The sequence below is a fragment of the Scardinius erythrophthalmus genome (genome assembly GCF_964197995.2).
Source record: "Scardinius erythrophthalmus genome assembly, chromosome: 12".
NCBI lineage: Eukaryota > Metazoa > Chordata > Actinopteri > Cypriniformes > Leuciscidae > Scardinius > Scardinius erythrophthalmus.
The window spans coordinates 11,977,575-12,047,737 of record NC_138232.1 but is presented as its reverse complement, the minus strand read 5'-3'; the positions used below and the strand labels follow the sequence as shown (position 1 = coordinate 12,047,737).

General features: G+C 37.4%; 4 protein-coding genes across 7 annotated transcripts in view; 2 read left to right on the top strand and 2 right to left on the bottom strand.

Annotated features, from left to right (window-relative positions):
* Nucleotides 1-10,646: 10,646 nt before the first annotated feature.
* On the bottom strand, nucleotides 10,647-37,022 carry LOC308699279 (keratin, type II cytoskeletal 8). The gene is made up of 10 exons (XM_081379975.1): nucleotides 36,976-37,022; nucleotides 14,214-14,494; nucleotides 13,042-13,250; nucleotides 12,887-12,947; nucleotides 12,648-12,743; nucleotides 12,260-12,424; nucleotides 12,006-12,131; nucleotides 11,548-11,768; nucleotides 11,399-11,442; nucleotides 10,647-11,262 (listed from the first exon to the last, which is right to left on the bottom strand). The coding sequence occupies exons 2-10, from the start codon at nucleotides 14,490-14,492 to the stop codon at nucleotides 11,003-11,005; spliced, it is 1,461 nt and encodes a 486-aa protein (XP_081236101.1). The 5' UTR covers nucleotides 14,493-14,494; nucleotides 36,976-37,022; the 3' UTR covers nucleotides 10,647-11,002.
* On the top strand, nucleotides 29,745-34,386 carry krt18b (keratin 18b). 2 transcript variants are annotated; one of them, XM_081379980.1, is made up of 7 exons: nucleotides 29,745-31,022; nucleotides 32,522-32,604; nucleotides 32,813-32,969; nucleotides 33,465-33,629; nucleotides 33,717-33,842; nucleotides 33,958-34,178; nucleotides 34,269-34,386. In XM_081379980.1, exons 1-7 carry the CDS (start codon nucleotides 30,582-30,584, stop codon nucleotides 34,297-34,299), a joined length of 1,224 nt encoding a protein of 407 aa, XP_081236106.1. In that variant the 5' UTR covers nucleotides 29,745-30,581; the 3' UTR covers nucleotides 34,300-34,386. The 2 variants fall into 2 exon arrangements, with proteins under 2 accessions (XP_081236106.1, XP_081236107.1); XM_081379981.1 differs by having other exon boundaries at nucleotides 30,358-31,022; nucleotides 33,958-34,191.
* A 1,066-nt stretch (nucleotides 37,023-38,088) lies between the features above and the next one.
* LOC308699327 (fidgetin-like protein 2) lies at nucleotides 38,089-42,733 on the top strand. The gene is made up of 3 exons (XM_081380052.1): nucleotides 38,089-38,275; nucleotides 38,579-38,676; nucleotides 40,681-42,733. Exon 3 carries the CDS (start codon nucleotides 40,689-40,691, stop codon nucleotides 41,520-41,522), a length of 834 nt encoding a protein of 277 aa, XP_081236178.1. The 5' UTR covers nucleotides 38,089-38,275; nucleotides 38,579-38,676; nucleotides 40,681-40,688; the 3' UTR covers nucleotides 41,523-42,733.
* A 7,829-nt stretch (nucleotides 42,734-50,562) lies between these two features.
* The window catches only part of scn8ab (sodium channel, voltage gated, type VIII, alpha subunit b), a gene marked incomplete at its 5' end in the record, with an annotated part of 47,210 nt that continues 27,609 nt past the window's right edge, over nucleotides 50,563-70,163 (bottom strand). For all 3 annotated transcript variants that reach the window (XM_081381181.1, XM_081381180.1, XM_081381182.1), the window contains 12 exons: nucleotides 50,563-52,856; nucleotides 52,962-53,232; nucleotides 53,776-53,873; nucleotides 55,376-55,517; nucleotides 55,625-55,678; nucleotides 56,782-57,066; nucleotides 60,937-61,059; nucleotides 63,659-63,832; nucleotides 65,049-65,203; nucleotides 65,926-66,043; nucleotides 69,346-69,822; nucleotides 70,153-70,163. The exon at nucleotides 70,153-70,163 is cut by the window's right edge and continues 346 nt beyond it. In XM_081381181.1, coding sequence (XP_081237307.1) covers nucleotides 51,700-52,856; nucleotides 52,962-53,232; nucleotides 53,776-53,873; nucleotides 55,376-55,517; nucleotides 55,625-55,678; nucleotides 56,782-57,066; nucleotides 60,937-61,059; nucleotides 63,659-63,832; nucleotides 65,049-65,203; nucleotides 65,926-66,043; nucleotides 69,346-69,822; nucleotides 70,153-70,163 — 3,065 coding nt within the window. In that variant the 3' untranslated portion in view covers nucleotides 50,563-51,699. The remainder of the gene's footprint in view (nucleotides 52,857-52,961; nucleotides 53,233-53,775; nucleotides 53,874-55,375; nucleotides 55,518-55,624; nucleotides 55,679-56,781; nucleotides 57,067-60,936; nucleotides 61,060-63,658; nucleotides 63,833-65,048; nucleotides 65,204-65,925; nucleotides 66,044-69,345; nucleotides 69,823-70,152) is intronic.

Below are 70,163 nucleotides of genomic sequence, written 5' to 3'. Positions count from 1 at the left end.
TGCATTTCAGTCATTGTTTTCCTAAGTAATATACATACTGAGATAATTACCCATCAGTCTTCTTATGTAACTCCAGTTCTACCTTTTTTTTCTGTTAAAGGGGGTGGGATGTGGGGGAGAATTATGTGGTAATTTATATCTAAAATCATTGTTTCCAATACCAAAGACAATTTCTATGGCAACATACAGTCACAATTCACACACACCCCTGTTGGTAACACATGCCAACCATAGCCAAGCACTTTCACCATATCAACCTCACAGTAGAACATGCAAACTCTAGCTTTTCTTGCCCAATGCCACTGAAACATCTGCTGCTTGTTATCTGGTCTACTCTGTCTAATCTGTTGCACTTGTATTTGTGCATACACGTTGTTCTTATTACTTTTTGATCCCCCCCCCACCCCCACCCCCACCCCATCCTTTATTTCAGTCTTTAGTTACCCAGTTATTCATAACTCTGTTAATGTCACATCCCCATGAGGGTGTGGATCATACCATGCTGAGGCGTTCCTCAAGCTTATCTCTTTTTGAGTGCAGTCATCCAAACTCATAAAATGCGGGTGGAGTGTCGAGGGGATTACTAGTTTGACTCTTGTAGTTTTTTTTTATTTCTTCACATATTCTGTGTTGTGTGTATATAAAAAAGTATACTACTTATCACATATATGCCACTACATTAATCAAAGATTTAACCCCCCATCACCCCTGATGAGGGTATGTGTTTGGACAAGTGGACACTCCCTCCACACACATCTACACCCATTCAGGTTACACTCGCCTTTATGGGACACTGGAAGTTTGATTAGCTGACAGGCCTTGAACAAAGCCGCCACTGTCTCAAAGATAGACAAGTGTGTGAGGATTTACCGCTTCTGGCAGAAGGGAAATGTCACTAAATAAGCTCCTTCAGTTTTCAGCATTGACAACTAAGAAAACTAAGTGAACTTAAGTACACAGGTCATACAAGTAGTTGTCACAAGAAGGTGTATGTATCTTAAAGTGTGACAGTGTTTAAAAGATTAACCAGATTGAAGAAAAAAAAAAAAACGAGTTATACAAAACAAATAACACCTAATGATACATTCCAAACCTTTATAAGATCTTTCACCCTCGCCCATGCAAAAAAAAAAAGAAAAAAGAAAAAGCAAGAAGAAAAAAGCAATAAGGTCATATGTAACTCTGGATCACAAAACCAGTCGCAAGTAGCACAGGTATATTTGTGGCAATAGCCACCAATACATTGTATGGGTAAAAAATATCTATTTTTCTTTAATGGCAAAAATCATTAGGATATTTAGTAAAGATCATTTTCCATGAGGATATTTTGTATATTTCTTACCGTAAATATTTTGTGAGCGAAAGCAGCACAATCGCGAACATAAATGGACAACTTTAAAGGTGATTTTCATAATGATTTTATTATAAATATCATATCGGTCTCGGCCAGTATTTGATCACTTTCAATGTTATCGTTATCGGCCCAATAAGAAAATTTGGCCGATATATTAAAGCCAATATATAATAAATTATTTCATTCAGCTGAGACACTTCAGATGCGCACTGTTCTCCATGATGTTTTTGAATTGCTTGAAATATGATTTGAATCCCTTCAAAAAATAAAAAATACTGCAACATGTGCAGTGCAAGTCTGTCATATAGGCTACATAAAATTATAATGAAGACATTTTAATTGTGTGCTTGAGACATGGCTTTTAATGGTGAGATTTTTGTTTTCATAATCAGGCTCTCAAAATTTATATAAAAATTTGGATTTGGGTTTATCTGCTAATGTATCGGTTATCGGCTTTTACATATAAAGAATTATCGGTTATCGTATCGGTGCATCCCTATGAAAAACATTCTAGCCTGGTTTCACAGACAGGGCTTAGATTAAGCCAGGGTTAGGCCTTAGTTCAATTAGGCCATTAAAGTAGCTTTTATAAATGTGCCTTAGAAAAAAACATTACTGGTGTCCATCCTGAGACAAAACAATGGCACTGAAATATTTTAAGATAAGTCAGTCTAAGTTGCTTTGCTTTCAGTTAAAACAGCTCAAACATGTACTTTAGTCTGGAACTATAGCTTAAGCATTGTCTGTAAAAATCGGGGGTCTGTGTTTTTAGGTTTTCAATAAAAATAAAAATAAATACTCATTGGAATTTTGTTCCAACAATGTCAAATTCTTACTATCTTTGTTGGGACGTTTGGTCCCCACAACATATGGAATACCTGGACCACGCACACACACACACACACACACACACACACACATGCACAAACAGCTCTGGCAGGCTTGCAGCAGCAGTCTTGTGTTGAAAACACATTGACCTCATACACATATGTAAGTTCAAAGGAATGTTCCATTTACCTTACTCTACAGTGTAAACCCACACCACTAGATATATTCATGTTTAATAAACATGATGTTAAGAATGACTTGAGAATGATCCAAAGAATCAAAGCAAAATTGAAATCTTAAGATTTAAAGAGTTTTTTTTTTTTAAATCCGACCTTTTGTGCAAAGGAGTTCACATGGCCAGTGTCACAAATTTGCTTACGTTTAAATGGTAACCAAGAAATAGTGCAGATTAGCACAAAATTGCATCTTCATAGTTTTGTTTTAACCCTAAAAATGGCTAATCTTAAATGAATGGCTAAGTTTAAATGAAATATTTAAAGCTGTCATTATATAAAAAAAGGACTTGTTTATTTCAAGAAAAAATGATTTTAAGTCAGTTATTTATATATTTTGCTGTAGTGTGTCAGTAGGAAATATCAGTTTACATTCCCAAACATTCTTTTTGCAATTAATTGTAATAATTCAGTGAGATTTCTGAATGCACAAGGAGTCTGACAACAGCCAGGATGATCTGATCTCATCATCATCGAGTCCGTCTGTGATTACATGAAGAAACAGAAAAAACTGAGACAAACTAAATCCAGAAGAACTGCAGGAACTGAAGAAAACTTTGAGCCAGTCATTTCAGCTCCTTGGTTTGTTGGTTTCTCAAGTTTCATTCCAGTATCGGGTGGACTTTAACACTTAATGGGCAATTGATTGTGAGAATGGAGCAGAATAACTGAAATAGCTACTTTCATTGTTTAGCACACCTTAAGAATGAGACACACCTGTCAGAAATATCCACCAGCTTATGCAAATAAAGAGAATGAGAGTAAGAAAGATGTTTGATGTGCCCCTGCAGCCAAAGTAAAAGGAATGCAAGAAACAGCAAACCTGTTACTCAAGGCCCTTTGACATGAGAAAGACAAAAAGCAAATCCAGAGCCAATAAATTCAATTTCTCTGCTGGGAGAAATGGAAAATGAACAATAGAGTTTTCAAATGTTCACATAATGCTTTTGTCTCTGTGTGATCTTGCAAGCAACCTGTTCTGCAGACAGACCTCGGTAGCTTTTCAAGAGTACTTCCAAAAGTTTTAAGAACTATGCATTTCCTCAACTACATTTGTAGACAGAATAGGACAGTAGAGAGCAGACAAGAAAGTGTCAAGCCATCTGCATGTGCTCTGCCCACTGTGCAATGACTCTAAAAATGCACTGAAAACACTTTCGCCTCAATAAAAAATGAAAATGTTATCTGTATATGTCTATGGCCAAAGGAATTAAATACCAGCACGTCAGTAAACAGTATGCACATTTATTATGTAAAGAAATTGTCCTTGTTTTGTCCTTTACGAATGTCAAAATGTGTGTGTGTGTGTGTGGGGGGGGGGTGATGGGGGTGGAGGGAGCAACAGGTTCTGTCGTAATCTTGATGAGGGGCCCTTATGCTGAACACAACTCCTTGCTCTCCCACTTTCTCTCTCTCTCTCTCAAACACACACACACACACACACACACACACACACACACACACACACACACACACACACACACACACACACACAACATTCTATAGAGAGTTTTGGGACCATAGCAGCAGTTTACACATGCGTTTACAAAAAGCAGGCTATAAGTGGGCTTTCCCCAGTTTGTTTTCTTTCTTTCTACACTGACCTCCTGCCCTAGATCAAGTTTGTTTTAGCCTGTGTATTGTGTTTCACAGATTCACATTTGAGAATGTTTATCAAAGTGATTAAGAAAGAGGTAATTAGGTTTTGTTTGCTGTCTGCAATGGAAGGGACATTTAAAGGGTAGATTTAAAATTTGACTAAAGCAATAATTCACCTTTATAAAATACCATTTAAGCACTTTAGACCAACTAAATTCGTACCCATAATTATTTTGTGAATTCGTCACAGGACTGAGATAATGCAATAATAGCTCTGCTTCATCCAGCAAGTATACACATTAATTATAATAGATGGTCTTATTTCGTGGGCATGCTCCGAAAGACGTTCAATTATGCTGTATCATGTATAATCGGACAGAGAAATGAACACTGTTGCTCGACTATGCAAAAACCTGCTGCAATTATAATTATGCATGCAAATGTACTTATTTACAAACTGTGGAACAATAAAAAGTGCTGTGAAAATATGGCAAATACTAGACAGAACTACACTGTAAATTAAAGGTCGAGATGCAGCTGTGGAGAGGGAGGGACACCACAAGAATTGTCGAAAGAATGAGGAAAGCTGCTAATTTTCCATATTGTGATTGGCTGAGATGAACACATGATCTCATGCAAAAGCAAACACTTCATTCAAAACTATTTTAACTCTTCTAAAAATTGTGTTTTTGCAGAGTAACTCTACACACAAACCATTAAATGATTAGCCACATATACGCCAAACTACACACAGATGTAAAAACTGTAAAACACAACTATCTTGTGTGTTTTGCTAGTTCATTGTGCAGTGAGGCACACATGAGTTTGTCACACATATACATGCACAAATACACTGGACATACAGTATGTATGCACAATTGATAAACTTTACAGTTATTGAACTAAACTGAATCAACACTGAACTTGAGGTGAATAATGACACTATTGGCTTGTGAGAGCTGCTTTAAAGCAGAACTGGGAATTTGTTATTGTGAAGCTGCTTTGAAACAATCTGAATTGTAATAAACAGAAATGCAAGGGTCAATAATGTATTTGTTTCTCAAAACATTTCGTTTTTATGTTATATTTATGTATAAGTGTTTCCCCACATGATCGTTGGGTGTAGGTAATTATTGTGGCATTTAAATGGCAGTGTTTTCTACATGCAACACACGAGCTGTTAGTTTTGAATGACGTGTCTAATGTAGAGAACTGTGTTTAGCATTTTGCAAAAAGTTTGTTTTACAAATGCAAATCGAGTGTAAAGCATATAATGTGCTTGCAATTTTGCAGAGTTGGTCTGAAGAGTAGGTACATGAGTGAATGGTTTCACTGAGTGGGTCTCAAGAACTAGTTTTAGCATTTAGCATAAGCATTAAAAAAAAGAAGTAAAACAGAGATACACTCCATTTGCGTATATTAGTGCATATGCATATGCCTGCATATGCATATGTTTGTGTGTGTGCATGCAAAAGTGAAGTTAAATTGAGTTCATTTTGAAAATGTAAAAAAATTTTCAAGAATGTTAGGTATCTCACAAATGTACTTGGAATGTGGTATGTAATATGGTCGAATGGACCTGCCCACATTGAGTTACGGCAATATTTCATGAAGAAATAGATAATAGATAAAAGATAAAAACAGCACACTTTCACTTTATAATGAAAAAAGTCAGACAGCATGTTTTGACATTAGCCTACTGTAAATCTTTGCAGGTTTTTGGCTCTAAATGGTTTAGTACTGTTAACCGTACTGTAAAGTACTGTAACTACTAACTACTACGTATGTTTTTTTGCAAACCATTGGGAAAACACATGGGCCGGGGCTCAGTGTGAGTTAACAGAAGCGTCCACCCTAGCCCCCAACCGCGTTAACTTGTCGTCAGTCCATCCGGTGCGGGGCCAATAATTATGAACGATAATCTGGCAACAATTTATTACGTTAATTGTTGTAACATGGCAGATCAGAAATGAATGTCTGGTGAATGTCGCTAAATGGTTAATGATACATCGCGTTATATGTAAATAAATTACCACTTACATCAAACCCTCCCCATACATGAAACAAAAGTGCAACCATCATGCTATTTTAGCTTGTTTCTGCAAGTCTTCAAGCTCCTTTATCTTGACTAATTTTTCACAGGAATCCTATAACTGATCTTTCTGCATCATAAAATCAGTGCTGTACCAGGTGTGTTACCGAGCAAGCTTACTTCATGAGAAAAGCCAAATTACTCTTTCTGTAAAACCTTAAACAAGTCTGGGTGGTTTTTTGTGCACAACAAATATCACTCACTAAAACACATATTGCACTGTGATGCACTCGTGTTGCAAAACCTTTTTGGCTTTTGCAGTTGGACTACTGCATTTTTACAGTATGCAAGTGCTGAATATACAGACATTCAGTAATATTCAGTACAATACTATACTTGCACTGTATACGGTATACAATTTATTCATCTTTTTACTGTAAGTTTCAATTACTATACTTTTTTTACGTAATTGCAAACTTTGTTTACTGTGTTACAATTTATTTTTTGATGTATAGTGCCTAATGAATGATCTGTAGTGTTTATATTTTGACTGGCTGTGTGTAAGATTGGAAAGCATTATTTGATTTTGAGCACAGATCAAATGTTTTTGAGGAAATGTTTGATTTTACCAGAAGAGTCAGATGTTCTCTCAATGTAGTTTGAAGATTTGGTTTTGTGCTTAAGGTTTTGAAAAAGTGGGTGATGTTTTTGAGAAATGTGTTTTAGCAAACTGCAAATTCTTATCCATAAATGGGAAATGAAATTCAGGAGCAATATGTGACCGAATGAGTGCAGATGCAGGAGGCTTATGGAGAGGCTTGACCAGAGCATCAGCCCTGTAATCCCTTGAGTTTCTGTTGGTATCCTCAAAAAAAGTATCGGCCTGTTGAGGCCTGCACAGAAAGAGAGAGACTGACATAGAGAGAGTGAAAGAAAGAGAGAAGATTTTTAACTACTTGACAGGAGATTATAAAAATAATAATATATCAATAAAAGGGAGGAGTGAAAGGTCAAACAAAGAGAAACTAGAACAGATTGCAGCTGTTGATAGAAGAAAGTCAGAGTGAATAAAGATTGATGTGTTGCAAGATGGGTGTGGGGGAGGGAAGATATGGATCTGAAGGGACTGGTTAGGTGGGTGTTTTTAGGTGTGGTACAACTCTAAAAGGTTAAACACCCAGGGCTCACATGTGTCAAAGTGTAGGCTATCACCAAAATCAAGCATCCACTGAACTGTTGCTATGTGTGGCATTCTCTACAAGGGTTCACTATTTTTTTCTTACCTCACCTTTCAGCTCATGGTACATTTTGTATAACACACCACAGAAAACAATACCTGCTTTTTATCTCATCGCAGTGATAACTTCTAAATAACTACACAATTATAGTCAATGAGGGCACATGAAACCGAACATAATAGCTCAGTGCATGTTGTGGCAAGACTTGACAAATTCCAGTGTAACCTAGATTGTGATTGTCCCACCACACAAGGACCATTTATAACCACAAGGGCAGGTTCTATTTATGTTTTTATTTTTTTATCAATAGCCCTATTCGGACGCGACTAGTTTTCTAAAAGACGTTTGACTTACAATATTTATCACTCGACATCTGTGATGCTACCGATTCGGACGGGACTAACATCTACGTGTTTATTAGGAGTAGGAGGGACGTTACAGAAGGTCATGTGCTGTGCGTGCGTCACGTAGGCTATGTCTTTCAATCTGTTATCTATTGATATGATTTTAATTGATTATAAAAAATGTAAAAAAAACACACATTTAAGTAAACTTCACGAGTTTATAGCAGTGGCTGTTGATAACTAAGTGAGCAGAGGAATCTAGACAAGTAGCCTATCTTACTCTTACCTGACATAGCCTAGATAAAAATGGGCAGTCTTCGCAGTTTCCGCGACTTGGCTCTATTTATTAATTTTATAATTCTTTTTTTCGTTGGATACCATCCATATCGAAACGAAATTAAAGCATTGCAGAATATTGGTGCGCAGACGGTATCTCAGGAAGGTCAAAACACACGAGGAGAAGCGTTAGGATAATACAACATCAGCAATCACAGACATTCTCATTAGATTTCTCAGAGGACCGTTGTGTTTTCCGAAAAACAGTAGGTAATTTGCCCTGGAATTGGAACTATTTTGTATTTTAAAGTCGTAGGGAAAAAATCAAATGTAATTTTGTATTTAAATACATTTAAGATGAGTATTTTTGTATTTTCAAAATACATAAAATACTTTTTGCCAGTAAACCTCTTTATCAAGGTACTGATTTAGTGCATCAACTAGTTCAGACACGCCCCCTCCCTCCCAACCCCAACATTCATGCATGTGAGCTGTAGTAGCCTGCAACTGAGCATTTGGATCAGTGATTTGAATCTGGAATAAGGTGAGGATGTCATGATCAATTCTACTTGTTGATTAAAGTTAAAATAGTGCATTATTCAGATTTGCCTTCAGTTAACATGAAAGAATAAAAGAGCACAGACAAGTGAGAAGTTAGCCAATCATTCTTGATCAAATGTCAAATGTGTTTAAAACATTACTGCATGTTTGGGCTTGGTGATGACACTATCATAGTGTTGATATGAAGTGTGAATCGATGGAACTGTCTCTAAATCATTTGCATAGATGGCCCTGGGCCTTTTGTGTTTATCCGTGCAGCTTTTAGTGGGCAGGAATTATTGGAATGTTGGAGTGGAAAAACAAACACTGATGAATGATACACCACACAAATCTACAGTTTTTAGTTTTATTGTTCATAAAAAACAATAATAAAAAAGGGGTAAATAGTGTCAAATGAATCTAAATGTATTCTAATTAAAAATTTTAGATAAACTTTGTAATTTCAATAAACTTATAGAAGCATAAACTTTACTTTTATAAACTTTACATAAAATAAATATAAAATTACTTTTTTTTAAAAAGAGTTTGAAGTTCAGTTTATAGCCTGTGGTATCAAAACTGATATTGTGAAACCATGTAAGTAAAATTGAGATTTTGGTCATATCACCCATCCATATGCTTTGCTAGATAGCAGAAAAGGTTCCCACAGTTATACATACATATGATTTTTTTAATAGCGTTCACCACAAGTAATAGACTACATTGTAACCTGGTCGGAAATAAGTATATAAATGGCTGCTATTTTGCATAAGTTTATTTGTAATTGCCAGAAAGAAAGTAAGAATGACAGAGAGGGCAGAGATGAGGTTAGGAATGAAAAGTCAGTAGGCCTATGTAGTTTCTTCATTCACTGTGACCTATACCTGCACTGGATGGCCAATTTCATATGTATTTTGTGTATTTTCAAAATACAAGATATTGTATTTATATTAAAAAAAAAAAAAAAATTCACACAGTATTTTGTATTTGTATTGAAATACATTTTTCCAGACAGTATTTTGTATTTTTATTTTAAATACATTTCCATGTATTTATGCCCATCTCTGCTAACAACATAGTCCCGTCCGAATATGGCTATTGTCAGTTTCTTTAGTTTAATACATCATTGATGCATGCATATATATACATAATATATAAATATAATCATTTAATAGATTTGTAAAAGTAATCGGTTATTTCTAAAATAATTCAATAGTGCTCAAATTATTGTGAAGGATTAGGTTAGTCGGATCTGAGCAGTTTGAGTTTTACACCAGTTCATAGGTGTGGAGTCTAAATTCCCTTACGACTGCAAACCCTTATATGGCAGTGTTAGCTAAAAGGGGAGGAGACGCTGTCATAAATGCAGTTATGACCAGGCTACTCACAGAGTTCCAGATATCACATTTGCTTTAAAAATAATCGCTAATATTAGTCTGTGCAAAAGTATATATATATTAAAAAAAAAAAATGAGTTAAAAGAGCAAGCAATTGATTGAATTTTCTTGAGATAATCAGAACCAAAAATATTTGTAAATATTTTTAACATTATAAACTCTTGGTTACTTTTTTCTGTGCACAACCCCTCCTGTTGGTCAAGAATAGAAGTGCCATCAAGGTTGGTTCACCTTCAAATAGGCAAAATTGCTGAACTGCAGACGTGTGAAAGCTCAAAGAAAGTAGTTTTATTGCGTTGCATCAACTGATGGGATGGATACAATCTTGACCACTTAATTTGTATTCTAGCCTATTTCATAACTGACTGTCAAGCAGTGTCACCAAGATTTTGCCAAGTAAGACATGTTCCTGGATTAACATATTTTGTTGATCCTGGAACAACATTCCTGTCTGAAAATTTAGTTGTAAACCAAATCCTATCCCTAAACATAACTCAACCCATTACTAATCACTAATATCAAAAGGAAATGATAGGTGAATAACACTGATGTAGGAGCACCTAACCCTGGTTGTAAGCCTAAACTTGACATAAACTGTAAACTTGTCTCTCAAATCTGATTGGTTGATTGGAATATTGTTCCAGGATCAACAAAGATGTCAATCCAGGAGCGTCACAATCACCGTCAAGCGGACTGTATAAAGTCATATATTACATGCGAATAAATTTTCTTCATATTTCTGCTGCATCAGTGTTAGGCTTTCTAGACTAGATCACATAAAATAAAGCATAAAGACTTCAAAACTCATGGTCGAAAATGTATTCATTTATTTTTTGCTCCATTCACTTTATTTGAATACAATAGTAATCAGAAAAGTACACATAGGATGTTTCTCCAATTGTTTTAATGTGCTTAGAGTGACAGACTTAGAGTGGAGTTAAGTAGAAATAAGAGAATTTATGAGTTTGTCGTAGGGCCTTAAAAATTTACAACATATTTAATATGATATACAGTCTAACTGTAATTCATTTTGATCTGCCACACCTTGGCAACAGATGCTAAACTCGACATGCTAACGGAGCCCAGGGTGGAGCTGGAGGCCAACCTATAAATCTGATCCTGGGCCCTGTACACAAGACAATCCTTTCATCTGTTCTTCCGTCATTCAAAAACATCCTCCTCTAGTTTGCCTGCAGACTTATCCATCACTAGCATACTTCCCTCTATAGCTGCAAGTTTGTTCTCACTGGTGATGATGGTGGTCTTTGTGCTTTTGGTAACAGTGGCAGTGCTGCTGACGAAGCTGCTAGCGCTGTCACCCTTAGCAGTCGTGACGTCCTTCTTAACCAGGCCTGTGTTATGAACATCTTTCCCAGCACTTTGGGATGAGAAGTGGCTGCTTTCAATGTCATAGTTCAACGCTAAGAAAAAAGGACACATAAAACAGTCACAAATGCTGGTCAAATGCAGCGTCTTACATATGTGGGTAGCTGATGTGAAATACTTCTAAAAGCATGTATATTAAAAGAAATGCTTTATGTGCCTAAAGAAACTCACAGTTTGGTTTAGAGATGGAGAAAGTCTGGAATGAACTATACATTCTGTGAATGAACACACAAAAAGTACATGACGTTAATAGGAGTCCATTGTGATTCACTAAAGTTTCATAGTGTTAAACAAGCAGTGATGTCTCAAGCTGCACCCACCTGCTCTCTTCTCCCTCCAGGAGTTTCCGATAGGTGGCAATCTCAATGTCCAGAGCCAGTTTGATGTTCATCAATGACTGGTATTCGCGCACCTGACGAGCCATATCTTGTTTAGCTCTCAGAAGAGCTGCTTCCAGCTCCTGCAGACGGAGTTTTGCATCTTTCACAGCTAGTTCACCACGTTCTTCTGCTTCTTTAATCTGCACCTCATAGTTCGAATGCTAAAATAAGAGGAGACAAACGATTACATCCTTCCCACCCACTGGCACATAAAACTTGAGATCAACTGGGATTAATTGAGATCATCTGAGATTAACTCACATAATAACCTTGCTTTACCTTTGCTTTATTCTTGTCAAATGTCACCCAAAAAAAATCAAGCTCTTAAGTATCATGTGCATTGTTTACTGACATTTTGATTTTTTTTGACAACTGTTGTTCCTGAATAGAGTTCTCACCTGTCCCTTTATAAGTTCCATCTCAGAGTGTATACGTGCAATTATTCGGTTGTAATCTGCGATTTCAGCCTTTGTGCTTTTCAGGTCATCCCCATGTTTGGTTGCCGTCAACTGCATTTCTTCATACTAACATTTTATAGCAGACATGAACAGTCATGTACAGACACATAATTGTGATAACACAATAAAATAAGCATCATTAAAAATGTGTGATTTGTGACATGCACACACACAATGCAAGAATGTTAACTCACCTTCTGTTTGTACCAGCTCTCTGCTTCAGCACGAGTGCGACTGGCAATGTCCTCATATTGAGCACGAACTTCAGCCACAATGGAGTCCATGTCCAGGTTTCTGCTGTTGTCCATCTCTACAACAACTGACGTGTCCTTGATCTGAGTCTGGAGCTCACGTAATTCCTATAAACATGGAACAAGAATTACTGAAAACACTCATTCTGAATCTTGTTCATGCATCCATTTACCACTATTTTTGAAGGTTTGCATTGCTTACACTCACTACGTTTTATAAGCTCTTATGAGTTATGTTTTACTATCAGTTAACTTAATACATTCTATCTGCAAAGTGAATATGTGACTGAAGGAAAAGATTTATTAGAAATGTCAAGGGAGTGAATGTTACCGCCTCGTAAATCTGCCAAAGGAATTTGATCTCATTTGTTAGGCTATCCAATTTGCTTTCCAGCTCCACTTTATTCAGGTATACACCATCAACATCCTAGCATAAACATAAAACAGTACAAAATATATTTCTAATAATAGAATTATGGTAATCATAATTAGTTGTCAAGTTTTTATGGCCTGGTTTCACAGACAGGGCTTTAAAAGTGTTTGATCTGTGTGCACTTATTTTGTGCTAACCTTTTTAAGCAGCACAAATTCATTGTCAGAATCATTCCGTTTGTTAATTTCATCTTCATACCTGAGGACAAATGTACAAAGTTTGTTTGGAACGTCCTTAAGCTCTTTAATGTACAAACACGCAATATTTGTGCAGATGTTTCCAATGCTCTCACTTGTTCTTGAAGTCATCTACCAGGCTGGTCATGTCCTTCAGCCCAGACTCCAGACGCAGCTTCTCATTACCCATACCATCCAGCTGTCTGCGCAAGTTAGCAATATAGCTCTCAAACATAATATCAATGCTGGATTGGCGGCTGGTCTGTTCCTGTAGGAGACTCCATTTAGTCTCCAGCATCTTGTTCTGCTGTTCCAGGAAGCGCACCTGGGGAAAGACAAGAGGAGAGTGAAAAAGAGAAAGAGAGAATTTACAGTTTTTTTATGATAAAATATAACACATGCATATGGGTAGATGACAAATGACATGGACATAAATTAACTTTTTTCAACACTTATCAAGATTTAGATTAAAATTTGTCTAAACCTTTGTCAGGGTGTGTTGAATTTAACACAAATGAAAACAAGGCTGTGAGCGAAAAACTTAGTCATTGCAATGGCACAAACCTAGATGAAAAATGTCATTTTCATATGCTATCAGAACTGTTTTATGGAGTTTCTATCCACTAAAAGTGTTTCCTCAGCTGAACAATTGTAATGTTAAACAACAGTCCTCTGTGCTTCTCTGTACACTGTATACTTCCCTGTACAGCCTTGTTTTAACGTTTTTCAAAAAAATAAATATGCCATTATTTTGACTTAGGTCTATGTATATGGATATATTTTTAGAGACTGTAACTGGTCACTATTTATGCAATAAAAAATAAAAAAAATAAAAAAAATTGTAGTTCACTTAAATAGTCATGCAGAGTTTCAAATGAAATGTTAAATGCAGCCTAAGTGCAAATGCCTCTCTATCCTTTACCTCACAGATTATGTGAGTTCAAAGAAGTGTGCACAGATAGGTGTGTGTGTGTTTTCAATAAAGGCATGTTTAAGGGAGCGGCCGTTGCACCTGATAGTAAACTGATATTGACCCAAAAAACGACAAAGGTGTGTTTATGGCAGAGAATGGATATTGCCCCTTCAGGTAAGTCAGTGAAGTGGGGGTCCTGCTAAAATATGACACTGATAGGTCTGGACCTTCTGTTACTGACGTATTATTACAACCACATACTTCCTTACACCAGCATATGAACCACACACATGCACATGCATTCGGTTAGAAGTGAAAATATAAAAGGTCCATGCAAAAGTTTAAAATGAAGACAAGATGAAGGAAGTAACTTACTTTGTCAATAAATGAAGCAAAACGGTTGTTGAGCGTCTTGATTTGCTCTTTCTCGTCAGTCCTAATGGCCTGGATGTTTGGGTCAATCTCCAGTTTCAGAGGTGTCAGAAGACTTTCATTGACCTTTACAGCTGTAATTGGAGGGCAGAGAACAGGACTGGAGCCCCAACCTTCCCTCGAAACCATCCCTGAACGGGCGAGGGGAGTCCGTCTGTTGCTCCTCACACCCGCTGAGGAGTGACTGCTGAAAGACCTCACGGTTTTCTTCGTGTTCAGCATCTCTGGACAACACAGAAGTCAGAGTTGGAGAGGACAGAGAGTTGAGGGGTCGGAGTGGTGGGATGACAGACGTGCCCTCAAACTCTTATATGGAGTGAAGGGAGTGGCTCAAGACCAGCTTATTGGTCAAGAAACAATTTTCAAGATATGTATGGAGAGTTATGGGGTTAAACATCAAAAGGACAATCCTGCAGTTATACATTAACTGCTTCACTTAGATCCCTGAACAAAGGGGAAATGCTTAGAATACTCCAAAACTTACGTAATTTGTTTGGTGAAATCTGAACATGCTAAGACAACATGAAGCAAATCTATACTTTTACTTTGCATCCTTAATTGAGATGAGAGCACAGAAACAATAGATCCAGGATCAGCATCCAGCCAAAAATATTATGTCAATTATTAAGAATCAAAAAACCTATAACTGCACAAAATAAAGTGTATAACATTTCACGAGTGCATAACCAGTATATGAGTGTTCACGTATGATATTTGACAGAATGGATCATTAATTGCTGACTTGAGCCTGTCCCCACTTATCAACAAATGCAAAAACAGTTACCCTTTAAACTCATTATAAAAACAAGTCTGATTTCCCCTCGTATATCCTCCTCCATACAAACACTCCATTGGTTGGTTGTATGTTGTACTTTTCCAGAGGCAAAAGGCATAATGGGTTGATCCATCCAACTTGTTGTAAAGATAACAGCCCAAGACTTTCAACTGCTGGGTGCATATTTCTGGCTAAGTTACAGTCTAACTTCAGTCTAACTGCAGCCAACCCTTTACCTGTGACCTCCACGCCATAGTATAGGCCTATAGTGACATATTCATATAATGTTATAAAGAATCTAATATGTTCTTGTAAACCTACAGAAAAAGCATTCAGATTTTTTTCTAGATCTCTAAACTATGAATCAGCAGGAAAGACACGATTATGGTCCCTGGATAATAGCACCTATTAAAGGGAGGGTCCACCCAAAAATGAAAAATCTGTCAATTTATTCACCCTCATATCGTTTCAAACCTGTATGACTTTTTTTCTTCTTCTGCTGAACATAAAAGAAGATATTTTGATGAATGTTGGTAACCAAGGAGTTTTGGTTCCTATAGACTTCCATTATAGACAAACAATGTAATGAAAGTTAATGGGAACTGAAACTGTTTGGTTACCAACATTCTTTAAAATATCATCTTTTGTGTTCAGCAGAAGAAAGAAATGCATAAACATTTGCAACAACATGAGAGTGAGTATAAGATGACAAAATTTTCATTATTAGATAGACTTTCCCTTTAAATGTAACAGCTTCCCGAATTTCTACCAACTCACACCCCTTATTCTACTAACCCTAACAGTCTACTAATACTCAACTAATACTCCAATGAGAGTTAGCTGACATGTAGGTAAGCGTTATTTATAGTCAACAGAATGTCTAAATCAAAATAAAGGGTATACCTAAGTTATGGCCTTTAAGACAATATTTGATATTTATATTCATTATGTACGTGTATCATGTTCGTGTTGTTCCTGAGTGTAATTTATAGGGGAGAGGTCTATGTACTTTTGTCATAAAAATGTCTAAATCTTTTGTTCCCCTTTTTCATGGTCACATGCCACTGAAGACACATTTCAGTTCTCCTCTGCTAATGCAGGTTAATGCAGAATAAAGGCAGTTGATTACCTGTCTTTTCTTTATAGGTGAGAGAAAACTTATAGCACTGGTACAGTGATTGTGAGCGGCTTGTCATGACATTACAAAACCGATTAATATCGGGCGCTTGCCGTGTAGACAGGCAGTAGTAGACGTTGCACTCGTTTGTAAGATTAGATATAAAAGTGCAATGACTGTTACTTTTGCTAGCAAGGAGGATTCTCTCCTATGGTCAAACTGACTCTGTAGGAACTCAAGCTGAACTCAACAAACAACTTGCATGCAAACTGTATGCGATTAGATGAGACAGTCTAGACATATGATACACAAAATGAGAAATTATTGAACAAATATTGCATTTTACAGGAATATTGCAAGGTATTGGCAACACAATGCAAGATATGCATTCCAGCAGGGACTAACTGCCAAGTTAACAACAGTCACAAAAGTCTACAAAGAAACCTGGGGAGGAAAAATGGAGAGAAAACATTCTATATACACTTGACTGATACATATAGCTAGCAATATATACATTATTGATCAAAAGTGTGAAGTCGGTAAGATTTGTTTTAATGTTTTCAGAAAGTCTCTTATGCTCACCAAGGCTGCATTCATCTGAACAAAAATTATCAAAAACCATAAAATTAATTTAAAATACCTGTTTTCTATTTGAAGATATTTTCACATTTAATTTATTCCTGTGATGGCAAAACTGAATATATATGCACATCAAAATTAAAAAAAGATATAAATCGAAACTCTCCATGGAATTAATGATTAAACATGATTACACCAAAATCAATAAATGAAGTACAACATAACTACATATCTATTCTCTGGCAGACGCCATAAAGAAGTAAATACTGCAGTCCTGACATATCAGACCCGCAGTCGCCTCTCAGCATATACACACACAGCCTGAAAAACGAACAAATTATTAAAATTATAACATGAATAAATGGGTCTAAGTGAGAAGAGTGGTGACTTATTTTATTCATCAAGAATATATTAATGAATTATTGATGAATAATATAGTTATGTTAATAATTGTTAGTAAATTCATTGTGCTCCTAAATAAACCAAGAGGAGAGTATAACATTAAGTAATATGGGGATGGACAAGACAGGGTAATAATAATAAACACAAAATTCTCGTTGAGGGCTTTCTACTATTTCATGTTAATTCTGATGACTCTTGGAATGCGTGTCAATCACTTTCATTCGAGTAAGAGTGTAACATGACCACAAGCCCAAACCAGCAGCTAGCCATTGGTTACCTGTTGTTGCTGGCTTGAGGCATGAGTTTTCAGCAGCATAATTCTGGTTGTATTTCTGTAATATATATATATATATATATATATATATATATATATATATATATATATATATTTTTTTTTTTTTTTTTTTTTTTTTAAAGGGTGTGGTGTCCTGAAGGCAAAAACAGGTGTCTGTCGTTAAAACAGATATTTAATAAAGGAGAATTGTACCACAACTGGTTTTCCCTTTTGAGGCATCAGGGGGTAAATCTCTGACAACACTAATGAGAAATAATTGGCTCAGGAGTGACAAGCTATGTGAAGGCAGGCATAACATGTGTTTGCTTTTGGATAAATGTTTCACCCAAGGAGAAAGCCTTCTTTGTAAGTACAAGGGGCTGAACTGAAGGAGGGAGCTGTTTTACATAAACAGTAGCCTACTCAGGTAAGTTTGAGTGAAAACAGACAATGAGTTTTGTTAATAGGCGTAATAGACGAAGACTAATGTTAAAACAGCCTACCACATCCATGTATCACTATCCCTCAGTGGAAACGGTGGCAAAACAGTAAAATTCAGTAAATAAAAAGAAATTGAGAATTTTTAAGCAATCTGAAAATATGTAATGTTGGATGACTGCAACATGTTGCATTGCAAGCATTAGCAGAGTGAAATGTAGAACAGAATTAATAGCTCTGAAGATGGATACAAATGCTAAATGCTCTTAAAAAAGCCAGTGAATCAGGAGAGAAAAACTGTCTGAGAGCTGAAGTGGAAACGAAGCTAAGCAAAAACATGTGCTAGCGGTAAACTAACTACATTCTGGTAAGTCTGTTTTGTGTTTCCCCAGTTTGTGGCGGATTTGAGCACTCCCTAGTGGCTGAGTTTGGCATTGCATTTTGTCTACAGAGCACTAACAGAAGATTGACAGTTTAAGGACTTTTGGTTTAAACCAAGGAGTTTAGGTTTAGCTGATTAGCAAGGGCTAGATAACTATTTTAGATAGATATTCTATGGGCAAAAAGCAACTTTCTCCATTGACAGCCATTCAAAAGTAAGTGTATTAGGCTAAACAAAAAATATTTTTGCAAGCAACAGAATTCCATGAATTTAAAGAAGAGGGAAAGATTTTGGTCTGTGTGCACTCTTGCGGTGCCATTCAGTGTTGTCAGGACGTTATTTTTCTGTAGCTTCATCCTCTTTTGCCTTTTCTCACCAACTATATTAAGGCCAATCATGAAAATGATTTCTTAATCTGCTGAGAAAATGTATTTAAATGTAGCATTTTGCAGGGTGTGTCTGTTCCACTAATCCATCATAACATCTGACCTCACCCAAATCATTCACACATCTCACAGCCTTCTATCTTTGCTTTAGTCTACAGACACAGAATGACTCATGTAGTAAATGTCAAGTAAAAATCTGACTCATGTAGTAAATGTCAAGTAAAAATCTCATTGACATTTAAATTAACATTGCAATGTCTTTATATCAAATACTTTTGAAATAAAATATTCACTTTTGATTGTGTATGTATGTTTCTGAGTGCACATTTAAAAATTGTATCAAACTACAGCATTTTTTCTTATGCAAAAAGAGATAATGATCAGCCTATAATTAGCATTACCAAATAGGTCATCATGCCACACATTCCCTCTACAAAGAGTTGTCATCATATTCTGCCCTATTAATCATTCTGCCCTATTAATCATTGTTGTATATATTTCTGACTGCTTGTTTCATGAGAGAACCTTTGTCTTTACTTTCTCATTGTACTCACTTATAAACTACTGTTAAAAAGTTAAAAAAAAAAAAAAAAAAAAAAAAGAACAGTAATATTGTGAAATATTATTACAATTTAAAATAAATGTTTTTTATTTTAATGAATTTTAAAAGTGTAATGTATCCCTGTGATGGCAAAGCTGAATGTTCAGCATCATTACTCCAGTCTTCAGTGTCACATGATTAGGGTTGGGTATTGGTTGGGTTTTATCCGATACCAGTACCTACTCGGTATTTTTCAAACGGTTCCGGTGCTTAAACGGTTCTTGAAACGGTACTTAAGAAAACTAAACCGCACACACTTTATCAAAAAAAATAATATCTCTGTGTGTGTGTGTGTGTGTGTGTGTGTGTGTGTGTGTGTGTGTGTGTGTGTGTGTGTGTGTGTGTGATTTTCTGAAAAAGATTTTCTAATTTCTGATTAAATGAAAAATTGTGCCCTTTAAAAGGCTACTGATGTAGCACAAAACACTTGAGTTAAGATCAAAATTTTGTCTTCTCATATTATGACTTTTACAAAACAGAGAAATATCTGACACTGAGCAGAAATATTTAACACACACAGTATAGCCTCATATAAATATACTTGATATTGATATACTTCATACTTGATATGCAAGATTTGCAGTTGGCATTAAAATACTAGACTTACCCGAAGAGGAACACTGGCAGCTGAACTTGAACTTTAGTCAAGCGTGTCAGAGGTTTTGGGTTCTAATCTGCATTCGTAGTTTTTTTTTTTTTTTTTTTTTTTTTTTTTTAACCGATTATGCTCATCAGTGGTTGTATATCAAGCAGGGACACTTTGTGTCCATTATATTTTGAGATTTCACCAGAACGAATAGATATGAGGCGCCGTCTAGGGCTTAAATCAAACTTCATTCACGCACATATAAACTAGGGATGCAACGATACCATTTTTTCAGAATCGATCCGATCCGATACCAACAATTCTGAGTATCGGCCGATACCGATCCATACCGATACCAGCGCAGTTTTTTTTTAAATCAAGTAGAATTTCTATAACTTTCTACAACTGTGTTGAACTGATAATAAGAACTGAAAAAAAGAAAAACAACAACAAAATTAAAGCTGCAAGCAGCGATGAAAAGGGCCCTCGCACCCCTGCCACCGCCACCCGGCACCTTTAGGAAAGGCCTTAAGATTACACTCACCAAATTTGAAGAGGATCAGATCAAAACTGTAGGAGTTTGTTAAAGTACAACATCAGGAAATGGCAAAAACTGCCCAAAATCTGACAGGAAGTTCAAAATAACTGACTTCCTGTTGTGTTTAGGGCTATGCTCCAAGAGACTTTTTTGTAGGTATTGGGTCTTTACATGTGTGTACCAAATTTCATACCTGTACGTGAAACGTCGAGCCGGGGCAAAATGTAGGGGCAATAAGTAAGCCATTTTGTCCCACCCAATTTTTAAAACCACATCACACGGTGGTGCTATTGCTATAATCATAATGAGCATTGGCATGTGTTCAGGACAGGACTCTTATCAAACATGTGAAGTTTGTGGCAGATTGAAAATTGTATGCCTGAGTTACTGCAGGCTGTCTGTGGTTGCCTAGCAACATCAGAACTGCAAGCAACATTAATATTGAACTTATCTGATCATGCATATATCACCAAAAGGCCGAAATTGGGTGAACTAGTGCAAAAAATGCCCGTGCAAAATCAGTTTTTGTGTGTGTTTTTAGTAATTGTTGGTTTGGTGTGTGCTCATTGTTACAATTACACAGCAAAAGTTCAGTGACATTTTTATTTGTGCATGGTAAAAAGCACACAGTGAACTCCGAGAAAACGCTATGCTTGAGCAAACAGTTTGTGAATAGGCAACTACAAATGATGCCCGTGAAAGAGACTGTGAACGCATTGAATAGGATATGTTTAGTTGGTGAATAGCATAGGCTACTATTACACAGTAGCGACAACGTTAAGCGCACCAGAATGAAATATAATATTCAGAAGTAAACACTAACAGCATAGCTGACTTACAGATTCAGTTTACATCCACAAATGAATAAGCACCTCGATTCAGGGAGCAGTGCAAAGTGCCCGTGCAAAATCAGTTTTTGTGAGCTGATCGCCGTCAAAAAAGTTCAGGAGATATTTCTTGCGATGGCAATATGATCAAAAATAACTTTATATTGATTCAATGGATTAATAGCATTTAAAAAAAAAAAAAAAAAGTCATGAATTTATTGCATTTTTGGGAAAAAATAATCCGTTTTTATAATAAATCTTAAAAAATTCAAATCCAGATTTTGATTTTCAATGTTGTTATAACCTAAAGATGCTATGTGAAAGTTTGAAACAGAAAATAGTGGTTTTCACACATTTAGTGGTTATCTCACATTCGAGAGATATGCGAATAACACACAGACAGACAGACGGACGTTTCTGTAATTTATAGATAGATGGATTTATCACGTTCGGGAACCAAACTATAATATTCAGAAGTAAACAGTGTAGCTGACTGAGTGTTTATGTCAGAATGTTTATTTTTAAACCACAGCCTTCTTGGGGCTTCTTTGACCGATACAACTCTCTAATGTCAGAATGTTTATTTTTAAACCACAACCTTCTAAAAATGATATATTTAACGATATCTTTTGCATTTCTCATCCAAACAATGTCAAACTTGGCACTGCACTTACTCGTGCCCGTGGCAAGACACCTGTCGAGTTTGAAATCAATCGGACTAACGGTTCGAGAGATATGCGAGGAACAGACACACACACACACAGACAGACAGACAGACAGACAGACGTTCCTGTAATTTATAGATAGATGTTTGTCAGGCCGCCGAGGGCACACCCTTCGACGAAAACTCTAGATCTTCGCAATTTAACGTCACAAAGGCCTTAAGATTACACTCACCAAATTTGAAGAGTATCAGATCAAATCTGTAGGAGGAGTTCGTTAAAGTACAACATCAGGAAATTACGAAAAATGCCCAAAATCCAGGAGGAAGTTCAAAATAGCTCACTTCCTGTTGTGTTTAGGGCTATGCTCCAAGAGACTTTTCTGTAGGTATTGGGTCATTACATGTATGTACCAAATTTCATACCTGTACGTGAAACCAGGAGCCGGGGCAAAATGTGGGGGCAATAATTTACCGAATTTGCCCCCCACAATTCTGAAAACCATATCACACGTAAATTTTCACCACTTCTGAAGCGTGTGCAAAGTTTCATGAGTTTTCGAGCATGTTTAGGCCCTCTAAAAAGCGATTCACTTTGGAGAAGAAGAATAAATATAGCTGCGAGCAGCGATTACGGGCCCAAGCCGGTGGCACCGCAACCCCGATGCCTTTAGTTACCTAAAGGCACCGGGGTGGCGGTGCCGCCGGCTTTGGCCCTTCATCGCTGCTCGCAGCTATATTTATATATATATATATATATATAATCTTGAATGTATTTTTTATCATGTTGAAAAAGTTTGGTGTGAATAAAATAAACCACTTAGGAGGAGTAACTAAAAACTCAGAGTCTGACATATCCAAAAAATCCACATTCAAACCAAAATATCTGACTTCCTGTTGCTCGGAGCTAATGACTGTAAATTAGAAAGTTGTCCGGCTCGATGAGACCAATATGCGTACTGATTTTTGTAACTGTGGGTAAAAGTAACCCCCCCACTTTTGATAAAAGCATTTTGAAAGTGACACACTTCCTGCTACCAGTTGGTGGCGCTATAACTTTGACTCACAATAGTTACATCCATCTGACCGGCCTCTTACCATGAACACACTGCTGAAGTTTCATCAAGATCAGTTAATGTATGCAGAAGTTATAACACTTCGTGTTTCTCTTTTCTCGCCATAAATTTGTTTCCTCGCCACGGCCAAACCGTTCGAGATATCAAAAATCCGTCCGCAATTTAGCATCCTCAATGTCTTGACTTCATGCACACCGAGTTTGGTGGCGATTGGATGAATTCTCTAGGAGGAGTAGTTCACATTCCACAGCAAGCGTTTTCCAAACAACCCATAATAGCTGACTTCCTGTTGGGCGGAGCTAATAACTTAGACTGCGGAAGTTGTTCGGCCCGATGAGATCTATATGTGTACCGAGTTTCATATTAATTCATGCAAGTGTGTTTGACATATGGACCAAGTTTTCAGACCGTGTTCAAGGGGGCGCTGTTGAGCCCCCTGCCACGCCCGGGTACCAGCTTCAGCCCGGCACTGATGGCCGTGGGTTCTGACCTGTGTGTAAAGTTTCAAGAGTTTTTGAGCACGTTAAGGACCCCAAAAGCCCCTGAAACCTTGATTAACAATATAAAAGCAATAGTCAAATCCCCCCCTCCCCTCACACACACAGAGACACAGAGAGAGGGAGAGAAAATTCTTCAGAAAATCCACATTCAAACCAAAATATCTCTTTTCCTGTTGGTCAGAGATCGTTAATGTAAATTAGAAAGTTGTCCGTCTTGATGAGAACAATACACATACCAAGTTTTGTTGCTGTTGATAAAACTAACCCCCCCCATTTATGACTAAAGGTGGCGCTACTGAGCCCCTCACCACGCCCGTTTCTGAAACTTTGCACAAGTCTACGGGCTAATAAGTGTGATGTGTCTGTCGAGTTTCATTCAATTTCAAGTATGTTAAGAGTCTCAAAAGCATCAAAAAACAATATTAAAGTTTGATGCGTTGCCACGACAACAGTATTAAAGATATCAAAAATCCTTTCACAGGTCTACATCTGCCGTGTGTTTACATTATACACATAAAGTTTGAAGCAAATCGGGTAAAAATAAGAGGGTGATTTCAAAGCATTTTGAAAGTGACACACTTCCTGCTGCCAGTTGGTGGCGCTATAACTTTGACTCACAATAGTCACATCCTTGTGTTCGGCCTCTTACAACGAACACACTGCTGAAGTTTCATCAAGATCAGATAATGTATGCTGAAGTTATAACACACTTCCTGTGTCCCTTATTCGCCATAAATTCGTTTCCTTGCCACGGCCAAACCGTTTGAGATATCAAAAATCCGTCCGCAATTTAGCATCCTCAATGTCTTGACTTCATGCACACCGAGTTTGGTGGGGATGGGATGAATTTTCTAGGAGGAGTAGTTCACATTCCACAGCAAGCGTTTTCCAAACAACCCATAATAGCCGACTTCCTGTTGGGCTGGCGTGAAACTTGACAGAGGGAAAGTTGTTCGGCCCGATGAGATCTATATGTGTACCGAGTTTCATATTAATTCATGCAAGCGTGTTTGATATATGGACCAAGTTTTCAGACCCCGTTCAAGGGGGCGCTGTTGAGCCCCCCTGCCACGCCCGTTTCTGAAACTTTTCACATGTCTACTGGCTAATAAATGTGATGTATCTGTCGAGTTTCATCCAATTTCAAGCATGCTAAGAGTCTCAAACGCATCCGAAAAGAATATTAAAGTTTGATGCGTTGCCACGGCAACAGTATCTAAGATATCAATAATTCTTTCACAGGTCTACATCTGCCGTGTGTCTACATTATACACATAAAGTTTGAAGCAAATCGGGTAAAATTAAGAGGGTGAATTCAAAGAATTTTGAAAGTGACACACTTCCTGCTGCCAGTTGGTGGCGCTATAACTTTGACTCACAATAGTCACATCCATGTGATCGGCCTCTTACAACAAACACACTGCTGAAGTTTCATCAAGATCAGTTAATGTATGCAGAAGTTATAACACACTTCCTGTGTCCCATTATTCGCCATAAATTTGTTTCCTCGCCACGGCCAAACCGTTTGAGATATCAAAAATCCGTTCGCAAGAATTCATCCTCAATGTCTTGACTTTATTCTCACCGAGTTTGGTGGCGATCGGATGAAATCCCTAGGAGGAGTATTTCACATTCCATTGTATGCGTTTTCCAAACAACGTATAATAACCGACTTCCTGTTGGGCTTTTGTAAAACTTAGAGCACGAAAGTTGTTCGGCCCGATGAGATCTATATGTGTACTGAGTTTCATATTATTACATGCAAGCGTGTTTGATTTATGGACCAAGTTTTCGGACCCCATTCCAGGGGGCGCTGTCGAGCCCCCCTGCCACGCCCCGGTACCAGCTTCAGCCCGGCCCTGATGGCCGCGGGTTCTGACGTGTGTGCAAAATTTCAAGAGTTTTTGAGCATGTTAAGGGCCCCAAAAGTGGCAAAAAGGCAAAAAAAAAAATAATGAAGAAAAAAAAAAAAAATAATCCTTACGAAAACAATAGGGCCTCCGCCCTTTCAGGGCTTGGGCCCTAATAATAAACGGAGCAAAAACAATAGGGTCCTCTCACCATCGGTGCTCGGGCCCTAAAAATATATGATCATAATCTGACAAATGCTTTTATAAACTAGGTTAGTGGATAATTCACCAGTAAAATTTAGTCTAGAAAAATCACGAGTGCACAATAATTGTATAAAATCTGAACATTTTGTGAAAGTTTAAAGCACAAAGAAAATACATATTGATCCGTAGAGTATTATCTATGCAATAGTTTATTCAGCATTTTCTTTTAACAGTTTTAAATTTCAGTTACTGTGCGTGTGAAGAACAAATAGTGCTCTGACTTTACTCCAGTGTTGTGATCTAACAGACACCCGGTAGAAAGTAACATGATTAAGGTACAGCAATAAAGTCCAGCATTGAGTTGTTTTATGCGAAACCATAGATCCTTATCTACAGATCAAGTATAATAATAGTAACATTGAATCATCTTGGAGAGAGTTTCATCGTGTTAACTGACGTAACCGAACGCGACGCGCTATTTGAATAATGAATGAAGAATGATTGACAGCCGCAGCGGAGGGAAACGTTTACGTGAGCTTGAATTTAACAACTTAAATATTAATTTATATCTCACATTATACTATATAATGGCTTCAGAACACTTATAATATTGTGCAAGAAAACTTATGGTGCTTTATAATGTTTATGTGCCTTTTGTGGGGCTTAACAATAACACTGAATAGTATACGCACAATATCGGATTTGGATCGGCCTCATCTGACCGATACCCGATCCGCCAAAAATGGCAGTATCGGAGTCGATACCGATACTGAGTATCGGATCGTCGCATCCCTAATATAAACCCTTGCATACACATATACTGGGTAGTCACACATACATGTATACTGCTGAATGCTCAAACTAATATGAAATGCACAATGCTCACGCACACACACGCAAACTCTACACACACAAGACGCGCGGAACTCTCCGCGCACATACTCATCTGAGACGCGAGCACACACACACACACACAAATTCTCCGCGCACATACTCATCTGAGACGCAAGCACGCACACACAAACTCTCCGCGCACATAATAATATAGACGGCGCCTCATAAATAGATCGATCTCCGCAACGTATTGAAGCGCGCGTCCGAGTGAAGACAGTGCGGTGTGCGCGAGCCAAGAGAAAACACTGTATCCGCGCCACTGATCGCAGCGGCAACGAGCACTTTGATCACTTGATTTAAAAAACACATTTCAGCGCTAGATCGTCTCTTATTTAACAAACGAACAAAATTAATGCTCTGCTGGTTAACTGGAGATGTTTTATTATTGGATCATTCGTGCCGCGAGATGTTTTATAGGGGGAGGTAAAAAACGTCAGGCACCGAAAGTTTCGTTCTTATTCGGTCTGGTTATTACCGTTTACGTCGGAACCGGTTCCCTATTGGAACCGGGTTTCGGTACCCAACCCTACACATGATCCTTCAAAAATCATTGTAATATGCTGATTTAGTCCTGATCGACACCGTTATTGGAACCGTCCTTCGTCACAAACGGTGGCGCGTGAATCCTCAAGAAACATTTCTTATTATTATCAACGTTGAGAACAGTTGTGGTGCTTGATATTTTTGTGGAAGCCATTGTCAAGACTGATCAGTGGGTGTAGCTAGCTAAAACACATTCTACAAAGTCAAACATTGCTGCTTCGGTGGTGAGTAAGAAAAAGAAAAAAAGAATTCTGATTCCAGTTTCCCCTTACTGAAGGATTTAGCTTTTCCTTTCCATTATTCTTTTTTTGTTTTTTTTCACTTTTCGTCCGAGTTGCAGATAATGAGCGGGTAAAGCAGAGGGTGACTGTGTGGAAACATGAATAAAAAAACACAAAAGAGTAATAAAAAGTTGATTTTAAAAAGATTTGCCAAGGACTTTCAATTCGTTCAGGCTACATCCTGTCGAGCCAACTGCATGCAGTTTCATCTGGAAATGGGTGCAACTGAACTAAAAGTGCTATTCCACCCTTTTCAAATCAGACACATTAAAATTTAGTTTAAAAAAAGGCTATCATATTCATCATAAATGTAAATCTGAGCCTGTTAGTTTAGTAATAAGCCTAAAACATTGCATTCATGTAACTGAGAAATAAAGCATGCACGTTTGTGGTTGAGAGAAAGAAATAAAAAGAGTTTAGGAGTGGGGGTGGTCACATGTTGTAAAAAGGGGGCAGGGTGGTGAAATTCCTTCACTCTGGAGTGTGACTCACTGTTCCTCTATTTTCCTGCTCTTCCTCTAACTCTGTCTGCTTGCTTTCTGACAGATGTGGCTCCCAACTTTTCATTAGACTCTTCATTTGTAAACCATGATGACTTGACTGTGCTCAGCAGATCTTATCAACACAAGGAAGATCTTTATTCAGACATGTGACATCCACTAAGCTACTGACTGGAAATAATTCAATAATGAAGTGAGAAAAGGCTGTAAACAGAATTACGTATGATCAGCGTTCTATCCTCCTGATTTAAGTGATGTATCTCAATATGACTATTGTTGATGTGCACAGCGCATTGGTGATGTAGCCACAAAAAAGGAAATGAAAATGTTGCTAGGAAACAACAAAACATACACATAACGTTGCCATATGTACGATTGAAACAAACACTCAAGTTTGATCCTTCAAGGTCTTGAATACGACAGTGTACTTCCGTGCATATAGAGCAAAAGCTCTAGCTGGAGAGTATGCAGGGGACTTAAAACATGGAGAAGAGAGAAGAAAGAAGAAAGAAGAGAGGCTTGAACAAACCATGCACTTTTCCCCTGCAGGGCAGTTTGTGATTTGTATTCAGAGCTCTCGGAAATCATGGGATGGATGACTCATCTGGTAACCAAAGCTCTCTGGAATCTATAGACATCCCATCCAAACAAAGACACTGCAGATTGCACTTTTGACAGAGAAAGTACTATAGCCACAGACAAGATGAAGTTAGCATTCTGATCCAAGTCAGAGAAACGTTCCATGAAATCAATGAATTCTTACATCACAGGTATTTTAAGCGGTGTATGCAAACGTTTAATCAAAAAAATTGAGTCACGATTTGTTCCTTGATGCCTGTTGAAAGTTTGAAGCAAGTTACAAACATTGAGTCAGTACAAAATTCATACTAGTACTGCTGAGATAACTGAACTCAAAAAAACAGATAAACGTTTGGATAAGCATGTTAACCTTTAAATGCATGAATGTTGCACCAACCATTATTACATATTTCGGTCTTTAGTGACCCGGATCTATATCTAACATGGATGGATCTCTTACTGCCGCAATGGTAAAAAACTCTCGTTCAAGTTTCGCTGATGATACTTACGTATTATTTTGTTTTATGCCTGCAGTAATTATGAGTGAAACATCAAGTCATTATTGTGCATCAGACATTGCCACCTTGAGGGATAAAGATTAACTGCACTTGAGTCATCAGAGATTCAATTATTGTTGCGCAGAAAAAAAATACTTACACTATTACCTACCTCGGGTCCCTAGCGACCCTGTACACTTTTTACAAAAAGGTAATTAGAAAACAGACATTCCTTTATAATTTTACTTTTTCTTTTTTCAAAGAAAGAAAAAAAAGATAGAAAGAAAGATCAGCTTTCAAAAATGCTTTTTGAAAACTCCTCATGTCTCTTTTATCTCCTGGGTGTGTTAGGCCTCTGGGTGTCTTGTTCTTTGGATCACAGGCATTTAAAAGCAACATCTTCATCACAACAATAGCTGTGTTATTGTTTTTTTGCCCGTCTCAAATTTCAAATCCATACAATAAAGGTCAATGTGGTCCAATGTTGTTTTGAGGGTGAGTAAATTATGACATTTTTGGGTGAACTATCCCTTTAAGGTCCTGAGTTTTTTGTTTTTGTTTGTTGTTGTTTAAGGCTGGGTTCATACTGTACAATTTTTACGATCCTTTATAATTGTTGCCTGTCAGACTGTTCAATATGATGCTTGTGAGATCTTGGGTAAAAGCCATGGCATATTGTGCAACATCACCAACATTTTATGTCCACATCGCAGCAAGACTACAGGTTTGCACATTTTCCAATTTTGTGCCATAACAAGAAATCTCTTCTGAATTTGGTCTCAGACAGCAAAATTGTTACCAAAATCGTAAGGTTAAACCTGGTAAGTAGAGGTTCACACTGTTCCTCATTCACTGAACTCCAAACATTCAGACATTATCTTGAGCTTTTGCCTTAACGACCTTGGTTTTCTACAACTCCCAATTTATTTGGAGTGTTTAGACTTTATCAAGTTTAGACTTTATTTTTAAGTTTAGCACATCACATATTTGAACAGTTATGTAATTTTGAGCAGGACCGTAAAAGGCCAAAAGCAAGTGAAACTATTTGTAGCACTGCAGTTTGCAGAAACAGTTGTTTTAGATGTTTTAAAGGGATAATTCGGCCAAAAAATTGTATTTCTCATTTTGTTCCACACCAGTATGACTTGAAAAAATAAGTATTTTTTTGTCCATACAATCAAAGTGAATGTGGTCTAATGTTGTTTTGAGAGTGAGTAAATTATGACATTTTTGGCTAAACTATCCCTTTAAGAACTTGAGTAAAAAAAAAAAAGTTTAAATCCAATCTACATGTGGCCATTCTTTTGGGAAAATGCACACATAGGTGTAGCCTGTCCCAAAGGTGCCTGATCAAAATCATAAACCATTGTTTTCTTTCTTAACCCGTTCTTCTCAGTTGGATTTGTCATTTAAGCTTTCACAAAAGCATTGTGAGACTGAAAGCACAAAATGAGCCTGATCTCAAGGCTGTATCTTGTTGCAGTATGTTTATGCGGCCGGGGCCAGACGAGCTCAGGGACTGGCTTCAGATGGAGGGAGGCAGAGGGGTGAAATTGAGGCAGGAAAGGAGGGAGAGAGGATGTGGGAAGGGCGTTAGAGAACACCGAGAAAGAAAGAAAAAAGTAAGGGAAAAAACGGACCATGTGGGCAGGGTCTTAGCTGGTCAGTGTGTGTGTGAGTCAGAGAGAGAAAAGGAGGAACAGAAAGAGTTTAGTGGGGGTATATAAGCTGCACAGTTCTCTTCCTGTGGCTCTCAAGGGTTGACTTCCCTCAGCGTACACTCATTTTCTCGTGCAGCCAGTACTTCACTTCTCCACCACCATGAGCTTCTACGTACCTCAGGCCTCTCACATGTCCTTCACCCGCTCTGTGCCCGCACACCGTGCTGCTAGCACGTATGGTGGGGCAGGTGGACAGGGCACCAGGATCTCGTCAGTCTCTTCCATGTCTCTCCGTTCGGCCCCTAGAAGTGGTGGCCTTTCCTCTTCCTCTGCCTTCAAGGTGAGCTCAGCCGGCATGGGTGCTGGTGCAGGGGGGTCCTTCAGGGCCAGTGCTGGCTCCTCAGGGGCCCAGATAGGCAATGAGAAAGGCCAGATGCAGAATTTAAATGACCGTTTGGCCACTTACCTGGACACGGTGCGCAGGCTGGAGCAGGAGAACAGCAAACTGGAGATGCAGATCAGAGAGGTCCTGGAGAAAGGTGGACCAGAAACTCGCGACTACAGCAAGTACAACGCCATCCTGGATGACCTGAGGAGGAAGGTGAGAGACATTCATGCTTTTCATGTGTGGGTGTTTTCAAGCTGCAAAAGGAAGCATTTCAGAGTTTGAGAAAGAGCAGGCAGTTATTTATGTGAGGAGGAGGAGATACCAGATGTTTTGAACTAAAAAGAAAATCATAATCAAAACTTAGAAGTGATGTAAAAGTTTTGAACAATCAGAAAATAGTAATTTTATATTTTAATTTCAGCAAAACACAATGAATTATAGTGTAGTGTACTGTAGACATCCTGCAATTTATGGTATGTAGAAATGTATAAAATATAATAGTCAATTTACAACATAAAACAAATATTTTTTTTTAGTTTGTATGGATACTAAACTAATGAAAACTATGTTTTTTGTTGTTGATTGTTTGTTTGCCACCAAAACCTGATCCTCTTTTGTGTCTTAAAAATATGTTAACAAAAAAATTTGTTCATAAGAACCCTTCAGTGAAATAAAAATACATGATCAGATTTCCGTACATCTCAATGGAGGGTGTGGCACACGCCCTGTTCTCTCTCTCTCTCTTCTTTCTTTTGTGCTTGTTCTGCTTTTCATTATGCATTCTGGTTACTACCAGGACGTTCCTCAAAACCTTCCAATTTAGTTTAAAAAAACTATGCAACCATGACATTGGTCAAAACAAATAAAACATTCACAACTGTTTCTAAAACATTAGAAGTATGTTTGACGGACAATAGCCAGCTGAAAATTCCTACTGAGTCTCTAAGTAGAGTCATAATGCAAAACAGATGTTGGATGAGCAATCGCACACACAGTCACAACAGCACTCTCTCGCACAACAAGAATGTAATGAAGAACTGCATCATTTTTAGCAGATGTGGCTGAGTCATTACAGAACATTTCGAGTTTAGAAATGTCTAATCTTTTCCTTAATTCCAGCAATACTGAAAAGCAGACAACTGAGCTAATAAATAAAAAACCTAGACTAAGATGAATTATTACTATATTCTTAATTTAGGAAAATAAATTTTACAACAAATCTTTCATTTCAAACAGCCAGGTCTGATAAGTAGAAGCACATGAAAACATTTACCAGCTTCTGTTTTCACCAGTGCAGGATGTGGCACATAGACAAACTTTGTAGGCGTTATTGTTTAATTATAACTTCTATTTCAAATGTTCTGCTCTACACACAAAACACTATCAGACATACACAAATCTCACACGCACACATCAAATATATAGCAATAAACCAAAAAAAACTGTCTGCCTTTTTTCATATTTTATAGTCTTGCTCAAACAGACCCTTTAATGCTTCAGAATTTCAAAAAGAAAGTTAATTCAGTAATACAAAACATGATTCCAGGTAATTAGTTGATTAGATAAGAACTCATACATCTGAACCTCATTCCAAGAATGCTGTAATTAAAACCATCTGACAAATCTTATCTTTCGCTACAGAAAAAAAAACAATGGATGGATGTCAAAAACAGGTTTTGTTTGGTGAAATATGTGCTTTGTTTTGCCTGTAGGTGTTTGATGCCACTGTGGACAATGCTGGTTTTGTTCTGCAGATTGACAACGCTCGTCTGGCTGTAGATGACTTCAGAGTCAAGTTAGTTTCCATTATTACACCACACCACAAGCATCTTGTAACTCGAAATCAAATGAACATGCTTCTGAGAATTTAGTCATTTTTAGATTCACAAAATAGACAAGCCAGAAAACATCAGCCTGGCAAATGCATGATAGAGGACTGTTGACATGCACACAGAAACATTATAGTGCATTACTTTAAAGACTTTTATGTGTGTGTGTTATAGATTTGAGAATGAGATGGCCATCAGGCAGTCTGTGGAAGGAGATATTGCTGGTCTGAAGAAGGTCATTGATGACACCAATATTGGACGCCTGAATGTGGAGAGTGAAATTGAGTCTCTGAAAGAAGAGCTTGTCTTCCTCAAGAAAAACCATGAAAATGTAAACAACCATTGCATAAGAGCCACTTAACACACACAGAAAGAGATTCTCAGAATAAGCTTGAAGACCCCATGATATAATTTGACGGGTCGTTTTTTTTTAACCTGTGTTGGTATAGTTCCTATTAAAGAAGAAATTTGGGAAGGGAGAAATCAGGGTGGTCAGCAATAGGCTTTTGCTTTAACACAACCACAAACCATGATTTGCAAGTCAATTGCAGGGGGGTATTAGAGGGAGGAGCTAATTCTAGAGAGCATTTGATTGGTGCCAGATGAGTCATCAGAAGCATATTCTCAGAAGGGAAAATTTAGGGGTATGCTAGCATATAGATGGATTTATAACTTACAGACATAGACTAAAAGACACAAAACTTCATGGGGCCTTTCAATTGATCACAGTCTGTTTTTACTTCAACAACATTCGAAATTCAGAAAAGGCATAATTTACTCCAATTTACTCCAAGTGTCTCATTTCTTTTCTGTTTAACTTTGACAGGAAGTTGGGGAGATGCGAAACCAGATCTCCCAGTCAGGTGTTCAGGTGGATGTTGATGCACCCAAAGGGCAGGATATGGCTCAAGTGATGGAAGATATGAGGGCTAACTATGAAAAACAAGCTCTCAAAAATGCAGAAGAACTCAAAATGTGGCACGAATCCCAGGTACAGAACCCTTGACCACTACATGACAACAATTTTGCCATGATCTAACAAACGAACCAATCTAACAATCAAACTCTTTCTCCTTAGTTGTCAGAAGTTCAGGTGCAGGTCGCTCAGAACACAGAGGCATTACAAGGAGCTCAGATGGAGATTAATGACCTTCGGCGACAGATGCAAACACTACAAATAGAGCTCGCATCCCAACAAAGCCTGGTAACGTGCACATACACGCCACTTTATGAATGTTTTAGATTTCAGATATCATATTTTAGATCTATGAAAGCTGAACTTTTAATAAAATAATAAGTTCATTTTGAAAACTTTCTAGAAAGCGTCACTTGAAGATACCCTGCGGAACACAGAGCAACGTTCAAATGCAGAGATGGAGAAGTACAATACCCTCATTCTGCAGTTTGAAGCTGAGCTGGGACAGCTGAGGTCAAATATCACAGAGCAGGGTCAGGAATACGAAGCCCTGCTTAATATGAAGATGAAACTGGAAGCAGAGATCAGCACTTACAAGAAACTCCTAGATGGGGAAGACTTCAAGTAAAGACATAAAGTAAAACTTTAGTTGTTATATTTGACAGTGTATCATACATACACACTTACTGATTCTGATTTTTCTTTGTTGTTTAGACTCCAGGATGCACTAGACGGCCGAGAGTGATATTACAAGCGGCGATCCTGAAGAGCAGACCACAGAATGTGGGCTAAACGACTCCTCAAATAAAGTTACAATTTTAGATAGCATTCACATTGAAACTTGTGGCAAATCTTTATCATTTGAAAGTCCCTTTCCACTATGTCTAGACAACAAAGTCTGTCATGTTGGTTTCATTTGGTTGTCATTTACAGGTTAATTATTACTTTACGTCAACAAAGCCTGTTCCACCCTACAGTCTGACTTTTAACGCAGACAATATGAGTTACAGAACAACAGAGGCAGCTTTTTAAACATTAGTTGAGTCTTTATAATACACAATCCCATGTCATTGCACATTTATACAGTAAACCTAACCACTACGATTAAATGTGAAGAGAAATGTGAACTCCTCTATCAAGTCAAGGCAGTAATGAAATAAAAACGTGCTTTGTGGAATTTGTAAAAGTGAAATTTGGAGTCAAGCAAACATGAACAGACATCTAAAATCTTTTGAGCACAGTACAATGGTTTCCTCTATGAAGTTGTACTTTTGTCCACTAGATTGAATGGCTCTTATTGAGCATAAATGGGTTCAACAAGATGGTGTATTTCACACAAAAATGCATTAAACTAAAATTTTAGCACAGTAAGTCTAGCTACTGCTCATTATTCGGTCTCCAGTTGTCAGGTGGGTCAAAATGATTGTGCTCATATGTTCCAAATGAAACAAAAAATGTGACTGGCTCTTTTAAAGGAGAACTCCGGTCAATTTTAACATTGAGCTCATTTTTTTGTACATTTGGAGTGCTGTCAATACAGAGAACAACGACAAAAATCGGTGTTGCCTACACCGAGTTATTCTATTTTGAAAATTTGCACCCTGTTGACTTCAATGGGGCAATATTTAAACCTGCTTTTAGCCTCTTAACATCCTTGATGTGTCATTACAAGTGCACAGAAAATGTGAGTGATTCCTTCTGAGTGAACACGAGTGAATCTGACTGCAGTAGATGTGAAAGATATGTATAAAAATGATGTTATTTAAGCCAGCGGAAATACCTGTTTACATTCTGTTTTCGGTTGAAGTCCAAAGTAGTCGATTGCCGAGTTCACGCGCGTGATCATAGGTAACTAAACCTATGTGCGTGAACTTGGCAATCGACTACTTTGGACTTCAACCGAAAACAGGATGTAAACACAGGTATTTGCGCTGGCTTAAATAACATCATTTTTATACATATCTTTCACATCTACTGCAGTCAGATTCACTCGTGTTCACTCAGAAGGAATCACTCACATTTTCTGTGCACTTGTAATGACACATCAAGGATGTTAAGAGGCTAAAAGCAGGTTTAGTACTTGCCCTATTGAAGTCAACAGGGTGCAAATTTTAAAAATAGAACAACTCGGTGTAGGCAACACCGATTTTTGTCGTTGTTCTCTGTATTGACAGCACTCCAAATGTACAAAAAAATGAGCTCAATGTTAAAATTGACCGGAGTTCTCCTTTAAGGCAGGACTTCCATTCTTACTGAGCATTACAATTCCTCCAGATTTAGTGATTGGTTTAATATTTATGGTCTAGGGATATTTTTTAAGTCAGCTGTTGGACTAACACCAAGACAGGATACAAAAAGAAGGCATTTGATAGACAACATTTAAATAATGTATATAGGTACAGATGTTGCCAATGCTGTTAACTTCCACAAACAAGACACACAAGCTTGTTAGCATTTAATGTTAGCCGTTTGAAGAGCTGTGAAGGGCCATCTGGTTACACTCCAAGAAAAACCTCTTACTACAAATCCATATGAGTTCTAGTCTATAAAACATTTAATTTAATCAAGAAAAAAAAAATAAACAGTATTAGTACATGATATTGTGCTACGTTAGCTAATTTTCCTCTAAGACAATGAAGCATAGATCAATCTGGAAAAGTCATTGGGATTTGTTTACTTGACTTTTGCACAATGAGCTAATGCCATGATAGCTAATTAGCTTGCTAGAGATCCATTGCTTGAGTCCTCCTAAGTCTCTAAAACTGATTAGCTGAAAAGCTTAGGTGGATTGAGTTTGAGTTCTCCAAAAAGATTGAGACACTGTGAATAGCTCCAAAAGTACCTAATTAATCAACAAGAATATAATATAATGCAGCTGCTTATTTGGTAACAGTTCTGTATGTTGCACAGTTACACTTTGGCTTCACAAAGAAAGTTATTTTAAAATAGAATTACAATAATAATAATAAAATTACACTGGGGCTAAAATATTAAATTTCTAAAATATTCTAAAATATTCTGAAAGAGCTATTATAGCCTATTTGCAAGCAGACAGAAAGCAATGTAAAATCAGCTGAACTATACAACAACTGTATACAACTTGTGGGCTGTATTCAGTGTATACATATAAATGACCGTAATGCCATCAATGACCTGTTGCAAGTGGATAGGTCATCTATACATCATATATATGTTTATCACGCAACAACTGAGAGTTTAAACTTACAACAGAGAGTGCATGTAAACGTACAGAAGAAAACAAGTTTACATGAAATTGTTGGGGGGAGGGAGATGTGTAAGTGCCAAAACAATTGTCATGCCTAAATTAATGTCTGGTGAATAGCTTAAAATATATTAATTGATGTATTTTGATGGCTAAGATGCGACACATTATTAACCATAGAAACCTCCAATAGCCTACCTGAAGAAAAGTTGTTAGCATTCCCAATTAGTGTTGCATGATTTACTGGACGTGAAGGCTGCCATCTTTGCTACAGGAACATTTGTCATGTGACTGATCACCTGTAAAAGGAAAATAAGGGAAACGAAAAAACGATTATTGCTCTACATTTAAATAGAAAGCAGCAGTGTTTAAAAAAACACTGATAGATTTAACAATGAAGTACTTTTTTTTTTTTTTATGAAAGTAATGATATAAATGAGATTCTGTTTCCCTGCTTTGGGCAATAGTGTTCCACAGAAAACATCTATTTTACAAGCTTTTCTAACAAGAGTTTGAATTTCTACAGATGAAACTTTGCATGTTAAGTTATTTATCTAATTTATCTTTCTCTGGAGTCAGAGTGACCGGTGGTTATCAAGTCTCCCTTCAGAGACTGACATAGATAGCGGCTGTTCAAACAATGACAAACACAAGCATATGTTAAGCACATACAGTTTTCAGTTTTGTTTTGACTTTTAAATATGAATTTTCTATTTAATATATTTCACACGGCAGGGAAAGGTTTCCACATAAATAAATCAATTTTGTAATTAATTGTGACTTCAATAAAAAGAATGCAAATGAATATATGAAAGCTGTTTGGATGAGGGGAAAGGAAGAGTGTTCAGAAGAACACAACAGAGAGCTTCTCCAAAGCTCATTTATGTGGAAGGATTCCTCTTCGCATTCCAGGGATCTTCAACACCTCAGCAGTGGAATTACAGCCAACAGCACCCTCAGCTGTTTACTTGATAGAAGTTATATTTTGATATCCAGATCAATTTTTATCCTTCACAAGGGTTGTTTAACAAAGCCCTCAGAGAAACACAGACATATATTAGACAAATATAAGTTATTGCATTGGACTATACTTATTAAAAAGCAACACCAATGCCATGTGTGCATGATTTATAAGACACAGTTGAATATGTTAATTTTAAACAAACAGTAACAGTTATTTAAAGTATCCTAAAGAGATATCCATTCTCTCTCTCTCTCTCTCTCTCTCTCTCTCTCTCTCTCTCTCTCTCTCTCTCTCTCTCTGCTTAAATACTTTCAACAAAAAAGGAGGGCAGGGGGAGGGGAGGATTTGTGTGGGGGAGGGGCTGTCCATGTGGGCTGTTGTCACAGGGACAGAGGGAGGTAGTGCAGAGTTGGATAGAGGAAGAAAAAAAGAAGAGGCAAGAGACAAAAAAAGAGTGTGAGAGGCATGGCAGCGTAAAGCTGGGAATTTACTTATAACTGCAACAGCGCAATGGGGATTCACAGAGAGGGACTGGTATGTTTCTTAATGCATGTGGAATACAATGACAGCTTTTATATGTTTACATTTTTAAAACCACTCTGTCTTCATCTGTCTCTCATTATCTGTTAATAGTCTTTTGCTTGTGAAGTTTAGGAGAGCTAGAGAGAAAAAAACATTTTGGTTGCACATGCATTCTGTGTTTATATATTATAATGTCTACTGTTTGTTCCTTTTGGTTTGTATGGTTATGGGTATGTGAGATTTTAAGATGGCGCAATTTTAATTTTAAGAAAGTGTGACATCATGCAAAGTATAATTTATCTCTCTTTCTTTCAGGTATCTGTGTTTATGAGCAATTGGTAGAAAGATACACCCCAATAGTATTTACAATCAAGAATAACACGCTGGTACAGAATTCTGGTTAAAACAGCATGGTGAGTTAATGCACAATGCAAAAATAATAATATTAATAATTGCATATTTATTATATGTCTGTGTAGATGTGTGCATATGTTGGATAAGATTCTGCTGGAAAGTGTGTGTTCAGCAGTAGCCAGAGAAGAGTAATGACTCTACCAGCTGTTTCTTTGCTTTCAGATCATTAGCCTTTTCACTATATCAAGGGAAGAATAAGAAGTCTTGAATAGAATTTGTTTTACTGATAAAACAAAAACCTTTATTTAGATTTACATTTTCAAACTAAAGGATGGCAAACATCTAATCAAAGGTCATTTGCAGTGCATGGAATTATGTAATATAATGACTAATACATTTAGCATCACAGATCTTCAGCCATTTAAATAACTCTTCTTATGATGTCAAATCTGGAGCGTGTGTGTCTGTGTGTGTGTGAGAGAGAGAGAGAGAGTAAGTGTGTATATGTGTTTGTGTGTGTGTAGAGGATGTGCTTTGTAAAAAGATTCCAGGCTGAATTCTTGGCATTCCGGGTGTAGCCATATTTATGGATGGGATCCTGTATCTTCAGCGGAAGTTCTAGGAAGTGTGTCAATTGGAGGGAAGCAACATAAAGATATAAAGACATAGATAAAAAGCGGATTTGTATATAGAAACAAGCATTTGAAATATTTTTAGATGAACAAGAGTAGTTGTGTTTCGCAAGGGTTTGTTGGGATTAGCGAGGAATCTGGAATCTCTAGAACCCTGGCTAATATGTTAATGTTCGTGTATATTTGTTTAAAATGCTCTTAAATTCTTACTGTGCTGTCAGTCTCCTACCCTCTCTAGAACTTCGCTCTAATCTGTCGATTCTAATCTGCCTTCATCTTCCAGAAGGCACACGAAAATAGACACACATGCACACACACATATATAAATATAACTGGTTGTAAATCCAGCGTTCATTTAAATCGTCTTCCCCTCATCAAAATGTGTGAGGATGATGTGTGCAAGGTTACTGAGATTACTCTCGCACAGATTAAGATGCAAAGAATAGATCACATCTTGTCCAGATTACTAAGCGGTTCCATATGGTGAATTCTTGTTGCAGTCCAGTTGTGAACTTGAAGTGGTTTTGCAAAACCACTAAACCTCATGATTTTGCTATTATTTTCTATTCCTGGTGGAGAAACAATGCACAAGGTAGCTAAAGGAGCTATTTAAAGGGAAGGTTTACTCAAAAATTCAAATTCTGTCATCATTTACTCACAGGTTTGGAATGAGGGTGAGTAAATGATAGTTCTTATGAATTATTTATCGTTGGTAAACTGTCCATTCTCTGTCATGTGCATTATTTCTCAGCGATGAATGAAAATACTAATAACTAATAATTTTTTTTTTTTTAACTATCCCTTTAGAGGCCTCCTCTAGCTATCTTTTGCACTTACATTTTAAGTATAATCAAATTGGCTTTACAACTCATTTCAACTTAAACTATATTAAACTGACTTTTAAAAATTTTGTTGAATCTCATATAACAAATGAAATTGCTTAAATTATTTTGATGAGTTAAAGTAAAATCCTTTTTTACAGTGAAAAATTAATAAAAAGTCAAAGTAACTTCATGCAGAATTTTCTGAATTTAAAATTTTTGGTGAACTATCCCTTTAAATACATCCTCTTGCTATAATGCGCATCTTTTAAAAGTAATAGTAAATAATCTATTAACTAATAGTAAAAGTGACTCTTTAATCATCTCTTTTTTCTATCTTTTTCATTATTTTTCAACGAGGAATAAGTATATAGTAATACCATGCAGACTTTCCTTTTTGCATAAACTGTCCCTTAAATACCTCTTCTAGCTATCTTGTGCCTCATGTTTCAACGATGAATACAAAGTAACAGTAACATTGTGCAGAATTTTCTGAATTTTCATTTTTTCATCCCTTTAAAACAGATGCCATCAAGTACTCTTTTAGCATGTACAGTATGCAAAAAAAAAAAGCTTAATTCATTTATCATTATATATTTTGATTTTCCAGGTGTGGCAATGATGTGGTCATCTGAGTGGGCGGAGCAACACTATGATGTCTCCTCCACCACATCATCTCCAGGTCACCCTAAGCCCCTCCCATTTCCTCAGCCCGGTCGTCCTGCGTTCTCGGGCTACACTGATGACATCACTGCCCTCAGTGCTTCTAGCTTGCTAAAGCGCTATGCTGAGAGGTATTCCTTCAACTCTGCCTTACCAGAACATGGGGGTTTCCTGAGAAGTGAGCCGCACCAGGAACCGTGGCCTGGGGGGTACAGCACGGACGGGCCTCCCGGTTTAGACCCACTGAAGGGGAGCGGAAGTGATCTTTCAGAGCAGCAGTACAGCGGCGGACCCACGTCTCAGGATTACCCTTCATCCTACAGCAGCCAACATCTGCTGCCTAAACCATCCTACCTTCCGTCACCAGCGTTTGCCTTGCCGTCTGCATACCTGTCCCCCGCACCGGGCTACGCTTATCCCCAGCAATGTGGTCTGACGGCCAGTTACCCCCACAGCACCCCTGCTCTGCTGCCCTCGGGCCTCCACACCCCCACACCTCTTCACAGCAGCCACGGTGCTGCTGATCTCCCACGCAACAGGAAGTTTGGCTTCGACCAGTCCAAAACTGCCAGAGTGTCACCTTACACAATCAGGGACAAGAGCGAACGGCAGAACAGCGACAGTGGTGGAAATGTCAACGAAAGCTGTGGGACGGATATTCAGAGCTACAGGCCCGACAGACTTTCCACTCAGTCCGATCTCGAGGCAGATCCTGTGGGCAAGACCGATCATCTACGGCCTCCGGAGACAAGGTCTTACGGAGGTCCGGGACAGTACACATATCCCTGAGTCTACTTGATGTAGTCAGTCTATCCTTTTTTTTTTTATACATGATTATAGCAATACTTGAACGTATCAAACATCAAGGCGAATATTATTACGGTATGAGACCAGATGACGGTCTGAGAAGATAGATGTCTCTCTTATGCACATTATTCCTGACTGCAGCTTCCATGTGACCTGTAGCACAAACACTCTTTTATATCCCTGAAATTACTCTTTCTTTTTTTATTCTCTTCCTTTCCTCTTTTCCTCTCTCTCTCTCTCTCTCTCTCTCTCTATAATTATGTTGTGCAGTGAAGCACATTATGGTGGCAAGCACTAATCCACCGCTTCAATCAATGAAATCCAAGCCAAAGAAAGACTGAAAGAGAGGAATGGAAAAGAGAGAGAAATATGGTAAATCAAAACACACATTTGATTGTAAATCAAAGCACACATATGAAAGTTTCATATGTCATATGGTTATCATACATTTTGTTAGTGAGCATGTCAGTGGTAATTGTCATGGATGTTCTTCAACACTGAAGTCAGTGGGATAAAACTCTTTATTTTAGGAATATTATCTAAGATTCCTCTATAAGCTTTGAATGTAAATCTGATTTTCCTCAGGAATTGTGAATGAAGCCATACTTAATGTTTATCTTATACATAGTTTTGAGTTTGACAGATGTTTTTGTCTTTTATTGTCTAGTTAGTGTAGTTTCTTTGACATGTCCATCATTTAAAAAAAATGTTTAACCTTACAAACAGTATTTCAATGATTAAAATGCAAAGCGTACAGAACACATAATATAGCTTTCACAGGGCTACTGCAAAAAAAGGCTAAAAGGGTCTTTGCAGTCTTTTCCACAATTCACCTATTGTGACGTTTACTATGGAAACCCACAGAGCTGTCCCAGCCCCCTGAGTTGATCACTGGATGTGTTTTCCTCTGACCCTCTGACCCTTCTCTGTTTTAAATGAGGCAAGTGAAAGAATAGAGAGCTTTTGTTATGGAGAGGCAAGCGGGACATACACTGAAATGTACAAACCGAAATTAAAATGACAGTCTAGTTATTTTAACACTCACGAATGCAATATATGGGACATACATGTAAAATTTTCATCTACCTCACTGTTACATTGCTGTATGTTCAAAGTATGCAATTGTGTATTACATGTTGTCTACCTCAAGAAAAAAAAAATACACAAAATAAAAACTATTGTACCAATACAGCATTTGCTCTTTTGATTTTTGTTGTTTCTCACAAAGGCTGTTAAATATTACAATTTACAAGTTTTTGAATAATATAATGAATACAGCACTTTATTCCTGTGATGGCCAAGCTGAATTTTCAGCATCATTACTCCAGTCTTCAGTGTCACATGATCCTTCAGAAATCATCTAGTATGCTAATTTTGGTTAAGAAACATTTCCTATATTATCAGTGTAGAAAACGGTTGTGCTGCTTTATATTTTTTATGTAGAAACCATAATATATTTTCAGGATTCTTTGATGAATAGAAAGTTTAAAAGAACATAATTTATATGAAATCGAAATGTAAGAATTTAAAAGTCATTACTGCATTTTGATCAATTAATGCATCTTTGCTGAATAAAAGTATCAGTTTCTTTCAAAATAAATGAAGCTGATATATATATATATATATATATATATATATATATATATATATATATATATATATATATATATATATATATATATATAAAAATCATAGTAATGTATGCAGCCCTCAAATACACAGTGATTTAATTATTCCACAATCTGCTAGTAGGCTTTTACAGGCTTTACGGTTAACAGCATTCATGCTTAGCACTGTAGTTCCATAAGGGCCAGATGCACAGCTGGTGCCGTTAGGTCACCTTGTATCCTGTCCAGGATGATATTCACATATCATGGTCTCTAACTCACAACAGAAAATCACAACCTTATGGCTGTGCAGATGTGTCTCTATATACGCCCTTCATTCGCATGGTCTTTCAATGAAAAGGTCAAGGGGGTTTTGTGCTCTTTTTTTGTTTCTTTTTTTTGTTTTGCTGCACATTTAATTCTATAGGCTATTTTCTTTTTGAATCAATATTTTTATTGTCCTTTTATTAAAACAGTGTTCAGTGATAAAGTGAAAATCTTTACGCAGAAAGCACTCAACCTTAATTGTATATATATTTTTTTTTTATTCTATAATTGTAGTACAATTTTACGCTCTTTTCAATTATTGACAGTTATCATACAGTGTATTATTTGTGTGTTGCCCTCTAGTGGCCAACCGTTTAAACACTCTCAAACTATTCTGAAAATCATTTAATATTCCTTCTATTATCATTTTTTTTTTCACACATTCTTTTTATTTTTGGAAGTCCTCAACTCTCTCAAACTAAACACTAAACACAGATGCTGACTTTTGACTCTCCGCTTCTTCCTTATGGCGACCCCCCACCCAGAAGCGCTCCCTGCAGTCACTGTGCAGCAGAGTGTGACAGATGCTCTATTCTCTCCGTCCACCCCCCACTTCCCAGCACACACAGCCCTTAGCGCTTTGTTTTTCAGAAGTTTCAATACTGTTCTCGCCTCAGTGTGAGCCGTTTCATCTTAGACCGATGAATCGGGTCTTTCGTCTTACGGATCAACATCTTTGTACAGCCTAAGACCAGTTTTAGAATGGTTCTTGGTCTACAAATTTAAATGACCCATACAGTATATATATATTTTTCAAATTCTGATTTATATCAAACTTTATTGATAACCAACAAAATCTCTGTGATTAATCTTTCTAGCACTTTACTCTCTTTTATACAACATAATCTAGCATGTATCCATCTACAACAAAATCAGTAATAGATGGGACATATGTGAAGGTGAACATCGAACATATACCGTATGACACATTATTTAGTAACTACAGAAGGTTTGTACATGTTATTGTATTATTTGTCTCCTGAGGATGATATTCCCCCTGCAGCTGTTCTCCTAACACATTTAAAGAGAGAGTTTGCACAGAAATTAAAATTCTATATCCATTTACTCACCGTCATGTCACTCTATTTACTCACCGTCATGCCACTCTATGCTTTTCTTTCTTCTGTGGGACACAAAAGAAGATAAACATGTAAAGTGACTGTGTCATCAAATGTTTCCCAACATTTTGGCCCTGTCAGGTTCAAACATCCTTTGGTTAAAACAAATGTTGATCTGCTGGTTTTTAGTCACATATTTAAAGTTTAAATATTTACCACTTACACAAATTTACCAGTAACTGGGTGTGGCTCTGGGCAAAGTGCACCGGAAACTTGATAAAGTAAGTAAAAACTAGACTAGCCCATACACAAAAGAAATATATTTGAAATATATTTTCAGTATATATTTTGGAATATATGCAAATATTTGAAATTGGCCCAATAAATATATTTCACACTTAACATCATATATTTTTGTTATATTTCAGAATATATTTCAATGTATTTGGAATATATGCCACATATATTTTGACACTTTTGGGGACCCATACAGAAAAAAATACATTGAAATATATTCTGAAATATAACAAAAATATATGATGTTAAGTGTGAAATATATTTATTGGGCCAATTTCAAATATTTGCATATATTCCAAAATATATACTGAAAATATATTTCAAATATATTTCTTTTGTGTATGGGGCTGCATATGTTGGTAATTCAGTCTAATTAAAGACATTTCACTTCAAAGTACCACAAAATTAAACTGCCTGTTCTTTTAGTCAAGCGCTCTCTTTTTTAACCACCAGTCAGATGTAAGGACATTTGGACTTTTGTTTTTAGTGATTCTTTGTTTGGCTCACAGTTGACAGGGGTGAAGTGGAGGAATGCTCTTCAACAGCCAACAACACAGCCTTCAATTCATCATGATAAGAACACAAAAAGGGAACATACACAACCCCATCAATGACACCGAAAACAGAAACCTTAGGAAGTGTTTGTCAGCAGTCCTTACAAAGTCAATGTTGCGTGGTTCCAGCAAAACCATAGAACAGTGATTCCTGAACAGAGGATGCATACCTTGAGGACCCAGGAGGTACTTTGCGATTTTTTTTTATACATATATAATTTATACAACAATTCGTTATGGATCGATTCTGATTGGCTGAGAGAAGTACCGCCACGGGAACCAAAATCGCACCGTTTGTATCACTCCGCTTGCAGCATTTCTCACGGAAAGTGTCATGGCGGACGAGCAAACCACCATAATTTTACAAATACGACTGTTGTTGTGTCATGGAATAGTTTTTAGTACATTTTCTGTGCACTTGTAATGACACATCAAGGATGTTAAGAGGCTAAAAGCAAGTTTAATACTTGCCCCATTGAAGTCAACAGGGTGCAAATTTTAAAAATAGAATAACTCGGTGTAGGCAACACCGATTTTTGTCGTTGTTCTCTGTATTGACAGCACTCCAAATGTACAAAAAAATGAGCTCAATGTTAAAATTGACCGGAGTTCTCCTTTAAGCGATATTTGAAAAACGCTGTTTGGAAGTTAGTTGGACTGACATATGAACAAACAACAAACTTGTTTAGCCAATCAACATTATGGGGCGTATGACGGTGGAGGGGAGAGAACGAGCAAGAGGGAGATTTAAAGAAAGACTGCAGAAACAGAGATAACAACGAGCGTTAATATTAGAAAAGCTTTCCAGCTCTGGAGAGAGCTAAGCGAGAAGGCCTGAAAACAGATGCGAAGTTTGCTTTGATTCCACTCCACACGTGAGTAACTGGGTTTGAGTGTCACATATTTATTATGAGTTTTGTGGTCTTATTTCAGCAACTTTCATTTTATTTTATTTTTCAATAACCACGCATAAACATTATTCTCTTAAAAATTCAAAAATATACATGCATGGTGATCACATATTTTGGTAGCCCTGTTTGTGCTATAGAGTGAATTTACACCTTTGCCATTAACATGTTTATAAATAACTGAAAAAAGCACAAATGTCAGAGCATGTCAGAACACCTCCAGGGCCCAGAAAACCGCTCAGATTCCAGAGGGTTAACAAAGATTAGTAATTATGAATATAAGATTGACCTGAAGAATATCAGCTAGATGCAATACACTTGCTTTGTCGATCTCTCTCTCATAGTAATACAAGCTTCAATGAAACAACGCAGCGTTCCTTTGTTGCTAGTTCTAAAGTGACGCTTTGGAAGAGGCTTGGGCTCAACCTTTTAAAGGTGTTGAATGTAATTTTTTGACTGTACTAAAGCATAAAAAAAAAATACCATATGTTTGCAGATATTTAGGAAACATGCTAAGTTCACATACTTGTTTCACTGAAAAACAATGCTACAGCCAGTTATTCAACTTTACCCCCGGTTTCACAGACAAGGCTTAAGCTACTTCCGGAGTAAAATGCATGTTTGAGCTGTTTTAACTGAAAGCAACTAGCACTGAGATATCTTAAAATATGTCGGTGCCTTTGTTTTGTCTCTAGATGCACACCAGTAATGTTTTCTTCTAAGGCATGCTTATAAAAGTTATAAATGCCCTAATTGAACTAAGGCCTAATCCTGGCTTAATCTAAGCCCTGTCTCTGAAACCAGGCCTCAGTTTATGAATGTGCAGTATATATAGACCTTATACAAACCTGAATACATAAATTCCAACCCCATGTTAAAGACTGAAACATAACTCAGGGTTTAGAATGTTAACTGTTTTAAAAGTGAAAAGCTCTTTCACCCTCCTAAATTATATAATGTACACTCTTCAACATCATTAACAGAAGAAAGAAAGAAAAAAAAAAAAACACACGCACTCAGGGATAACTGGAAGGCTGCTTTATTGTTTGGAAAAGGTTTCGTGCTCAAATGAAGACAATCTTTCACTGATTCTCACTAAGTCAAGTGGTTGTGCAACACACCCTCTCCTCTCCAACATCAGTGGCAAGAGATAAGAACAACTTTATGAACCAAAAACCACTTGGAATTATTTTCAGCAAATGAAGGAAATAGCATCTCAGTCATGCTACAAAATAATAGACAGAAATCAGTATTTATAGAAAAATAAAAAGAAGTGGCTGAAAATTAACATAAGCTGAGCACAGAAGGCAAACTGTTTCTCTTTCAACAGACTCAACCTTTAAGAGATTAATCGAGTGACCAACACACTCCATTTCCCACCCCATGCTATTTGACAATCTCTGATGATGAAGTCAGGCTGATGCCAGTTAAGTTTTCTTTTTTCTTTTCTTTTTTTCCTCTTTTTGTAATTTTTTTTGTTGTTGTATTTTGTAATTTTTTTTGTTCATTTTTATTATTTTGTAATTTTTTTGCTTTTTAATAGATGTCACAGACATTCTTTAGTTCAGTTCTTTCTCCCAGTGCTCATTTGAAACAAGCTCCACTTGTTTAGGAGAATTTTATGCAACATCATCTACATTTTTGACAAACAAAATTGGCAGCAAAAGGCACCTTAAACAAACATACAAAGACAAGAAAAGCATAATATAAAGCCTAACCAAACCTAAGACTGCAAATTGCATTGCTGTGTATCTAAGAGATGAAGAACAAGCTAAGCTTAAGTCAAGCTGCATCACACACATTTAAAGTGACCAAACGGCCACACACGCACTTCGTCCCCTCCAACCCCACCCCACACGCACGCGCACGCACACGCACACACACATACTCGCTTTCTCAGACGCGGACTGAAAGATCATGGCATTTGCCGATTAAGCCGGAAGATGAAAACAGGGTTTATGGGGGAAGAACATGTGGCGTCCAGTGCATATGTACGTAGTATGTGAGTTGGAGATGGTAGGATGTATTCACACAGGGTGTAAATGAATTGCTGGTAGTGCATTCCCCTCCCAAAAACGGGCGACATAAGCCATAGCGAGCAGCCAGTACATCATCGTGCATCGAAAGCTAGACCCGCGCACGCACACAGACATCACTCGCTCAAACCCAAACGTCTCAAACACACACACAAGCGCACACTGTGTGGGCCAGGTCAGAGTTTTGGTCGTTCACCGAATGTATTGCACGAAAGAAAGAAGAACGCGAGAAAATGACAGCCAGTAGTGCTTCCTCTCCACTCCAAGCAGAGGTCAACACAGAGGAGGACAGTGCTCTCATATCATATATACTTACATATGTATATGTGTGCATATATATACACATATGTACATATACATGTATACATAGATACATATGTTGTATAGCTCTATATATGTCTTGATTGATGTATAGATTTATATATACTTTTTGCATTTAACATATATTGGATTCCCCTCTTTAATGTGAAAAGTGTGTCAAAAAATCTACACCTTCTAACAAATATGTCACAGTCTACCTAGTGAGACCAGGGCAATGAGTGAAGCCATTCTATCAAGGTTATAATCATTTTTCAGTATTAGATTAATAGCAGTAGTTTTTTTTATAGTATTTCTGTATTTACAAAAAACTATGCATGCTGTTAAAATAAAATTATATATTACATTATTTATAGTCTCTTAAAAAGTTCATTCTTAACTTTTCAGCATTTTGTGCTGCTTACAACATAGCCTATACTGTACAATATATTTTTTAACTGATTTTTCATTCATTTTTGTTTTTAAATGAGTGTATGATCTGTTATTTGCTCATTGTGTTGTTGTTTATACAGTTGAGCCAGCATGGCTGCATAAATGAGAATGGCTGAGCTTTGCTGAGCAGAGTTTTTGTTTGTTTGTTTGTTTGTTTTGGTTCAGGTCAACACCCTCGCATGCAGCAACTGGACCATCGACACCAGATGAAAGGTAAGGGAAAACCGCTGACATCACGAACAGAAACTGAAAATGTCGTCGCACTGATGTGTGGAGTTGCCCGGCTCACAGTAAGCTGCTGTGGGACCAGTGCCTAATGGTTATTTGGCATTAGTGTGGTGGTCTACTGATGAAAAACAAGGCTGACCAGGGGTCGAATAACTGCACATTTAAAACCAAGGCCCTCGGTATCGTCAGTCTGGATGAAATCATCTCATCATCAATGCCACAACAACACTTTTATTACGGCCTGAAATCTCTGAAGCTCGGCTCTGTGTCAGATAGCCCTGCTCTTCTCTCTACATGAGAGTTCAATGTGGTGGGAGCGCTCCTGCTTTAGCTCCGCCCCATATTACAAACATTCTCGCGACCTACTGAAGGCCCTTATTGATCACATCAGAGTCACATGATACATCTGTGTTGTATCCTGAGAAAAATGGAGAAAGTCAACAAGCATCAGTCTGTCTGAAAGTGTTAAGCAGGAGAGGATCGCTCCACTCCTGAGACATTCCAGAAACTTCCAGACACAAATTGCACACACCGAATAATCAGACAAACATCTTTGGCTTCTCCTTAAACAGCTGTGACTGCCCAACCATCCCGCTGTCTCTCTCAAGTCCTGTCCTGTTGTCTTGGCTACAATCAAACCATTGCTGAAGATGTGATGGCTTTATACACGGATAAAAATGTCCGGCTGATCCTCGCGGGACGAACCGTGACGAGACTAGACGTAGACGCGCTGCAGAGCTCTTTAAAGTAATATAGCATGTACAAATCAAATGAAAAAGTATCATAATTCTATTTTTCTAAAATAAAAAAACTGCCACTTTCTCAAAACAGTTATAGATCTTCTCATCTAACCCCTGATGAGGATTAAAAATGCCAACCAACTTGCTACACCCCTAATAATGCCCAAAACGTTGACCCCCACCCCACCCTCTTGCCCCTCCCTGGACCCACCTACCATATGACCCGCAGCGCAGGTAGTGCTGTAGGTGAGGTAAGCAATATTGCTGCATACAAATAAAATAAGAAGCTTTAGGAATTACAGTGTTATTTTTTGTATCATTTTCCTCCAGTCTCCATTCACACACATTCCAACATTTAGTTTTCCCATTCATTATCTCCTGAGCAGCAAAAAAAATGGGATGTCCCTTGTATCCTTCCTCTCCAATAATGTGCCACAATGCTAGTCTTTGTTTCAATGTTCGTTAGCCACTGATTAGTCACAGGCATTTTGCACCATCTGAAGCCAATCCCAAATTCTGTCCTAATGTTTGATAATCTATTTCATAATGTTAAGTAGAGGAGAAGATGCAGTCTAGCATCTTAGGCCCAATTCGGGTTTCTCAGTATCAAATGACGTTTGATTTCTGGTCATAAATTTAGCCAGTGGACAGCCTAAAACATCGTCAAGCCACTGTGGTGGTCTGTATTAGTGTTTTGTGGACTATGATTACTCATGCAAAATTTCTGATCAAAACATGCCATCATGCAAGTCATTTCTATGCATTGAACAAGCACAATAATTTATTATTCATTTGGAGATGTGTATTGGGGGCCCCTGGTTATTGCCCCCGGTCCTATCGGTGTGAAAGCCCATGTAGAAAAAGCCTTTTGATGCAGGTATAACAAAGTTATCATGACACAGTTACTGAGGGTGACATGGGCAAAATGTTAAATGTTAATTCATTTTTTTCCTCCCATTTCTCCTTTTTTGCCGCTCAAATAATGTAAAGACCATGTAAAATATATTCGACACTAACAAACGCAAAGAGACCGTTGGAATCAGCCAGACTCTTAGTTTTGTTCCACACTCATGTCTATCCTGCTCACTCTCACGGTAAAGTTGAGTTCTTACACATGTGAAATGAAACGGTGCAGACTCCTTCGCAATCCACTTCGGGAAGCCGCTTCTTTCATGAATGAGTGTTTGTTTTCTGCATGGAAAGTTCGCCGACGCAGTTCAGAAGCATGGGATTCGATCCTAGATTTCCTTGGATTATCACATTCCTGCTCGGTGAAGAGTTCCATACTGAAGCGCGATATAGCCCTCTAAAATACACTTGATCAAGTATCGGTCTTTTTAAGTTCGGATTTGATTCTGTTTAAATCAAGTCTTGATGCAACAGTGTCACACAGGAAGCTGATTATGTTTGGTTTAACTTGTAAAGAGTTTTTCAAGCTTTGAGGAACCCCAACACTTTTCTTTGCCTCGATACACCAGTGACGTTTGTAAACAATTTTTTGTCGTGTTACTTCGGCTTTGTTTTTTCCCCTTAAATGAAATTAATCTGTACATCTGTATAGTTTAATCAGGGTTTCCATTCGCTTGAAATGACAGTTTTTGTTATAATATCGTCATGATCATTATCACTGTCCATGAGTTTTATCGCAGCAGTCTTAACACTTGGATTCCCTGACGTCTTTTTGGTTTCGGCCTTTCTCCTTGCGGGCCTTGCCTTCGTTGTTGTCGTCCTGCTTCTCCTTCTCGGGCTTGGTTACACTGTCATAGGATGGCAGGGATGCAGTGGAAGGTGTGCCCTCTTTCTTTTCCTGATTGGCCCCTCCGTTCTCCAGTTTGTTGTTGGCAGGTCGGCGTTTGCAGATGAAGCCTCTGCGCGCCAGGTGGCCACGGTATGCCCTCTGGATCATGACAGCTGACACCTCCTCCTGCTTACGGCGCAGCGTGGTGGTGATGGGCTCGTACGACACCTTGGAAGGATTTGCCGCCACAAAGCGCTCCTCCATTTGCTGTCGCATCATATCCAGGTCGCCGCTGTCGCCTAGCACACGCTTGGTAAAGGCAAACAGAATGTCCAAGCAGTGAATGCGGTCGCCACTCACCATGGGCATGTCCATGGCGATCAGCTCGATGATGTTTGGCTTTGGCACGCGGAGAGGATGTTCTAATGTATCCGCAAAGTCTGGCAGCTTGGCAAAGGTGATGAACTGCGAAGCATCGGGGTCGAATTTCTCCCAGATTTCATAGAAGGACTCAAAGTCATCTTCGCACAGTGGATCAGCACTCTCCTCAGTGGCAACACTGAAGTTCTCCAAGATGATAGCGATGTACATGTTCACCACAATCAGGAAGGACACAATAATGTACATTACAAAGAAGAAGATTCCCACCGAGGGATTGCCACAGTTGCCCTTAACTGTGGTTCCTGGGTTCTCCTTGTTTGGGTCGCAATCAGGCGGATAGTTCAAGATAGGAGCCAAGAGGCCATCCCAACCAGCTGATGTGGTGATCATGAATAGACAGATCATGCTGTTGCCAAAGGTTTCAAAGTTATACATGTCATCAATTCCTACTTCTCGTTTCACGTAGGCAAAGTTAGACATGCCAAAGATAGAGAAAATGAACATGACTAGGAAAAGCAACAGGCCGATGTTGAACAGTGCAGGAAGTGACATCATCAAAGCAAACAGTAATGTCCGGATGCCCTTAGCTCCTTTGATTAGACGGAGGATGCGGCCAATTCGAGCCAGACGGATTACCCTGAACAAAGTTGGTGACACAAAGTACTTCTCAATGATGTCTGCCAGGAACATACCTGAAAAACGAAGCAAAAGCAAATTACAAAATTGTCCATAGCTCAAAGAATGTGAAAGGATATGTCAAGAAAAATAGAAAAATAACATTTGGAAACAGCACTCACCCACAATGGACAGAATGACGACAACGCAGTCAAAGACGTTCCAACCATTGGTGAAATAGTAGTGTCGCAGAGCAAAGAGTTTCAGGACAAATTCACCAGTGAAGGCCACAATAAATATGAAGTTTACCCAGTATAAGATGTTCTCTGTCTCAGGGGACTGATCATCTGTTTCCACCATCATGGTTACCATGTTAAGACAGATGAGTATCATGATGGAAATGTCAAAGGCCTGCTGAGTGACAAAGTCAAATACCATCCCCTGGACTGGGTTCTGTAAGAAAAGGAAAAGTAGAAGAAATACAGAAGAAAGGAGGATTAGTACGGGGGACTAGGAATGTTACTTCAAATTAAAATGAAGAAATCAGTTGTCAATAACAAATGTAAATAAAAAAATGTAAACTTTTAAAACTGTTTAATTAATGGTTACAAATATAGTTAAATATAACAAATAAAAGAATACATTTATAAAAATATATTCTGATGACAGGCAAATACAAATTAAAACTTGTGAAACAAAAGTAACACATTTTTAAAGCAATGTTTAAATTGCATGTTTAAAAACATTTACATTGAACATTTTCTTTATCCTTTTGCCAAATGATTTTTTATAGTCTGTCACTGGACAGTTCATGGGAGCAGCCAATGAACTTGTTTTTTTAAGTAGCACTGACATAGATAAAGTAAAAAACAGTGTTCTGTCATACTAATTGGATGCAGTGGTTTATTCAAAAGTCAATTTTGAATTAAACTGTCTGTTTTAACTTTTATCACAAATTTTTGCTGCTAAAAAGATTTCCCAGACCTAAATGCTTACCAGAGGTCTAGGAATAGGTTTCTGTGGCTTCTTTGATCCCAGTTTCTTCATGGCATTGTAGTATTTTTTCTGTTCTTCTGTCATGAAGATATCCTGACCTCCAAAGTATAGGGACAAAAGACTGGTTACAACCTGATAATCTTGCTCAACCATATGTGCTCAAATGGGGTACATGTCCATACAGACCCACAGCATAAAATACTAAGGGCCAGATTTACTAACAGTTTGTGCAAACCCTCTTTTGGCATTAAAAAACTACTGTCAGGATTTACTAAAGACACGCAGTAAAAATGAGTGCTAAAAAGGCGTGAACAGGGTTATTTTTGCAGCTGACCTTATTACATATGCATTTGTATGAGTTTCCCTTTCAGACGCAGTGTAAGGTTTGCACCAGTCAATTTACTGGTATTTGCGCCATTATTTAACGGCCAAAAAAGCATGTCTTAAACCAGATGCTAATTTGTGCTTCTCTTGGTAGATTGTGTTGGTCATTATGGAAATGACCTGGCTTGTGTTGTTTCATTTTAAACTTTAACAGAACTCTGCACTCCAATCGGCACTTTTTTGGGGGAATTGCGCTCCCATGCTAATTTGCACTGTTTAGTAAAATCTGGTTTTACCATTGAGTTTTCACCATTTAGCACTTAACTGAAAGCATGTCTTAGAAAAATATGGACAGAACAGGAGATAACTTGGAATACAGAGAGAAAGGGCCCTATTTTAACGATCTAAGCGCATGGTCTAAAGTGCACGGCGCAAGTTCACTTAGGGCGTGTCCGAATCCACTTTTGCTAGTTTAACGATGGGAAAAATGGTCGGCGCGCCAGGCGCGTGGTCTAAAAGGGTTTTCCCTGTTCTCACAATGAGTAATGGGTGTGTTTTGGGATTTATGTACATTAAACCAATCAGAGTCTCATCTCCCATTCCCTTTAAATGCCAGTTGCGCTCGTGCCATGGCAGATTCGCTATTTATATGGCAAAATTTAATAGTGGAAAGACCGAATGCGTCTCCAGAGCAAAAACGGAACTGCTCGTGCGCAAGGTAAAAGTGCGCAAGCAAACCATCTACGGGACAAGCCGGATTCCACCATATCTTTATGTACACAATAATAATCTTTTACATTGTAATCCTTTTATTTTAAATATTTGGCATGTTTGTGTGCTGCTGTGCGTCCCTGTGTGTTAAATAAGCAGAGTGTATGCACATTGTGGATCCGCCTATAGGTGCACATTCATAACGCGCTCATTAAATAACCAATAAAATATTGCGCCATTGACGTTAGACCAGGTTTCAGTTAGTCAATGGCGCAGTCTATTTCTGTTGCCTCAAAATAGCAACGTGCCAACAATGCGCCAGAACACACCTCGTTTTCAGACTACGGCGCACAAATGGTCGCAAATGCATTTGCTATTTAAACAACGTGCAGCAGGACGTGAAAATTATAACTGCGTCGGACTGAAACTAGCAAAAAACACTTGCGTTGCGCTTGGCGCAGCATTGCGCCGGATGTAAGAAAGGGCCCAAAGAGCGAAAGTGCAAAGAATAGAGAAGATACTCGGGCGAAGTCAGCTTTGTAGAGGTGAAAAAGAGACTGAACACTTATCTTTTTCTTCTGTTGGTTAAAGTTGTCAATGATGACACCAATGAAGAGATTTAGAGTGAAGAAGGAGCCGAAGATTATGAAGATGACAAAATAAATATACATGTAGATGTTGTCCTCATAGATGGGCTGGTCCTCAACCTGCAAGCAACAATATGCAAAAAGTGACTCGCTTGAACTAAGGCAGTAGTGTCAAACTATAAAGAAATATAGAGCTGATATAGTGTGTAACTATAAAACATCTGCACCTTTCTGGAATCCACAGCAGCATACATGATGTCCATCCAGCCTTTGAATGTGGCCTAGGTCATATGGAGAAAAAACAAACTCAAAGCCATGTACAGCAGCAGGAATTAATGTTCTTTATGATTGTTTTATTCTTATGAACTATGGGTTTATTTGGTTACTTGGGTTTATCCTCTTAAAAGTTTATGTACAGGGGGTTGGACAATGAAACTGAAAACCCTGGTTTTAGTATGGTGTGAGGCCTCCTTTTGCGGCCAATACAGCATCAATTCATCTTGAGAATGACAAATGCAAGTCCTCCACAGTGGCCAGAGGGATTTTGAGCCATTCCACTTCCAGAACAGTGGGTCACTATGTGATGTTGGTGGAGGAAAACGTTTTATGACATGCTCCTCCAAAATACCCCAAAGTGACTCAAAAATGCTGTACAGGCCATGGGACTTCACTTTCATGTTCATCAAACCATTCTGTCACAATCTTGCTGTGTGTATGGTGCATTATCATGCATGCCGATACATGGCACCTCCTTCCGGGTACAATGTTTGAAACATTAGGTGCACATGATCCTCCACAATGGTTCGGTAGTCCTTGGAAGTAACACCCTGATCAAGCACAGAAGGAAATGCCATGATATTGCAGCCCAAACCATCACTGATGCTTAATCACTTGAATTAACTTAATTAACATCACTTAATTCTTCAGTTAGTTGGGCAGCTGTGGTTTTGTTTTTTGGATACAAAATCCGAGTTGGTACCAAAACATCCCTTTCAGACAGCTTCCTTTTGCGTCAACAGCTACTCCTGTTGGATGTGGTTCGTCCTTCGTGATGGTATGATGACATTACCCTGGACACCATAGCTCGCGATACACCACAAAGACTTGCTGTCCTGGTCACAGATGAGCCAGCGTGATATGCAACAACAATTTGTCCTCTTTTGAACTGTTGTATGGATTGCAATATTTGATATACAGCTGTGCTATTGCTTTGCTAATCCAACCAAGGCCACGTGTATATAGGCATCAAACCTTCAACACTATATTGGCCAGTGTTTCAGTTTTATTGTCCAACCCCTGTATTTGAGCAGATTAAGAGACTTGGATCATGGTATTCAAACAGCTGACACACAAAAGATGTGTGTGGTTAAAGACAATGGCTTACCACTTGCAAGAGTGCCAGGTAACCTGCGCCTACATTATCAAAGTTGATCTTCACGTTCTTCCAGCGAACTTCTGTGTTGTTACTATCGATGAGAGCAAAGCATTCTGTCTTGTTGTTGACAATGTCAGGTTTAAAATACTCCTCTGAAGTTTCATTGAAGCAGTAATAGTACTTCCCAGCAAACAGGTTGACACCCATAATACTGAAGATCAGCCAGAAGATCAAACACACCAACAGCACATTCATAATGGAGGGAATGGCACCCACTAAAGCATTAACGACAACCTACAGAGGGGAAAAAGCAGATTGGGAGAAGTGGGCAATGAAGGGGGGATGGATTTCAGTGTTTGAGAGGGAGGAAAAAAAAAGGAGAGATAAGGAAAGAGAAAGTTAGAGCAAAATTGAGCTATTCTGATGTTCAGATGTTAAACATGGAATGTGGATATCTCCAAGCTCTTTTGAAAGCAATCCAATTTTCCTCTACAACAAAGGCCTCTACACGTTTAGTCAAACTCAAAAAGGTAAACTTATCTCTTTTGGAACAATTTCTAGTTTTCTGTTCAGTAACAACAAATAAATAGTATTATATAGGCATTTGTTGATCAGTATTATCAATGCATGTATATACATGCAAATATAGTATCACTAAAATAAGTATGCGAAAAGGTTAAGGCGTAAGAGGTGATTATACCTAAGATTTACTCCTAAGTTTTTGACCTCTTAAAAATTAATTACTCAAAAGTCAAGAGCATGGAGATAAATACACAAATATATTATAAATTAATGTAGATTCTAAAGATGACAGCACTAAGATGTAAAATGGTATGGCTTGATCCCCCAAATATAAATGATTTTTTTTTTTTTAAAGCTATAGGTTAAAAACAACTACAAAGTGATCATTAAAATGGCAATGGTTATACAAACAAAATGCAATACAACTCTTACTGTTAGTGTTTGATTAAATGTTTTATTTAAAGTGATTTTATTTTTATTTATTTTTTTTTTTGCAGGATAGCAGCACTGATTTTTCTCAGTTGCGTGCTGAATATCACATGCTTTGCTTATTTGCTTATCGCAACTAACTTGCTACCTTATTTGCCAATAAGTCAATATTCCTACCAATTCAGATGATTGGATACAAGTATTATTATAAATGCTATAATATCTAAAGTATCCAGAATTCTACTAAATATAAGTAATTTGACTTTTCAAAAATATGAATGGGTAGCAATTTCATGCTTGACAATGGTGAGTCAAGTAGTAAGAAACAAGCAGAAGCAAAACAATGCTGGTATCCTGAGGAATTAAGAATTAAAATTGGAATTCATGGAATTCAAATCCATGGAATTAAAATTGTAGACCATTGCCACTTTTGAATTATTATTGCTCATATATACATAACAGCCAAACATTTTTTCTCTCTTGCCATACCAGTACACTGCTTAGTGTCATGAAAGAACCCAGATATTAGGAGAAAACTACCCATCCCATTTGTGGTTGAAATGTAAAGGTAGACATTGTAGAGCAGTGGTTTTCAATCCTGGTCCAGTGTCAGATGGGTCAGATAAGAGAGATATACAAAATGTTCAGAGCCCAGGACCAGGATTAAAAAACACTGTTGTAGAGGAAGACTCCCACCCTCCCAATCACCTCTCATTTATGGTACACAGAAAAGCTGAGATGTCAGCACACTGGTTACGTGATGTCAAAATGTTCAGCCATTAACAGTGCATGCAGGGCGTCAATCCTAGCAACAGCCATGCCCCCCCACCCCCACATAGTTAGTTAATCACGTCAATGATTTTTACTAACTTATTAATTAGTAGGGTTGGGTATCGTTTGAATTTTAGTGATTCCGATTCCGCCTCTGCTTATTGATTCCAATTCTTATCGATTCCCGGTTTCAATTTCCAGTAAGGTAAAAGCATTTAGTCAAACATTTATATCAAATATATTTATTCTGTGTCTTTTGGCAAAACGTTTTGTTGTAGCTGATTTCCATGCACAAAAATCAGCAGCCAACAAAAAAATCTGCAGCCTAAAGGACAATAACAGTTTCTTAAGGTTTTAATAAAAATACCACAGCAAAAACAACTAGACTAAATAAAAGACAAGTAAACAGTAATAAAATAAGAACAAATAAATACAACTGAACAAAGTTCAGGTACAGAAATTGTTATCAAATGTAAAATAACACTGCATAGTTTACTTTTAAATAAATAAAATATAGATTAATCCTTATAAGAGTTCCAAAAGTCATTCAGTCAAGATCACAGAGTGATTTTCTTTTTCTTTGATTAATGTTAATGACACAGTCTGCAGCAGATTTATTTGGCTGCTGTCACTTTAAGACCTCATGCAGGATCCAATATACTGTTACACATGCTTTTTCTTTCTCAACTGTTTACGTTCAATTAAGACAAAACCGACTGTGTTTACGAGGATATTTTGACAGAATTTTGTGTGTATTTATGCATTCAAGAGCAAGAAGACAAGAACTCAATTTAGTATCGGGCACTATATGAGAGGCGTCTCTGTGTGTATGCTTAGAATGTGTGCGCAAAGAAAACAGCTTTCGGTGCGAATGCCGAATTGAGTTCTCTTTCTCGTCTTCTTGAGCTTGAAAATGGTTTGAAATTACATTAGAATTTGCACACAGCAATCGATAAGCGGAATCAAAATTTACATTTTATTACAAATATCAGATTCCTGACCTTTAAGTATCCAATTCTAGAATTGGAATCGATTTTCGTTTTCCAAACCTATTAATTAGTGATCCTTACACAAATCAGGGTCCTCCAAGTTCAGTTCAGGCATTCATAAATTAGTGCAACTTAAATTTATTGTTGTTTTTCAAAGTGTATTAATCTATCAAAAGGATGCCAATGAGGTGGTTATGCAATCTCAGAGATTAGCTACAACAGAACCACGGAGGGGAACATGACTTTCTGCTTACACCTTCAAGAACATGCATTCTTCATGATATGTGATGCAAAGAGATGAAACCAGATTATGAACAACTGAGTGGATACAAAGAACAGTAATTCAGTACTTGAGTGACAAAAAAACAAACAAAAAAGAAACAGATTAGGCTATAATAATCTAGATTTAATAATCTAATAATCTAAAATTCACTGATTAATGAACAATTAAGAAACCATTCTACTGTCTAATTATGTTGCTTTTCTTTGAATTACCTATTAGTCCTTAAAGTTTGGCTTAAAGGACTGACAAAATTATTTGGCATAAATTAAAAACAGGTTTGTTACACAAAACTCCTAAGTGAGGAAAACTGATGGATAAAAATCCAATAAGATTAATGGATTAATATTAACCATGTTGACTCGCTGTTAGATCAAACGATCTGGCTCATGTTCTTGATATTTAACCCTAAAATATGGTCACCTGGACCTACCGGCAAAGGTCTTTGCTTAATCAGAATACATTATAAATGACACATTCTGAGAAAAAGGAAAGTTTTGTCTTTTTTCCCCACAGTATTTGCTAATGACTGGAGTAAGGATGCAGGAATGGATGGACAAGTATTGGGTTGCAAAAAAGAGCATGGTGAAGACAGAGCATGGGAACTGGGGTTCAGGCTGGAGGACGACTTGAGCAAATGACAGAGGTACTTTGAGAGAAACAATGAACCATTAAGGCATTTGGATGTTTGAAACATCACAAAAAGGCCTTTGACTAATGTTGCATGAATGGTAGCGATCTTAGCCCAATTAAAAAACAGAAAAAAAATAATTAATGGTTGTGATGAGGCAGCTTCATAAAATATCCTCTCTCACTAAAAACCATAAGTTTCCCCAAAAGTTGCTATAAGATTATTTTCTATGTCAGTTGAATGGAAAATGAATTTCATTATTCTTCCAGACATCAAACAAATCAATAAAAGGAAGCTAAATCTTCATATTTCAGCTGCATCATGACGCAATGTTGAAAAGGTTTTCCATGCGAAGAGTTTTCAAATACATGCACTTGAAGGATAGGTTTAGCCAAAACAATGTCATGTGGATTTCCAGAATCCTGGTAGGTTTGCTTATTCTTCTTTAGCTGTGATTTTGCTTTCTGCACAATGGTGGTTTTCGGCATGCAGTCGTGTTCTCACAGAGTGACTGGCATGCATAAGGCAGCCCTGGATCTTACCCTCATGCCCTCAAACCGGGACAAGGCTCTCAGGGGCCTGAGAGCCCTCAAAGTCCTCAGGGACTTTATGGGGCCCAAGTCTGAGTAGCCCAGCGCATTAGCTATAAGGCTGACTATAGACACCTATACAAAGAGAGAAAGAGGAAGGGAGGAAGAGAGAAAGAGATGGGCCAAAGTGTTAGAGTCAAGGAGAATGTCGGGGAGAAAGAGAGAGGACCCTACTTTGACACTGAGCTGGAGAGGCAGTAAACAGATATATACATACATATAGAAGGGTTTGCTCATGTATGTATGCATATATGTGTATTCAACAACAGAGAGAGAAAGAAGGAGAGAGATTCAGGTTAAACATGGGGTTAACCAGTCATAGGTACTGTATGTTGGGCGACCCAAATGTTTGCACTTTTGATCTTATTGTGCGATTCATTTTTGATATCGCAGGCAGACGAAGCTTGAAAAGCAGCTTACAGCAAACCTGGAAGGAAACTTGTGGTTGAGAAACACAAAAAACAGAGGTGAAGGGACACATATAGAGAAGAGGTGTGCACAAACTTAGAAGCACATTCACTGTACTTTGTACACACAAAATACACACAATACGTACAAACACCAACCGTGTACTGTACAGACGAGACCATTTGAGAGTCATTAGGGTAACAGGGCAGTTTGGGAGAGTAAGGAGGCAAAGAGAGAGGAACTCCTGTAAAAGAACAAGAGAGTCCTAACAAAGACCTTACCCTGGACCCTCAATTCCTGGCCCTCTTATGCCCCCTCAGGCCCTCTGTGTCCATCAGCACTATAGAGAGACAAGGTTACAGTACCTGTCAGGGACAATAACTAGCAATTGGAAACACTTGCGTTTAGGACTTTCATCCACATAGAACACAAATTTGGCCCTGCCAAATTGCTGCATACAAAAACAGGCTATGTATGTAAACATGGGCAGTCATGTTGATGTGCTTAAATCAGCCATTTCCAAATGACCAATTTTTGAAGCCTTATTTACAAAAATATGGCTCGTATATATCTACTGTACATAGCATTTTTTTTAAAAGCAAGGAAATTCCTGCTTCCGATAAAATCACCTTTTCAAAGTGAATTGCATATGTAACATTCTACAAAGATTAATGATTGATTCAAATTAATTAATAATTCCATAAATTTTGGATGATTTGCTGGTTTTTGAACCTGGATTTCACACTAAATTTAGTCACTTGAATCTTTTGACATGGAAAAGGAAAATGAATGAGTCATATTAAATGGTGGTATTTTCCTATGTGGTTTCAACTAACGGAAATATTTATAATAGATATAAAATTATACATTTAAAAATGTAAAATATTCTTCTGTTTTCATGAGTAAACGAATTCAGGCTCAATTTGTTCATATACCTAACATTTACATTGAGTAGTTTTTTTTGCTGACTGTTTATTTTGTGAAAGAAGGAAATAATAATACATCATAATATATCTGGAAATTAAATAAAAGAAGATAACAATGTTTCTGTACCTTTCTGTTCAACAGTAAACAATTTTTCATAACATTTTTCAGTACATATATATCTTAAACAGGGTATTCTGGATGGTGCGTCATGTCAAAAAAAGTGCCCGTTGCAAATACGATGGATGGGTTTATTAAAAGCGAGACTCTCGCATTCGCTCTATACAGAGTGTTAGCTACTCAGTTGCTTACTCTCATGACACATAGCAAAACAGCTAAAATTATTCTTAATATGTTGGACCTTTTATTGAACGTAGCAATAGTAATTCAAAACAAAGTAATTAATCTATGGTGCCACCGCCACTAGTGTCTTTAACAAATGCATAGAATATCGATTAATGGCCTCTGATAGTTACAGTAGGTCTACACAACTACTGTCTTTAAAAGATTTCGTAAAAAATTAATTTCACTGTGGAGAAAATGAAATACTATGAAAATAGTATCAGTTATGACTTTTTCCCCCCATTTGATAGTCTATTTAGTTTTATATCAAATACAACGTGATTTTCATTGAACGAGATCTGACAGCAACTGCACATTTTTCCGCTAGGGCTAGCGATTAGCGGACAGCTTTCCCTGCGCAAGAAATCCCCCATATTTGAGCAAACCAATGAGAATGCGGGACAATGATGATGATGATACATAACAACAGAGTGTTTGTGGATCTGCTTACGCGAAACCCTCTGTAATTGGCAGATTTGAAGAACTGGCAAATAAATAAATGACAGTTACATATATATTACCAAGATTTTATCATGTAAGCTTTATGGTACACCTCAAACAAGGAAATTTGTTCATTTTGGAATAGTGTTAATACTAATTAGTGAGTCCACGAATGGCTTGGGAATGAAGCATTCACAGCTTATATGGACCGCTCGCCCCTATCAAGACTGTCAAGACATGGACACTGTTGGAAACACGACTAATAAACAGATTAAAGTAAGTGACGCAGAACCAAGCATTCTAAATCAAATCTAATTTTAAGATAATGACCACTGACCTCAAAGCAGACCACAAGGACCAAAAGGTATAGAATAGGAAAACAATGTAAATCGACCCTAATGACTAACAATGCACCATGAAATAATCAAAACTACTATATACATCTGCAGAATAATCCATCTGTACTGTGTGAAAATTAAGTTAATTGTGAGAGCATCACATGATGAGGCACTGCAAGGGATAATGGTTGTGATTTATGGACATACTATAAGTTACTTACATCCACAATGAAGAAGTCCAGCCAGCACCATGCATTGGTGAAGTATTTGACGAACCCATAGGCCACCCATTTTAGCAACATTTCGAGGATGAAGATGTATGTGAAGACACTGTCTGCATATTGTAGGATGATCTGGATGGTTTTCCTCTGTTCAATGTACACATCCTCAAACGCCTTCGAAACAAAACAGAGAAAAGGATTTATTTCAATATCAGCATTTAATTAGGCCATCATTTCTGAATGCTCATTTCATTTCTTTACTTTTTGTAATATTAATTCACATATTTTTCATTTTTGTTATGGTAAATTAATCTAATAAAATGATGCATGTTTGTCAAAAAGAATTGTTTTATTTGATGAATTGATATCATCTGCAATCCCTGACATCACCAAAGTGTGGCACTGCAGCCCCACTTACTTTAGCTCACACTTTCACTTCAGTGGGAGTTTGGCTATGGTCCCTAACAGCAGCTGCGAGAGAGGCAGCAGCATCTTCTGCATGTGGGGCCTTTTTCTACAGCATTTGGCTATGCTCCCTAACAGCAGACATGAGATACTGCAGCCCCAAGACAGACTGCTGAGGTGCAGGGGCCGGTTCAGCGCAATATAGTGATAGCCATTAGCAACTTCCATAGATCATATAGCACACAGCATGCTATGCAGCCTCAATCACATTACAATCTACCTGCACTACTGTTCTAGCGCATTAGTTTTGCACATGTACATTGTGCAAGGATGAGAAATCTACACTGTGCCCATATATCTTCCATCTCAGAGAATCTTTAGCTCAGCTTTTGTAAATCTACATCACTGACTTTCAAAAATGCCCAAAGCAGTTATGAATTGGCAAATTTCTGAGGTCTCCACTGCTTGTTAGACTGGATTAAATAACTAATTTATCTGTAATATGCATCAAAGTTATTTGAATCATTTTCAACGAATAAGGTACAACATAAGGCCTTGAACTGAGTGTTTTAAGAGTTTAAGGTTTTTTTTTAAGTAAGTAAAAAAAAGGAGGTTAACCTTCAGAAAATGTTGACCTCAGACGGTCAAACTAAACACTAAATTAATTGTTACCCTGTTATCAAAAGACATCTAAATACAACTTAAACCCTTATTTGTTTGATTTTGTAATTTTATAGAAACATACATTTAATGAAAAAGAAATTAAAAAAAGTAAAAAAAGAGAGTTGCTCAAGTTATTTATTTCTGTTTTTTAACTAAAAAAAGCAACATAGGATGTGTGCTTCAAACACTTTACAAAAATGATTAGAATACCAAAGTGTAGATGATTTACATCTTTGCACTTTTGAGAGAATATTAGCAAATAATATCAGCTTCTACATTTAAATAATAATTGTATAGTGCGTGTGCATGTGTGTGACCTCACCAGAGCTCCAGAGCTGAGAAGAATCATAAAAATGATGAGCGTTTCAAACCAGTTGTGTTCAACAATGAGGTAGCAAGTTTTCCTCAGAAACCACCAGTACTTCCCCCAGCCCTCAGTAATAGGCACGTCACAACATTTGTACCGTGCCACACAGGCTGAAAAACATATTACATATATGCTGAATACACATTTACATCATATCGACACTCACAGTGCTTGCTTTATTGCCTAAGGGTAAAACTAACTTACTACAATGGTATATATGTGTGTGTGTATATATATATATATATATATATATATATATATATATATATATATATATATATATATATATATATATATATATATATATATATATATATGTATATATATATATATACATGTATATATGTGTGTGTATATATATATATATATATAATATATAAATATATTAGGGTTGCACAAATATTTTGGGGCGATACCGATTTTAACAAACAAACAACTATTGGCCAAATCCGATGCCGATATTTGTCACTTGATCTCTTATTTGAACTTCTGTCATTAAAATCCATTGGATCCATTTAACATTCAACAGGCCAACATAAATACAACAACAAAGATGCAAGGGAACAAGGGACTTTTATAGTGTTAAAAGTGTTTTATAGTGTGTTAATATTAATTAGCGAGTTCACAAATGGCTTGGATATGCAGAGCATTCGTAGCTTATATATACCGGTATATATTACATGATCATGATTTTTTTTTCTCATTTCTTAATTCATTGTAATTCATTAAAAGTATTTCTTGAACTGACAGCCCTACTAAATACTCATACATAAATGATTTAACAAAGTCAGATGTACATTAACTTTTAAACAAGCACACATGCATTTCTCACCATCAGTCCAGCAGGCCTCTGGGTCTAAGTACTCCTCTACGACCTCCACAACAGCCATTTCCTCTTCATCAGGCTTTATGTCAATAGTACTTCCCTCGGAAGAGCTGGTGTCATCCAGCTAAAGGGAAAAAACACATATGAAAATAGATTTTGTTTAATTTGATTAATTCTTCTACTTCTATTTTATCTATTTATTTTAACAAGAGTCTTTTCAGATGGTCACAAACAAGGTCAAAACACAAGGTTCACTCAAATCAAATGAAAAAACTTTAACTTTTTGTCACAGATGAATATGATTATGTTAAATCCACTGTTAAATGAAAGTTACCGTAATCATTTTGTGTTGGGACTATGTGAATCAATTTTGTTGACATAACTAACTGGACAGTGGATCTGTAGTTCCCAGCGTGCTTTGCATCAGACTGCATTAGGAGAGTAACATTTTGAAATTAAGTGTTATTGTATGTGATTTTCAGGAAAGATAAAGACTTGTTAGTGCTCAATGTTCAGTTACGTTGGAGATTTAGAAGAATTTCGGTTATGATTTTTAGTTTTGTATAGAACCATTGTATAGAAGACTGGTGCTTGTGCTCAGGATGTTGGTGGTTACATGATGACTATGATGTTTTTTGCATCACTCAATGAGCAAAAACTATGCTAATTACCAGTGTCTTCTTACTTGCTCATCCAAAATGTTGCATATAATAATAAGAAAAATTGTCTTTAGCATATTAACATGTGCTATTGCTAGTTGACACAGGAACTTAAATGTATTAAGTTGGTTCAAACACACATTATTTGTTTAAATGAACTTGTTTTATTCCTGTTGTACCATGGAAAAGTTTGTCTTAATTTAGTTGTTCATTGAACAAATTTCTTTTTGTGCGTGTGCGTTTGTAATCCTGACTAATCCAGCACTCCAATCAATGCTTTCTCTAGTGAAAAACTTCTGCTGTGTGAGTCCACAGAAATCCCTGAATGCAAGATGCAATATAAATTGATACCAGCACCTGAGTTACGGTGGGTCAATAATCTTTCCCACTAGTAAGTTATAAACTGAAGCCAGATGTGTCCTAGCGCTAACCTTCACTGTTCTTTTGGGTGTCTAGCTTAATTAGCATTCACTCTACCCAAGACACAATTAACCTTGACTCAACACTAACTGAATTAACAAGGTTAAAAACTATCATCTACATATGCAAATCAGACAGTGATGAATGACTTTTTGCTGTATTTTATGCAAATCAGGTGTTGTCTATTGATTTACTTTTTGTTGCATATTATGGTACAGCACAGTTGTATTTACGTCTTTCTTACAACAGAAAATAATAATGCTAAGAAAAAAGGAGCAACACTTTCTAGTTATAGTTCATTTCTTAATAATAATATAATAATAATAAATATGATATGATATAAATCGTTATATTACAATAATTATTCTGATTACTAATAAATAATCGAAAAGTTATAATATTAAATGATATGAATATGAATTTATATAATGTATATATTATATTATTAAAAGGAAGCAACTTAAATGTGGCATATAACTCTATGTGCGGAGTCATCATATTCTCTTACTGCAAGTACCTACAGTATCATATTTTAATAAGAATGCAAACACAGGCACTTGCATATATACCCATGCAAACACATTCCTAAGCCTACTGGAAGAGCTTGACCCTGATCACTGCAGGCCAAGATGACACAGCTGTTTTATAAAACCCTAAATGTTAATACACATACACACACCGGCAGTCGGAAGCATCAAAGGCATAAAATAACCCTTCCACACCACCACTGCAGTCCTCTCTGACCCAGCCTGGCCAATCAGAAATGAAGACCCACCCAGCACTGCTCTGACTGGCTAACAAAAATGATCTACTGTAATATCACTGGCTAGATGTTCAGCACATGTAGTTCAGCAGTACTGGATCTGTTACGTCTAAACTGGGTCAAGGTGACCCAGTCTTTGCACAGAGACCAGGACAATGACAGGAGAGTCAGTATAAATGTGTGTGCTACACATGTTGAACTACATTTGATTGTGGATGACAAGTGACTGCTCACATTATTTTGGTTCAATCTGCTCCCTGGTAGCATGCTAATACATACATAGAACAGAAAACTATTGAATACCCTTTAGGGGCTAGCTATGCTCTTTGTTTTGAGGGGTAATACAACAGCTTTAATAACCTAATTTTATTGAAATTACACACACATGCACGTGTGCCAGCACACACACACACACATACAAAGGAAAAACATTACATCATCTGGTGGACTGCATCTATTCTTTGGCTGAGTGGCTCAGCACTCAGCAGAAGCAGCAAGGCAATAAATCACAGGAATAGCACAACTCAACATTCTTATACTGCCTGCAAAGCCTTAATCCACCCATACTGCTGTAATCTGCAGCCCGTAATCAACTACTGAGACTGAATTCATCTACACACACGGTCATAATCTGATCACACTTCCTTTAATTTAAGTTTCTCATCATTTGATTAATTAAAATATACACATTTAAGCATAATGCAATTAGTTCAATTCAATGCAGTCCTAATAATCTATATTTATTTGAGAAGTCATCCTCTACTGAATCAAGGAGCCCCCTTTTGTCATTTTATTAATAAATAAGTCATATTTAATCAAAAAGCCCTCAGAAAATATATAAAGTGATGCGACTGAATGTTAAACAATAATTTTGTACCAGGAAGAGAAAGTCTGACTCTTCCAGCATACACAAGCCAACTCTTTCTGAAGTAAAATGATGCAAAAAGCAACATGGACTCAAAATGATGATCCTTGTGAATTCTGTACAGTAAGCAGCAGCAGTAAGCCATTTTCAATTCCTCAAAGAATACAGTATGGGCTACATAAAATTTTCCACTGCTTTTCTTCACCCTAATATTTTTTTTTTACAATAACCTCAGCACCTGCTTTAGTTTTAATATATGATGTCATCAGAACAGAATTATTTTCTTTTTTCTATTTTTTAAACAATTATATTTACATCTAAATAATACAGTTTTATTCTGAGATTATATAATTAATATTAATATTAATAAGAGTGTCCCCTAAAGTGAATGAAAAATAACTAATAATTTTATGTCTTTTAGCAAAAGTCTCTATAAAGATCCAGTATGGAATTAAAAGTAGCATTACAATATGTTAGCTCTGACCCACCTCTGCCCCTAGTATCAGAGGTGCTTCTGATGCTGTTTTGGTGTTGTAATTTTTTTTACTATTGCCATTACAACCATTCATCATTCACTTCAACCTGTGTAATACCAAAGACTGAATATATAGCAAATAGATAGGAGTTGGTCTTGCACGTCCGAAATAGCTATCAAGAGGTAAATATAATAATGGCGCCAAGTGAGTTGACTTTCCTTGAAAGGAACTATGAATACTCACATCTTTGCTATTTTCCACATCCGACTCACTGCTGAAGTCCTCTGTGTTGAGGTTCTCAAAGTCCGACTCTCCCACAGCGATGGGAACCCGTACAGTTAGGTTGGGGTTGTGTATGAAGGACATGGGCTCCTCATCAATCATGTACTTTCCTACGCTGCTACCAATGCCGCTTGTGGTGCCATTACCATTCTTGGGGTAATTCAGATCACCACATTTAATGTCCACACCAGTGTGGTTACCCATGAGGTTGAGTTTTTTGTCATACATGTCATCAAGAGGTTTGTCTTCGTCTTCCAAAGGTTTCTTCTTCAGGATGTGGGCAATCAATAGACGTACATGAATTTTGAACCAAGCGATACCCTTCTTAATGCGGATCACTGAAATCTGCAGGTTGTTCATCTCACCATCATCATCTGTGGCTGCCAGATTATCAGCACTGAAAGAGCTGAGCAACAAGGCCAAGAACAGGTTCAGCACCTGATCAAGAGAAAGATCAACAATTTAGCTTTTTATATGTTGCACTTGATTGTAGACTTGAAGTCCACAAGACCATAGGCTGTCCCCTTTGTCATTTTTTGGTTCAACCATGTGGCCACAGTGCATCCTGAATGCACCCTTTTTTGAAGACTTTAAAATGAATGTGTCATTATTTCAACAATGTGCAAACCCCAATGAGGCCCAAACTCCTTCTGAACCACAAAATGACATAGGATACCCTACATGCTTGAAGGACATTTCTTACAATGAGGGAGGAAAAGGTGACAAAGAAGCTGAAAGAACTGCAACATGGGAAACTTTAAAACTCACCACCAAGTTTC

Coding starts and splice junctions, on each gene's coding strand:
- krt18b (XM_081379980.1), top strand. CDS start 30,582: ATGAGCTTCTACGTACCTCAGGCCTCTCACATGTCCTTCACCCGCTCT. Junction 33,843..33,957: donor TCGCATCCCAACAAAGCCTG/GTAACGTGCACA, acceptor AAAACTTTCTAG/AAAGCGTCACTTGAAGATAC. Junction 34,179..34,268: donor CTAGATGGGGAAGACTTCAA/GTAAAGACATAA, acceptor TTTGTTGTTTAG/ACTCCAGGATGCACTAGACG.
- LOC308699327 (XM_081380052.1), top strand. CDS start 40,689: ATGATGTGGTCATCTGAGTGGGCGGAGCAACACTATGATGTCTCCTCC.
- LOC308699279 (XM_081379975.1), bottom strand. CDS start 14,492: ATGCTGAACACGAAGAAAACCGTGAGGTCTTTCAGCAGTCACTCCTCA. Junction 12,132..12,259: donor AGAGCTGGTACAAACAGAAG/GTGAGTTAACAT, acceptor ATAAAATGTTAG/TATGAAGAAATGCAGTTGAC. Junction 11,263..11,398: donor CTCCATCTCTAAACCAAACT/GTGAGTTTCTTT, acceptor CTTTTTTCTTAG/CGTTGAACTATGACATTGAA.